At 32.8% G+C, this 71,773-nt stretch overlaps 6 protein-coding genes and 1 non-coding gene across 12 annotated transcripts; 3 read left to right on the top strand and 4 right to left on the bottom strand.

The window, feature by feature from the left end:
* Positions 1-17,629: 17,629 nt before the first annotated feature.
* LOC120075886 (14-3-3 protein 7-like) lies at positions 17,630-20,349 on the top strand. 2 transcript variants are annotated; one of them, XM_039029620.1, is made up of 7 exons: positions 17,630-17,791; positions 18,175-18,481; positions 18,728-18,815; positions 18,953-19,062; positions 19,196-19,344; positions 20,039-20,076; positions 20,170-20,349. In XM_039029620.1, the coding sequence occupies exons 1-6, from the start codon at positions 17,725-17,727 to the stop codon at positions 20,068-20,070; spliced, it is 753 nt and encodes a 250-aa protein (XP_038885548.1). In that variant the 5' UTR covers positions 17,630-17,724; the 3' UTR covers positions 20,071-20,076; positions 20,170-20,349. The 2 variants fall into 2 exon arrangements, with proteins under 2 accessions (XP_038885548.1, XP_038885547.1); XM_039029619.1 differs by having other exon boundaries at positions 20,039-20,337.
* Positions 20,350-20,525: 176 nt separating this feature from the next.
* LOC120075885 lies at positions 20,526-23,124 on the bottom strand. Its single transcript, XM_039029618.1, has 4 exons — positions 22,184-23,124; positions 21,710-21,802; positions 21,052-21,119; positions 20,526-20,959 (listed from the first exon to the last, which is right to left on the bottom strand). The coding sequence occupies exons 1-4, from the start codon at positions 22,817-22,819 to the stop codon at positions 20,845-20,847; spliced, it is 912 nt and encodes a 303-aa protein (XP_038885546.1). The 5' UTR covers positions 22,820-23,124; the 3' UTR covers positions 20,526-20,844.
* Positions 23,125-28,556: 5,432 nt separating this feature from the next.
* On the top strand, positions 28,557-32,154 carry LOC120075773 (multifunctional methyltransferase subunit TRM112 homolog A-like). Of its 3 annotated transcripts, XM_039029437.1 has the most exons (4): positions 28,557-28,810; positions 28,892-28,971; positions 29,194-29,245; positions 31,367-32,154. In XM_039029437.1, the coding sequence occupies exon 4, from the start codon at positions 31,403-31,405 to the stop codon at positions 31,769-31,771; it is 369 nt and encodes a 122-aa protein (XP_038885365.1). In that variant the 5' UTR covers positions 28,557-28,810; positions 28,892-28,971; positions 29,194-29,245; positions 31,367-31,402; the 3' UTR covers positions 31,772-32,154. The 3 variants fall into 3 exon arrangements, with proteins under 3 accessions (XP_038885365.1, XP_038885366.1, XP_038885364.1); XM_039029438.1 differs by lacking the exon at positions 29,194-29,245 and having other exon boundaries at positions 31,323-32,154; XM_039029436.1 differs by lacking the exon at positions 29,194-29,245 and having other exon boundaries at positions 28,559-28,810.
* A 979-nt stretch (positions 32,155-33,133) lies between these two features.
* Positions 33,134-33,205, top strand: TRNAP-UGG. Its single transcript has one exon. It is a non-coding gene; the product is annotated as a tRNA-Pro (tRNA).
* Positions 33,206-43,372: 10,167 nt separating this feature from the next.
* On the bottom strand, positions 43,373-48,948 carry LOC120076412. 3 transcript variants are annotated; one of them, XM_039030229.1, is made up of 8 exons: positions 47,980-48,948; positions 47,753-47,893; positions 47,423-47,650; positions 46,274-46,484; positions 45,159-45,295; positions 44,510-44,590; positions 43,997-44,063; positions 43,373-43,909 (listed from the first exon to the last, which is right to left on the bottom strand). In XM_039030229.1, the coding sequence occupies exons 1-8, from the start codon at positions 48,318-48,320 to the stop codon at positions 43,601-43,603; spliced, it is 1,515 nt and encodes a 504-aa protein (XP_038886157.1). In that variant the 5' UTR covers positions 48,321-48,948; the 3' UTR covers positions 43,373-43,600. The 3 variants fall into 3 exon arrangements, with proteins under 3 accessions (XP_038886157.1, XP_038886159.1, XP_038886158.1); XM_039030231.1 differs by lacking the exon at positions 47,980-48,948 and having other exon boundaries at positions 47,423-47,668; XM_039030230.1 differs by lacking the exon at positions 47,980-48,948 and having other exon boundaries at positions 47,423-47,655.
* Positions 48,949-50,388: 1,440 nt separating this feature from the next.
* On the bottom strand, positions 50,389-54,863 carry LOC120075804 (probable mitochondrial adenine nucleotide transporter BTL3). The gene is made up of 4 exons (XM_039029480.1): positions 54,232-54,863; positions 53,226-53,529; positions 51,988-52,461; positions 50,389-50,928 (listed from the first exon to the last, which is right to left on the bottom strand). Exons 1-4 carry the CDS (start codon positions 54,687-54,689, stop codon positions 50,860-50,862), a joined length of 1,305 nt encoding a protein of 434 aa, XP_038885408.1. The 5' UTR covers positions 54,690-54,863; the 3' UTR covers positions 50,389-50,859.
* Positions 54,864-61,621: 6,758 nt separating this feature from the next.
* On the bottom strand, positions 61,622-62,812 carry LOC120075931 (sodium/hydrogen exchanger 1-like). Its single transcript, XM_039029683.1, has 2 exons — positions 62,539-62,812; positions 61,622-62,285 (listed from the first exon to the last, which is right to left on the bottom strand). The coding sequence occupies exons 1-2, from the start codon at positions 62,731-62,733 to the stop codon at positions 61,866-61,868; spliced, it is 615 nt and encodes a 204-aa protein (XP_038885611.1). The 5' UTR covers positions 62,734-62,812; the 3' UTR covers positions 61,622-61,865.
* Positions 62,813-71,773: the final 8,961 nt, after the last annotated feature.

Genomic DNA, 71,773 nt, shown 5'->3' with positions numbered 1-71,773 from the left:
CGATCGAAAGAGGCAACTGAGCAATGCAAAAACGGAGGATTAAAACACGTATACAACTAACGGTTGTGCAGAATTGACAGTATGATTGCATAACAGAAGAAATAATATCCCTCCATCTTCAGAATTACCATAACCATTAGTGGGGACCACAAGGCCGGAGTCAAAGACCTGCACTTATAAATACCCCATAAATTTCAGAGAAAACTTATGCTACTTGATGCGGGGCTAAGTGCTACTAAACTGTTGAGAGAAAAGGCTGAGCTGAGTGCTTAAGTGAAGAAATCCGAGAAGAAGATGAGATAAGGCCGAAAGGTGAATCTCAGATCTAAATCTGCCGAATACCCAATCGGAAGCTCTATGCATAGATCTCTGCTACCGGTGGAGAAAGCCTGAGAGGGAAGCTTTCCCTACCATCAAATCCATCCTATCCGAAAAGCAGATCTCCATTGAATCAGTGCCAAGACATTGGCACTTGTTTGTATCTGTTCTATCTCTTTCATCGTTGTATTTCACTTGCTCTTTATCTTTTCATTCACACACCATGTATCAAACGCTTAATAGATATATTAAATGTTTCGATAGCTTTCATATACCATTCTCTGTCTATTTTCATTCCTCCATTAATCATTTTCTCCATGATGTTTTTTTAATCCCCTCATAGTTAATATGAATCAAATGAGTACTTAATCTATGTTAAAGGTATAAAATGCGTTTAGCTAAGATATGCTAGAAGACATCTTCACCTGTGAGAGTAGAAGTGAAAATGCCATTCTGATCTATCAAGAGAAGGTTAGAAGAATGCTTAACTAAAGTGAGTAGTACTTCCAGACATGGAAGCAACCTTGCGTTCATTACGTTATTCTCTGTTTCACCACAGACATGTGAGAGCTGGCCGATCACTGAAAGGTGTACGCCAAGAGAAGAGCGGAACAGTATTTCTAGCTTCAACGCAATTAGGAACTTGCGTTGTTTATATTATTTATCTTTCTCTTTCTTTTCTGTTCATAAGACTTGCCGCCACATTCCACGTCTTTGCATAACTTTCACAGCCAGCCTTGACCCCAGCATCTTGTAACATGAAGCCTGTATCTTGTATCATCTAGCTTAGGTTTATTGTATTTTATTTTATTATCACATTTTTACTACTTTACTTTATTTTATCGCAATTTATATACCTGTACAAACACATTTTTAAAGATTGAAAACCTGGTCGCATATATCGTGAACATATCACAATAACCTAAAACAGTCCCTGAGTTCAACCTCGGATCACATCGAGAAACTTGCGGTGGAATTACACTTGGTTCCATCGTAGGGAAACTTGTGACAACGCATGACATACTACGTGAACATCCATAATTAACGCATATCTAGCAGTAGTATCGCATCATTTCGAGCATAGAACATCATTAAGCATACCTATCAACGATTCTTTAACACTATTGGATGAGTACTTGAACTTTATATGGAGACATAAAGGTGGATCAGGTTCGACTTTCGAGTAAATAGTCAAAATGATCTATAGTACATGGATAAGGTTGGGTACCTTATTCTGGTAACATTATTGGATACGGCCTACTCTGTAGTTGTTATAAGGAGTTGTAAAGTGCTACAAACGAAGTGATCCCAATTCATTCATGTTAGACATGAGGAGTGAGAGTGTCCTTGTGCAAAAGAGTTTGAACAAGATCGGACCACTAAATGAGTCACTCTTACTTTATAACATTGTTTACTGTTTAAGACTGGCTATTTCAAAGCGATGACCTAGGTAACTTGACATTAATCCTGTTTATTCGGGATTGTCCTTAGATTTGAATAGGTGAGGGTTGGCTCAACAGCACTGGCTCAATAAGACTGGCATTTCATGGGTAAGAATGGATAGATAGCTGGGGACATAGGGTGTAAGAGGGAATTCACTCCTATCTGCTTTAGGGATAGTAGAGAGGTTGTTCCCTTAAGTGCTGTTGAACAAGGGATCCCGCCCTCTGGCATGAGAGGGACTCGATTTTTTGATTGGATCACAAAACAAGTGTTCATTAGGGGATTAGTGGGGACTTAAGGAACAAGAGGTAATTTTGGGGGTAAAATAGAGATTTGACCCAGCCGTTATTACAAACAACCTGTGAAGGGTTAACTAACTAATCATGGTTATATCGAGTGGACATAATATATCTATAGTGAGGGGAGTTCAACTATGGGCTTTAATGGAGTGACCCATTAGTTAACGAATGGAGGTTAGATGGGTCTAATGAGTTTAGACGATTAATCTCGGATCGTTGGTACTCATGATCTGTAGGTCCATGAGGTCCTCCTACTAGCTCGGAAATGGATTAGCTCTAGAGTAGCGTGATAAGTTAATTTGAAACGTTCAAATTAGAATCAAACGGAATTGGAGAAAATATATTTAAATATGATTTAAATATATGAAGATGAATTTGTGTAAAAATTAATTTAATATTAGATATTAAATTAATTATAATTATTTAAATTGTTTAAATAATTATTTATTAATTTTATTAGAAAATTAATTTATGAAATTAATTTGTAAAATTAATAAATTTTGATTTTAGAAATAAAATATGATTTTAAAATCAATTTTAGATTTTGGAAATTGAAAATTACATAAACATGAAAAATGGGTTTTTCAAGTTCATCTTCAACTAGCTTACAAGGAACCCATTACCTCTTCCTTGATTTACTCCAAGCATGAGTTGCATCTCATGTAGCACATCTCTTTGCATGATAGTCTGCAATATATTGAAGAGATTAGAGTGAAGAAATGGTTGTTGAACCGATAGAATTTTTCAGAAAAATTCTTGAGAAGAAGGTGTTCTTTAATGGGTTGGTTTTGTGACCTTTCTCCATATTCCATTTGATTCCAGCTTATTTTGAGTCCACAACTCAATCTAGAGTACCAAAACGATAGTAGGAAAGATCTTGTGGTGGTCTACACAAGGATTTGAAGAATTTTGTAGCTGGAAAATGGAGATTTCAATGGTTCGGCCAAGGTATGTTCATGAAACCCATCAAATTCTGTTTTAGCATATTTCTTTTATGCCAAAATTAATCAATTAGAATGCTTATGGATCCTGATTTCTTCCGCTACGTGTTGGTGTTGATCTAACAAGTGTAACACTTATAAATGGATTTAAACCCCGTTTTATTACCTTACATCGTTCACGTATGCTCATAAAACCGGTACCAACGCTCAATAATTCAGCCATAATCCCCAGGTAGGAGGTGTTCCGTAGACCGTCAACTTAAGTTCCCTAACCTTCAACATGATTATATATCGATTGACTTTGTAACCCTAGTTTTACAAGTTTTAACGACCTATTTTAACTATTAAAACGAGTGGTTAACCTACGTGGGCATGCAACTGTTCTTTGTTATGGATTTTAAACATCTAACCCAATTTTACAACAACTTACAAAATTTTAGACATGTTAAACATCCATAACATACATAAAGGCATTCAATATTTAACATAACAATTATATTCAATACAAGAAACCCTAACATGCATATTGTATATTATAATATATTATAACATACTTTCAATGCATGTAATATGTTTTCTACGGTGAGATTTTAAATCTATATGGCATACTGTATGCACATACGAGATTTATTTAATTATAACATACATCGAATGCATAAATAATTAAACATGGACTAATATGGTATTAGTTTTGACAAAAAAAAAGCAAATAAAAGCCTAATTATTACAAAACAGCTTCAAGACCGCTTCCGGACCACTCGATCTGCTCCAAACTGAATCCAAACTGCTTGAACCGAACCCGAACCATCTGAACTGGACCAGCTAAGTCTAAACCGGACTAGCCAAGACCTTTTAAGGCTAAACCGGACCAGATCTCAAGAGAACCAGTCGAACTAGGTGCTCTCGCTCCATGCTCAATATCTCGTTAAGGCTCATAGTTTAGCATTGACGAAAATCGTCTTAGCGATGGTTTAGTGTTGGCCTGATCGTGTAGCGCCAACATATAGCGCCTGACCAAGCTACACGATCGTGTAGTGTCTTCCATCTATCGTATAGTGCCATCGTCTAGTGTCGGAGAATGCTACACGATCGCTTAGTGTCCAGCACTATCGTGCAGGGCCGTCATTTAGCACCAGAAAAATACTACATGATCGCTTAGCGCCATCATCTTAATCGTTTAGCGCACGTATAAAGGTAAACGATTGTGAAATGCTATCGTATAGCACTTCAATGCATCGTTCAGCTGCCGCTCAAAACTACACGATCGTGTAGCGCCATCGCATAGCACTTCAATGCATCATTTAGCTCCCATAGATACACAATCATCTAACTTTTCTTCATATCATTTAGCTCCCGAAGCTAAACGATCATCTAGCACTGAACTCAACAATGATATGAATAGAGGCTGAAAAACTAGAATCTGCAACTCGGCCTTCTTCACTTGTTTCTTCGATTACAACTTAATTTCAACTCTAATGACTCTAGATAAATTACAGACTCTTGAGAACACATATAAGCTCATCAAACAAGAGCCAATTATAAACTTAATTGAGAAATCAAAGACAAATTAAATGCCAAAACTCATAAAACCATATCAGTGCAGCATTTTTATATAACTCATGAAAAACACTCACCACACCAAAATTAAACCGAATTGAATGCTTATATGATTCTTTGATATCAATTTTTGGATTATATCAGCAAGCAGCGGAAGTAACAACGATCATTAAACACTCTAATTCATTAATTTTGGCAGAAACTCAAGCATGCTTATATAGAAATAAATGGGTTTCAAGTCATACCTTTGTAGTCTTCTTGAAATCTCGATTTCCAGCTGCAACTTTCTCCAAATCTTGTTGTAGAACACCACAAGATCTTCCCCACTATTCTCTTGGTGCTTTAGATTGAGTTGTGAGACTCAAAATAAGCTTGAATCAAGGGAACTTGGAGGATAACTCACACCAGCAACCCACTTGAAGAACACCTTTTTCACACGAATTTTTCAGCAAAAGTTCAACAGATTGCATGCCTCAAATTCACTCCAATCTTCTCATTATATTGTAGACCATCATGCAAAGAAGATAGTTGCATGAGATGCAGCTCATGCTTGGAGTACTTGAAGCTTTAGGATGGTGGGTTATGGGTGAGCTACTTGAAGATGATAATGGAAAAACCATTTTTCCATTTTGTATATTTTTCAATTTCCAAAATCCAAATTTGATTTTAGAAAAACAATTTGATTTAAAAAATCAATATTATTAATTTTACAAATTAATTTTTCTAATAAAATTAATAAATAATTATTTAAACAATTTAAATAATTTTTATTAATTTAATATCAAATATTAAATTAATTGTACACAAGTCCACCTTCATATATTTAAATCATATTTAAATATTAATTTTTCAATTCTGTTTAATTCTTAAAATTAAATGTGTAATTATATATCATATGATTACTAATTCCTTTAATTATAATTTGAACGTTTCAAATTAACTTATCACGTTACTCTAAAGCTAATCCATTTACGAGCTAATAGGAGACCTCGCGGACCTACAGATCATGGGCTTCAACGATCCGAGATTAATTGGCTAAACTCATTAGACTGAATTAACCCTCATTCATTAACTAATGGGTCATTCTACTAAAGCTCATAGCTGAACTCCCCTCACTGTAGATATATTATGTCCACTCGATATAACCATGATTAGTAAGTTAACCCTTCACAGATTATTCGTAATAATGGCTGGGTCAAATCTCTGTTTTACCCCCGAGATTACCTCTTGTTCCTTAAGTCCCATTGATCCTCTAATGAACAATTGATTTGTGATCCAATCAACAATCTGAGTCCCTCTCAGGCCAAATAAGAGGGTGGGACCCCTTGTTCAAGACCCAGAATCAGCACTTAAGGGAACAACCTCTCTACTATCCTCTAACAGTGAGTAAGAGTGAATTCCTTCTTGCACCCTATGTCCCCAGCTATTTATCCGGTCTTACCCCTGAAATGGGAGTTTATTGAGCCGACGCTGTTTAGCCAACCCTCACCTATGCAAATCTAAGGATAATTCCGAATAAACAAGAGTTCATAGTTAGCTCAGGATTGAGGTCAAGCTACCCAAGTCATCACTTTGAAATAGTTAGTCTTAAACAGTAAATAACTTTATAAAGTAAGAGTGACTTATTTCGTGGTCCGATCTAGTACAAACCCTTTTGCACAAGACACCCCCACTTCTCATGTCATAACATGTACGAATTAGGATCACTTCGTTTGTAGCACTTTACAACTCTTTGTAACAACTACAGAGTAGGCCGCATCCAATAGTGTTATCAAAATAAGGTACCCAACCTTATTCATATACTATAGATCATTTTGACTATTTACTTGAACCTGATCCACTTTTATGTCTCCACATAAAGTTCAAATACTCATGTAATAGTCAAGGGACTTTTAGGATTATTGGATTTATAATAAGCAAAACATCTATTCAATAACAATTTATTGAATTTTCAGAATAAGTTCTATTGTTTACAAACCACGAGTTTTAGGACATAAAACCCAACAAATTCTTACCTTTTTTTATATGGATTTAAGGATGAGATGATTAATTTACTAATTTACTAGTTAAACCCTCGAATAACTCATGAAGTTGTAGTAATGTATTTCAATTCAGACCAAATCACTCATAAAACTATTTTTCCTTTTGTATCCTAGGGATTTAGGCTTCTATCCCAAAATATGGAAAATGAAGAAGTATTTATTATCCATTCAATCATCACCACATCATAACAACAACTATTTCTAACATTGGTCCTATTACTAAATAACCATCGTAGAATAGAGAACCAAGCCTCCCACATTAGACATCAAATTAGACAGCTAAACTCTTCTTTCGGCTTATTTATGAGAATGACGTTTAATGTTGTGAGAGCACGTGGCTGGATAGACGAACTTTCACCATCCTCTGTAACAGGCTTAGGACGACAAGTCGTCTAGCACCTACTCAATGCGTTGATGTCCAAGAGATGATGACAATTTTCCTCCACATTTTGGCGCACAACGTTAAGAATCGAGTAGTTGGACGACAGTTCACACGGTCTGGAGAAATTGTTTTGAGGCATTTTAGATCCGTTCTAACCGCAGTACTATAACTCCATGAGTTACTGCTGAAAAAACTAGAGGCTATCACAAGCAATTGCACTGATAGTAGGTGGAAGTGGTTTAAGGTATTACAACAATTTGAATTCCACTCTTAGTTAAATATTAAGTTCTAGATTTTTATGAAACTAGGAATTGTTTATCCCTTTGTCAATGTATGATCCCATACAGAACTGTACGGGTGCATTGGATGGCACATACATCAAGGTCAATGTAAGTGCAGGCGGTCATCCCCGTTATCATATGCGGAAAGGTGAGATGGCCACGAATGTGCTTGCTGTTTGTTCTTCAACTGGTGAGTTCATATTTGTGCTGCCAGGGTGGGAAAGGTCTGCAGTCGATTCTAGAGTGCTTAGGAATGCAATTTCTTGACCACACGGATTGAACGTTCCCAAGGGTATAGACTTTTGTGATTGCACTATCTGGATTCAATAGCAAATAATTTTCCAACTAATTATGTGTATACCATGCCCATGTTATTATTACCCATGCTGCATAGAAATAGCATTTGGCATACTTAAAGGTCGTTGGGCGATACTATGTGGGAAGTCCTACTACCCAATTAAGATCCAATGTAGAACAATAACGACATGTTGCCTGCTGCACAACCTGATGACAAGGGAGATGGGCCAAACTATAATGTCCGGAACAACGAATGATGAAGATTCTACATCTAACGAGCTCGACGATGAAAATATACATTTATTGAAACATCCAATGAATGGACCAATTTCAGGGATGAGTTAGCGATGTGAATGTTTAATGAATAGAAACAAGCATCATGAGTATAAAGTTTCTTGTTCAAATAGCTTTACTATGAATAACTTCCTCCTACTTTTAGATTATGTTATCTTTTGGTTCAAACAATCTACTGTATTGAATTATCTTAATTTATGTTGTGTTAATTGGTTCATGTAAATGATGAAACACGTTCTACGCTATTCATACTCAAACTTTGTTTATCTAACTGTGCCCAATTTATTTTATTAAATTATATGTATGTATGTAGCTAAATGACAGGATGTGAGAAAATGACAAAACACATTTGGATAAAGATTGAAGATGCATGATTAGTGGAGTCACTACTGCACTTGGTAGAAACAGGTTAGCAAGCTGATAATGGAACATTCAAGCCTAGTTACTACAACAGTTACAACATCTACTTACTGAAAAAATTCCTAGTTGTTCCATCGGGTTGTCGACAATAGAGTGCAATGTAAGATTTTTAAAGCGACAACATTGTGCAATCGCTGAGATGCTGAGTAATGCATGCAGGGGATTTAGTTGCAACGACGAATTTAAATATGTGGAAGTAGAGAAAAAGGTTTTCGATGTATGGGTCGGGTAAGATAACAAATTATAGTATTATTATCTTACAATGGAAAACTCTTTCTAATATAATATTATGTTTTAATATAATATACGTTTCTGTTTGTAGTCCCATCCTAACGTGAAGGGTTTGAGACACAAACCATTCCCCCACTATGATGAGCTTTCAATCGTATTTTGAAAAGATAGGGCCACTGGTGAAGGCAGTGAAACCCCATACGATCAAGCATCTGCAACAGATGAACATTTGAAGGATATTCGGTTGGGATCACAGGTTAATGAGCAACAAGAAAGTATACCTGACATGAACATATCGACCGTTGATGGGATGGATGGGGTTTTCCCAAATACACCCATCAGTAGGCATACTAGACCAAGTAACGATACGAGAGGAACGAAATGCAAGAGGACTCCCTTCCTATCTGAAATGCTTGACATTGTATGCACAATAATGGACGTGCAGGAAAGTAAAATGGAGAAACTTGTATAATGGCAGAAAGAGAAATATGAATTGTAGCTCAAGAGGTATCAGGTGGTCATCGAACAGATCTACCAAGTTGAGGGTTTAGAGGAGGACGATCAGTTAACCCTCATAGATCTGTTAGTGAATGATATTTAGCAAACATACGATTTTCCAGCTATTCCACCACCATTAAGGAAAAGGTATTACATGCGTTTGTTGGATAAGACTAACTAATTACGTTCTCGGTGTTTGCAAGTTGGTTTATTATTATTTTTTGTAACTTCCCCTAGTCTCTTATTCCATAGGTATCATATATTTGTTGATTTTTTGTGACATGTACAAATGTCCCGTGGCATGTGGCCCTTAGATATGGATGCAAATATTTCTAAGTAAGTTGTAAAATGATTATGTATAAGGTCATCAAATTATATAAAATATTTTGAGGGGAATGAATTTAATGAATTTCATATCCGGTCTAAATTAACACTATTTTGTAAAACCATTTGGCTTTCTTTGATGAGAAATTTGGAATGAATAATATAAAATTGAACTGTATACCATATCTTGAGATTTGCAAGAATAAAAAAAATGCAATCAATGTATTATTCCAAATAGGATGGATACAATAATTGGATTGTAAGATTTTTTTTAAAAAAGATAGTGTTAATACAGACAAATTATTATAGAAGACAAAAACCGAACCAGATAGCACTGACATATGAACTCTGCACACCCAAACACAGACATATGAACTCAGACATAACAACTTGGGTGACCTATGAACTCAGACATAACAACTTTGCACACCCAAATATAGACATATGAACTCAGTCATAACAACTCTGCACACCCAAACACAGAGATATGAACTCAGACATAACAACTTTGCACACCCAAACACAGACATATCAACTCAAACATAACAATTATGCACATTCAAACACAGACATTAGAACTTCCCAGACATCAAAACTCCTGACATCCATTATTTTCTCTATTGTTTGTAGTTAAAAAGTTACCATGGAGATAAAATATCAAATTTAAAAGTAGTAGGTGTGATTGTCGTTGATATAATTTTCAAGGGTGATTAATAAAACATAAGAAAAAACTTTTCATTAAAGTAACAATTTTGTCCCTATATTTTAGTTTATAACAATTTAGTCCATATAGTTTTAATTTGTAACGACAAGTCCTTAATTTTTAGTATGCAACAACTTAGTAGATGTACTTTCAAAATTGTAATAGTTTAATCTCTTTATAAAAAGTCCAGCAAAATTAAAAACAATTTATATTACTCAATCAATATACTGCTTATAAACATGTTAGATCCCTAGTTAGTTTATAGATCTACGTATTAAAAAAAAAAAAAAAACTCATTCGATCTTAATATTGATTTTCATGAAAGAGTCTAGATTGTCACACATTCCAACATGCCTGAACTAAATTAGTAGATATTGAAATTCATTAACTAAATTGCTACAAAATTATTGTTAAAGACTAGATTATATTGTTACTTCCATAAAAGTTAAGGGGAAAAAAAAAGTAAAATTGAATCTTTAAATTTAACCAAATTAGTCCATACTACATTTAATGCACGTGAAATTTATAGTTCTATTTAAGTACATAGAAAAAAATTAAAAAGATCTTTAACAAAATAGATTTTTTTTTTTTTATTTGATTGATCCAAATAATTGTAACTAGCTAAAGAGAAAGATAACATTTGAAAGCACAAAGAATGTAGATCACAGTCGTACATGTAGGGATAAACCTTTTCTCATCACGTGGACATTGACCTATATAGTTGTAATATAGCAAAAGACGTGACTATCCGTTCAAATATATCTCCATCGTCCTGGTGTTTCATATTTATAGTCAAGATCACACATACAAACAAGAACATGCCACTTTGACTCTAATAGTTATATAGTTCATAACAAAAGCTTGATAAAGTTTATTAAATAATATAAAAATAATAATGTAAGGATTTTCTACTGTAGCCCCTAGATATAGACTTTATTTTAGTTGCATAGAAGCCTAAAAAAGTCCCAAATGAAATTTACCCCATTTTTAATCTCAATTAACTTTGCCCATTTTTTTACATCATCGTCAACAAAACATTAACAAAATATCCTTAATTTTATTTTTTTCCTATTCCTCTTCCCAATTTTCTCGTGGCGTTGTTGGAAGGAAAAGGGAGAGGAAAAATGATCTCGTCTTTTGTTATGCGTTAATCTCTATGCGTCGATGGTCATGTGTTGGACTGGAGAATATGCAATATACGTTAAGCGCGTATGCGATGACCATGTATTCCTGTCATAAGTTTTCTTGCTTTCTTACCGCTTTCTCGCCAAGTATATCGAGAATGCAAGTTTCTCGAGATGATTCGAGGTCGAACACAGGGACTTGTAACTAAATAATGTTTGTGAAGTAATGTGTTTGAGGCGATGAATAAAAGTAAAAAGACAATAAGTTAATGGATTATGCGCTACTCCTACTCCTAACTAAACAGTTTGACCAATGAAAGTTTAACTATGAGAATAGGTAGAGATGCGGCAACTATTAATGCATAATAAAGTGACGTCATTATGTTTGGTCGCTAGAGTAATCCCAGCTCACCACATTAACGCATCGTACACCTCTCAATGGCCAACCGCATGCTTATATCTCTATAATGCATGGTTGCGTCGAGTATAAGATGGTTCCCATCTCTAGAAACAATGCTTACTTTGCTTTAGTATGTTCCACTACTTACCCTCTCAAGTAGTTGATTGTAGCTAATCAACTCATGGAAAAACATTGTGACAACCTCACACCAATCAAGGAGGATTAACTCACTATACTCGTGCAACGCACATCTCTCGATGGTTTGCTACATGCGTAATATCTCTATGCTGCATGACTGAGTATGCGACTTGTCTTTGATACTTAACTAGAGATGAATATAAATGATGATAAAGAAGAAAAAGAAGATGCTGAAGATGGTGCTAAAGGAACTAAGAGATACATTGATTACAAAATGTATTAATGTCTTAAGCCAAAATGTAATACAATATAAAGATAAGAGGAGAGGTGGAGGGCTAGATGTAAGCAATCTCTTTCTTTTCATCCGAAATGCGTCAAGGCTGCTAGTGGTACCATGGATAGATGATGGAGAAGTCTCTCTCGAGCTCTATCTCTAGCGAAACTTTGGTCGCTGTGGAGGTGAAGAACCCTAAAAGAATATCTTACTCATGCTCTCATCTGTGATCACAAGGATCTGCCTAAGGCATAAACTTGGATGGTTTGAAGTTAAGCTCCAAGGCTCTATCTATATAGCTCAAACGCCGACAACATTGATGATCCCATTCTGACTCATTACTACTTCTTTCGCGGTATGGAAAATGTCAGCATCACCTTAACTTGTTGATACTCCCAAGGTATGCGTTCATGCTCGTTTCTCCTGAAGTATCAACGCATTCCACCCACCTTGCAATCAACCTTCTATCACGATTATCACTTTGCAGATGCAACGTTCCATGCGACAAACTAGCTTTATGAAGATCAATGCATGCGGTCAACTATGCGATAATTTGGGATCAACACATGCGATCAATTCCTACAATAGCTGCAAAAATAGACACTTTGATGCAAAATAATGCATGATATAGGGTTAGTGAGGATTTTTGGTGCCGGTCGACACACACTCACTTTTCCATATGAATTCTTGGTATTATTAACACATATTCTGCTTATTAGCCCTCATAATTCTAAGTAAAATGCTACAATAGCTTGTATTTCTACAAGCTATTAGGCGTTTATCTATTTTCTTTTGCAGTTGCATCGCATAACCAACCATAAAGGTTTAGTGTGGTCGGATGTATTGTGGGGTCACCAAAGTAGGACTGGAGTGTTGGCATCAGATGTGTGGGATAGTTGAAAAATGAGAGAGTGATCGAAACATCGAAGTATAGATAATGAAAGAGAAGAGAGTGTATGAGTTTTATTTTAGTCCCAAGTTTTGAAGAATATGTGCATTTAGTTCCTGAATTTTAAAAATGTATATTTTTAGTCTCTAAAATTATAAAAACAAGTCTATTTAGTTCCTGAATTTCCAAAATATACATTTTTAGTCATAAATTAATAAAAATAGTTTTAAAAGGTCCTTGAAGTATTTATTGTTTCATGTTTTAAAAATAATTATATGATATTTAAAATTAGAAAAAAATAGTTTTAGAAAAGATGTGATTTTTAAAATTTATTTTCTTAATTAAAATGTAGTATAAATATTTGAAATAATAGTATAAAGTTATTTGGAGAACTTTTTAAGATATATTTTGAAAACTCAATAATCAAATGGGTCTATTTTTATAAATTTGGGACTGAAAAATGTATATTTTTAAGCCTTAAGATCAAACACACCTTTTTTAGAACTTCAGAGTAAAAAGGTATTTTTTCTAGTATTTATCTTCGGAAGTATTATTTGGATTTTATTATTTATTTTATTCAAGTGGGATCTTGAGTTGGGATGGGTGGGCTTAAAAAGCCCACATGGTGTTTGATGGACTTTTAACTTAAAACTGGTGGGTTTTACACCCACGTTTTACCTCATTGTTTACTTCCCTCGCTTCACACCCCATTTGCATATTCATTCTTTTGCCCCCCTCTCTCTTCTGTCACGCGTCATTAATCACTACTCTCTCTCTTTTCTCATCTTCTTCTTTCTTCCGCCAATTGGTTTCTCTTCTTCGTCTGGTCTTTTCGTTCTCCCTCCAGCATGAATGTGTTGTATGTCTCTTCGTTTCTCCGGCTGGAATGAGTTGTATTTCTTTTCATCTCTTCGTTCTCTGCTTTGGTTCCTCTGCATGTATTTTTTTTGTTTCTCTGTACGTCTCTTCATTTCTCTTATTTTGAACGGGTTTTTTGGCTTCTCTATATGTCTATTATTCTTCTTTCGTTTCATGTTAGATCTGGTAGATACAAATGATTTTGTTGTAGATCTAACAATATTTTGGGGTTTTTTTTTTTTAATTTTGTAGTAGATCTAGGTTTTTTTGTTCATATCTTTTTTTTTTTTTTTTGTGATTACTTTGTTCTACACCAAAATTTTGTATTAAATTCGTCTTGATTTCCTCATACATGTTTTGATATTATTTTTTTATTTCGATTCTAGTTGTCCAAAGCAAAACCTTAATAATTTTTTCTTCCTATTGTCTACTGTTCCACTTGCTCAAATGGGTTATATATATATACGTTATTAAATTCGTCTTTGTTCTTCCTCATACATGTTTGTTATTCTTCATTGCATGTTTGATGTTCTTCCTTCTTTGTTTGATTTTTTTATTCAGGACTGTTAAAGGTTCTATTTTGCAATTCCGATTCCGGACTGTCCAAAGCAAACCTTGATAATTTTTTTCTTCCCACAGTCTATTGTTCCACTTGCTTGAATGGTTTTTTTTTCTTTCAATCCATTATATGTTATTAAATTCTTCTATGTTATTCCTCATGCATGTTTGATATTCTTCCTTGCATGTTTAATGTTTTTCATTCCATGTTTGATTTTCTAATTCGGGACTGTTGAAGGTTCTATTTTTATTTCGATTTTGTACTGTCTAAAGTAAACCTTGATAAATTTTTTCTTCCTACTGTCTACTATTCCACTTGGTCAAATGAGTTTTTTTTTTAATCCATTTATATGCTATTAAATCTGTCTCTGTTCTTCCTCATGCATGTTTGATATTATTCCTTGCATGTTTGATGTTCTTCCTTCCATGTATGAATTTCTTCCTTGCAAACCTTTATAATTTTTATAATTTTTTTCTTCCTCTTACAACTACTGTCTACTGTTCTTTCCACTGGCTCCAATGGGTTATATTTTTTTTATTCATTTATATTGTATTAAATCCATCTCTGTTTTTCTTTCCCTTGCTCATATCCGTTCTGCTTCTTGACTCTTTTCCATACTTTTTTATCCAGATTTTCTCTTGCTGCTTCAATATTAAATCATGTAACCTTCCCTTGTCGTTTTTCTTATGCTTTTCCATCTAAATTGGAGGCAAGTTAATTCCTAGTAGGGGATGTAGACTGTTATTAGAGTTTGGTGGGGTCAATCCACCCAGTAACAGGTTTGTTTTCTATTTTTTTCCCCTAAAAGCCGATGATGATTTGAAACTATTTTTTTAGATTAAAAAAGTGCATGCATCTATGTTTTTTCTTATCTTTTGAATGATTTTTTTTTTTTGTTTATTTCCTTTGAATCCGTTTTTTCTTATCTTTTGAAACTATTTTTTTTGTTTATTTCCTTTGAATCCGTTTTTCCTTATCTTTTGAAGGCCAATGATGATTTGAAACTATTTTTTTAGATTAAAAAAGTGCATGCATCTATGTTTTTCCTTATCTTTTGAATGATTTTTTTTTTTGTTTATTTCCTTTGAATCCGTTTTTCCTTATCTTTTGAGTATGATTTATGTTTTAGTTTTATTTCATTTCAACCTGTTTTCTGAGTGAATGTATCTTTTGCTTCATTCCATTAAATTTGTTTTTAACATTCAAACGAATATAATTTTTGTACACTTAAAATTGACTTCCATTTTAGAATTGTTGAAACTGTTTATTTTGTTTGCTTAGAGTTGGATTTGTTCCGATGAAATAGCTTTTTGAAATCCTAAGGTCTTCTAATTTGTATGATATATTATGTTGTATTTATGTCATTTTTTAGCTCAAACACCAAATTAATAGTGACCTGACCATTACTTAATTTATTTATTTTTTACTTGACTCTCTTTAATATGGGTTTACTGTTTGAATTTATTGAGGTTAGGTACACTTAAGTTTACCTAACCTTCATGACCAACTCTACTTATTGTATTCTCTACTTATATCCCAATCTGACTTCATATTTTTTTAGACTTCTCCATAGACTCCTTTGTAAACTGTGTTGGTAAGTCCCTCGACCTTCCTTTTCATTTCAACTTTCTCTTAAATTCGTTTTCCATTCTAGTATGTGTTGTTTGGCTGTTGCAATATACTTTGTTTCCTTCTTCCACCACCAAACTCAACTTATTTCATCCATATAAGGCATGCTTGCTTCTTTCCTTATAACCGAATTAAGATATGTCTCTAACATTTTCTTGTTTTTGTTAGGCCCTCAACCGATTATTTTGCCCTCTAGTTGTGGACCATCTTCACCATCGCTCACTCCGAACAGAAACAAAGGTATGATCTCGTATATTTTATTACTACTTCAATCGTATTAACATACATTATCATTATGGTCTAACTGCACTTCTTTTTCTTCTATGTAGGGTCTAAACTAATCAAACATATCTTTCGTAACTAGTTTGAGGTTCGTAAGTTTTAAGTTTGAAATGATCTTCATTCCTGTCTATTCTTTCTTTCTTCTACTTGTTAAGGTCTGTTTACCTCAAATGTATCATGATTATGTATTTTGGACTTGTATGTTGGACATTTTCTCCTTGTGAGAATGTGGAGTTTTTTTTCCCTATATTTCTTGAAGAAGACTATGTCGAACACAAAGTTATTGGGAAAAATATTATCTTGTATTGTTAAGTTTTGGGTTGTATCAATTTAAATATTCATTTATCAAACGAATTAATTTCAATCATAAGTTTAATCAAAAGTATATTCATTTACATATTCCACTATCAAAAGTATATTAAATTATAAACATGGTATCAAACTTATAATTTTGTTAATTAAATCCCTACATCTTCACAAACAAATGAATTTGAACTTAGAACTTTGTTAATTACTTTCATTAGAACTTATAAATTTGTTAGTTAATTCTTATGTTTTCAGATATTAATCCAGCATTAATTCTAATTCTAGTGTACGATATGTGAAATAATAATGTTAAGTTAGCAAGATTCAATATATATACATACAATATACTAATTCATTAGTAATTGGGATAATTACCTTCAATATATATACATACAATATACAATATACCAATATATATACATACATAATAGATTAGCAATATGAAATATATTTTGGTGGTATGTTTTACATATCGAAGAGAATTAGAATTATTATCGTTTTTTAAAAGAATTTATGAAAAATAATCTATTATGTTTATGTTTGAGAAAATAGGTGTATAGTTGAAAATTAATCAACAATAGCAAAACATAAAACTAAAAAATAAAAAACAAACAAACAAAAAATTAGAACTAATCTCATTCACAAAAAATTGTATCAGATACTCAACTCAACTCAACTCTGCATCCAAACAGAGACTTTCAAATACAACTCAATTCAATTATGCACATCAAACCCAAATAATAATTATCAATTCAACTCTACACAATAAACACAACAATTTAACTTTAAGATAATTTAATTCTCTAGATAGTAATTACTAACTTAACTCAATTAACTACTTTTGCACAAAACGCCCTCTCATTGAGTTTCCTTTTTCCATACCGACCCACTTGACGTCACAGTCCCCCACATGGACCGTCACCAACGCCTTTTTCTCTTGGTCTCTTTTCCTACCTTGTGTTTCCCATCACGCGCCGGATTCAACGGTTCCACAATCCAACGGCTCATCTCCTCCATTCACGAGAATCAAGACTCTTCACCAAATCCTAAACCCAATCCTAGCCGTCCAAAATGCCCAAGATTCTCCACTACCCTCCATCCGACGGTCATCCCACGAACTACAGTATCTCAGGAAGCGGTTATGTAGAAGCAAGAACAACAACAAGAAGAATCAAACCAAAACACACGGCCGAAAAGGCATTTCTCGGACGGAGAAATTCCACTGAGCTCTGGCCATGGAGAAGGAGAGAGAGCACCTTGTTTACTTGGCCAGACTTGCAGAACAAGCTGAGAGATATGATGGTGCGTTTCGTTAAACCATTTTGTTTGTTCTTTTAATCCAGTTTTAACTCTCCTTTTTATGGTTCTTATTGCGGTTTTGTTGAACTGGATAGTTTTGACGATTAGGGTTTTCTTTGTATTTTGAAACTTATCCGGGAACTTGTATGATCTTCGTTTTAACCTTGGAAACTTGAAATTACTTCATGAAGATTTTGGAGTATTGTACTTTAATTGAAGAAAATAGAGCGATGCATTTCGTGCATATGCGGTAAATCGGCTGACCTGTGATATGTGACATTTGAAATTTGTTTGGGTTGAGGACGAACTGAGAATAGTGTTGTTGTGTTTTGTTTTCCAGTACTTTTGATTTGACTGATACATGATTTCATCTGGGTGTATCTCAGAAATGGTGGAAATGATGAAGAGCGTAGCAAAGTTGGACGTAGAACTTACTGTGGAGGAGAGGAACCTGGTCTCTGTGGGATATAAGAACGTTATTGGGGCAAGAAGAGCCTCATGGCGTATTTTATCATCTATTGAACAAAAGGAGGAAGGAAAGAAGAACGAGGTTAATGTGAAGAGGGTAAAGGAGTACAGGCAGAGGGTTGAAGACGAACTGGCGAGAATTTGCCACGACATCTTAACTGTTGTCGACAAGCATCTCATACCATCTTCTTCCTCCGGAGAATCCAATGTTTTTTACTATAAGATGTAAGGATCATTATCATCTGCTTCTGTTTTGTTTCCCTTAGTTTTTAGTTCAGAGTGCTGAATACTTACATAAATTCAACTATTTTTAAAATGCACATGACTTGATAATGTAATTGATCTTACCTCCCACTATTGAACTTTATTATACATTTTATTTAGTTGCTCCACAACATTTATCTCGCTATGGCTTTGATCTGCCTTTTTATTATACTTTTTAGTAAGATTTTATGCATTCTTCAAATGCAGGAAGGGGGATTATAACCGATACTTAGCGGAGTTTAAATCTGGCCATGAACGTGAAGAAGCTGCAGACCAGTCGATGAAGGCCTATGAGGTAAGTACAATTCTTTTGGTGTTTTCTGAAGCCTCCGTATGTCGTTTTCACTTCCATTTGTCTGTCTTTCTCTGTTTTTTCTCTTCGACAGTCCTATGTCTATTGTCAGATTAGTAATTGAAGTTATTTTTATGCAGTCTGCCTCAAGCATTGCAAGCTCTGATCTGCCTCCAACACATCCCATCAGACTTGGCTTGGCGCTCAACTTTTCTGTTTTCTACTATGAGATATTAAATTCCCCAGAGAGGTTGATTTTACCTCTTCGATTTTCTTTTTACTGTTGCATCATTTTTCATCACATGACATGGAGTCTATTATCTGATTGCTTCAATAAAATAAGCTGTCATCTCATCGTGTCCAATATTATTATTGAGTGACAGGGCATGTCACCTTGCAAAACAAGCTTTTGATGATGCCATAGCTGAACTCGACGGTCTCAATGAAGAATCCTACAAGGACAGTACCCTCATTATGCAGCTGCTGAGGGATAATCTCACGTTATGGACCTCAGATCTCCCAGATGAGGGAGGTAAATTTCAATGAATCCTCGTTTTCCTTTCCCCCCATCCTTACCTACAGTCAAACTTCACTTGTTCTATATTGATGATTGAAATGGACTTTTAAGTAGTATTCATGTCTCAGTATAAAGATATATTAGTCGCAAGTGTAACTTTTTATTGAAGAATCACCTTAGGTTGGCTCAGTAGTCCCCAGTCGGAGGGGGAGGGCCAAGCTGTGCTATAAATAAATAGCCTTTAAGGTCATGCGGGAGCTCCAAATCATAGTGACCAACTCCGCTTCTCCTAGAAATTGGGGGACTGTCGTGGTGCATTTTATGAGAACTGTTTGCAAGAAAGATTTTTGTTGAGTATATTACAGGTCCCGTCATGGGCAAAGCTGGTATCAGCTTCCCTATATTGAACTAGTACCTGAAATGTATTTCATTTTGATACAGACCAGTTTTAGTCTAATATAAATAGTGCTTTGGAGTCGGGAGCTATTAAAAATTACCATGAATCAAATGGAATTTCTTTGGAAACTTTGGCCTAACTTTATTGATTTTTCACGCTTATGTTTATTATTTTCAAGAAATCATGATACTAATTTTCTGTTATAGTTCATGCATGTTCAAGTTGGCACTTGAGCATTGTGCAGGTATTTGGCCATGAATAAAAATTTTGTATACATTTGCAACCTAATCTTCTTTTATTTAATTACCACAGGTGAGCCATCTAAAGCTGCTGATGAATCTTGAGCAGAGGCAAGATATTCGAACTATCTTTAGTCAGTCGAGAGACATCTTTTTTAAGAACTTCCTTGCAACAATTATTGACTATCTATATATTTTGCACAGCTAATTACTGTTGACATGATCGTAGGAGGGCAGGACATATATAGCTGTGCCACTTTTCTTGCTTATTTAGTAGTGTTATAGAATAGTAATCTATTATCACTTTGTAACCATTAGCTTTAAAAATTAAGTGAATCCGTTTAGTATGAGAACTATTATCTACTTGATTGACTGTGGTTGCAATATTATGCTTTATTATCAATATATGTTCCCACAATCTTTTCTGGTTGATAACGGAAAAAAAAACTATTGGAATGGAATAGAATAGGCTCATAATTATAGAACTCATGGTTTTACTATTTCATATTATTTGATGCTAGTCCTTGGTCCCATTAGTCATCAGATGGAATAATTGCCAGACATTAAAATAGACACGATAATAGTACAAGAGAGGTACACCTTAAATCTTGTAAGTTGAGGGACATGGGACACATTTTATGGTTAAAGATTTCGGAGTCTAGAACTTCTTGGAATTAAGAGACAAAATGGCAAATATAAAAAATTCCTTTAAGAAATTTAATTCTTTAGTGTACCAATTGAGCTATGGTCAAGGTATGTTTCTTCTCTTGTTACTGATCGTTTGATCACTCTAGCTTTTGATGTTGTTCATCTTATTTTTCTTGATGATGTCGTTTGTGAATTTGAACTGCGGAAACATCGAGGGATGAGGAGGTAAGGCTATGAATCAACCAGAAAAGAAATCAAATGGTTGAGAAACTCCTTTGGCTCCTCTGAGTTGAAGGCATGGCCTGCATTCTTGACAACTACAAGCGTAGCATTGGCCCCTAAATGCCTACTTCAAACGAGTGACCAACACATTTATCATTTGGCTCTAATTTGAGAATATTTGATCTATGGTTTGCTCTAAGGAGTTGGATTACTCACCTTTTCAATCTGTGACCCAATTCTAATGGAAATACTTGATCATGTTCTCCCCACATTATCATCGTCCGCTGCAACGGAGTTGGAAAATGGTAAATTACAAGTCTAGTATTTTAACTTTGGAATTTTAGCCTGTTTGGTTCAACTTCTTTCAATTTTATGTTTTATAAGTTCCTAAATTTCCAATTTCATAAGTTCTTGAACTTTTCAATTTCAAGTCTAATAAATCTTTGATATATTAGAAAATAATGATAATAAATCGATATAGATTTCAATACTACGTTCAATGAAATTTTAAACTTTCAATTGTGTGTTTGATAATTAGATGAATTTTTAAAAATAACAAAATATATTAGAATTTGACGTAAAATTGGAAGTTTAAGGGTTAGTAATCAATCAATTTTTAAAGTTATCTATTGTACACCAGATTAAAAGTTTAAAGAATTATTAAATATTTTTAAAAGTTTATCAACTAAATTGATACAAAGTTCAAAGTTAATTCCTGTAATTTAACCCAACTCTAACTTTTTGAACCTTCCCAATTTCACTTGAAACAAACGATCAAATATAATCATAATCATAATGGAATGGTATTGAAGACAAACAGTTAACGATCTGTTTAAAGCTAATGTGGATAAGTTGTAATGAATAGCAATCCCACCTGGTGAATCTTGGGAAGGTCTGAAAGCTTTCTTCCTCTGGGAATAGTTCGAATGAGCTCTCTCTTTTCTTCAATATGGTCTAAACACATTGACTACCACAATGCCCAAAGTTAAACTAATCAAATTAACACACACAAAAAAGAGGGCAAAATGAGTTTGTTTCTTATAGAACTATAAATTGGTGTATAAATATGTAGCTTATGTTTGGGTTTGTATTCAACCTGAACTTGTGCAACTTAATAATTTGAAGAATTTAATATGTAATACCAAATATAGATGTCATGAACTTAATATTGCACTGGAATTAACAAAAGAATGTATAGATTCACAATTAATAGTAACATCTCTTTAGATCAAATTGATAATGTAGGTAGGAAGTTCGAAAAATTAGTTCGGCTAAAAAAGGTCGACTTGACTATAGTATTGGTTTTGGTATATATTTTACAGGTTAGAAGTTCGATGACAAGCCTTACCTCAATGAAATCATTGAGCAAACAAGAAGGCATCAACCGCAATGGCGGCGGCCGGAAAAACGAGTAACCCACCAACTGTTTAAGCTTATCTGGTTTTTGTGGCACCAAAATGGCTGTGGCTTCCTCCAAATCAGAGACTTTCAACAAGCCATCTTTGAAATCCTTCTCTTCCACACAAATCCCAGAGCAACAAATCACCACTTTCTCCACCATTTCAGGGCGCAGCGCCGCGATACTGTACCCAACAAATCCTCCATAGCTAAGCCCAACCAAACTGAGTTTCACCACCGAGTTAGCTTCCATAACTCGGATTAGACACTGAGCTTGAAACCACTCTGTCCGGTCCGGGCGAGTGGTGAACGAGTCGCCGAAGAAGATCAAATCGGGGATGTAGAGATTGAAATGAGGTACGAGGGCTGGAATGAAATCCCCCCATTGCCAAAGTGCATTAGCTCCAATGCCATGGATTAAAAGGAGATTGGGTTTGGTGTGAATTGGGTTGTTGGGGACCCAACAATGGACTGTGGTGCCGTCTTTGAGATCTGTAACGGTGGATCGGAGGCCGGATTTGATGAAGCTATAACGATGGCACCAATTTTTGGTCTCTGTGATACTGAAGAAGAAACACCTTGTCATTTGAAGAACATGGAAGAATCAGAATCAAAGTCAGAATTGGAATCAATGGAGACTCTATTTTTAGAACCCAAGCAAGCCAATGGGCAGGAAGAGAAAGGCCTTTCAACGTGATAAGCATGTGGTGAACCGTCCAGAGCCAAGAAAGGCCCATGCTTGTTGTTTATGTGGCTATACTCCATTGTCTGCTTTAATTTGTTAGTTTTTAACTAAACTAACAGTTTTGCATTGTTGGATGTATTAAATGACAATAAGTTATAAATTTAGTTCCTCGATTTTTTAATTTTTAACAATTTTGACACAAAATTGAAAGAAAAATTGTCCAGCAAGATTTCACCAAAAAAGTCTAAGAAAATCGATGGTTTGAATGTGTTTTTAAAATAAGCTAAATTTTTAGTTTGATCCCAATATCGATTCTGGTCGAGATGTACGAGATGAACATTAAAATAATTGTCTAAAAAGGGTGTAAAATGAAAAACTTTGAGGACTATTTTTTACGTATATCAAAATTGAAAGTTTAGGATTTTATTATATATAAAATTGAAATTTACATATAACTAAGATTAATTGATTTTTAAAAATTTTTAATTTGTCAAAAACTTATTAAATACACAATTTAGAGTTTGTTTATATATAGAATTAAAAAACTTAAAAATTTACTAGACACTTTTTTTTTTAAAGAGACGAAATAAACACAATCGCTTATGGACTGAACTTGTAATTTAAGTATTAGGAAAAAAATTCTAAGAATATCTCAAATTTATATATAGTAGTTATTAGGGAATGCATGTTTTTTAATCTATATGGTACTCTTATTATGAGATCGTCACATTATACTGGCTTCGTTGAATGTCTTTATAAGATACATTTTTTTTAATTATTGAAAGCAATTTTTTTTAGAAGTTGTTTGGATGAAATTCAATCCCTTTATTTTATGAGTAATACTTAAATGCTTTCCTCTATATTTAGAACTCATTTTAACCCAACTGTGAAAAAACTCGAAAAGATTTATTAAAAAGATTTATCACATGAAAAAATTGGATAGGATTTCAAAACAATAATTAACATATTTTAGAAAAGAAATAAAAATAATTTGTCCCAGGATAAATTATGTTGAAATAATTTAATGAAATATACCACGTTTAGTATTATCCAATATGCATTTAAGCATTTTTCTAGAAACATGAGTGCATTGGGACCAAAGCATTTTTTTGTTATTTTAAAGTCGATTTGTGTTGTTTGGGAAGCAATCAACGGATGTGGTGTCTTTGTTGATGAAATAGGAATCTGAGCCATTGATATGGATGGATGTCAATTTCAATGGATTCGTGGCCATTCTTTTAATCTTTGGCTGTAAATTAGATAGCCGATGAATTTCAAGGCTTCCCATCAACTTGGTGGGTGGCTAAGAATACCCAATTCTTCAATGAACTCGAAACTTGCCTCAATCATTGAGAAGACAAATCTAAAATATCAAATTTTGCACAAAAAGCACGTGCTAATTTGTAAATTTGTATTGATGGTTCATGGTAGTCAAAGTAAGGTTTAATTCAACAATAATTAGTATGATTTTCTTTTCAGAGGTAAAAAAATTCAATCTTTCATCTCTGTCACGATCAAAGATTTCTCTATGAACAATACAAATCGGAGTTAGGAGAAGGAATTCTCATACCCGAAATAGACAGGAGAGAATTTATTCAATCACATAATTTGGGCTCTTAGAATATAGCACCCTCTAGGGCTTTTTATTTGGGGTGACAAGATAAATGACAAAATTTAAGGTTTACTTTGGACAAATAGCAAAAAAAAATTTTAAAAAAATGGTAAAAATGGTAAACACCATAAAATTAATAATAAAAAAGGTGTGAAATTGTCAAAAATACCCCACCTGAATTAAAGCACCAAACTTTCATATATAAAATTTGAAGAGTTTCTAGACAATTAAAAAAACATCAAAATACACTATAATCAAACAACTTACCAAGGTAATCAATGCACGTGCCAAACCTCAAATCAAGACCTACTTGACAAGATTGATGCACAAATCAAGGAGTTCATTCAAAATCCCAAACAATCTTCTCCAAAACAAAATTAGGGATTTCAAACATTTTCAACCAACATCAACAAACCATGAAGCGAGAACGAATTTCTTTTCGGGCAACCAACCACAAACCTTCACTCATCAATCCACCTACAACAAGAAATCTATGCAAACTCTCACAATAATCGCGTTCATTCTAGTAAGTGGCTGTAAATCATGGCCTTCTCATATAGCTCTTCTCTAACTTTCGTTTATCTAACTAAGGGAAATGGAAACTCATAGCGTTGAAAGGGACCCCAAAAGTGATATTTTAAGAGCAAAAACACGATTCCAAGCAACCTATTTCATGAAAGAAGAAACTTGTTGATTTCCATGATCTTCACATCGTCTTCACATGTAGCGAAATCAGAAACATCATACAATTTTTCTTTTTGACAATGTAGTGCAATCTCCTATATACGTGGTTCCAGACCATTAAAGATAACAAATAATTGTTGAAAATGAATGTTTGGATGTTATATGTAGAGATGTTTATATTTTTAAAAAATAATTATAGATTTAGGAAATAGTATTAAATTAATATTTTATTTGAAATATTTTGGCAAGAATTTAAAAACAATAAACCCTTTTAGATACATTCAAAGAGGATTAAAGTTATGAACAAAGAGAAAACTGAAAGAAGAACGAGGGCTAGTGAAAGATTGAGGGTTGCTAGAATAAGTGGTGGTAAAAAGTTGGCAAACGAAAAACCAATAATTCCCAAAAGTGGGGACGAGGTATGTTTCAAAAGCTTCAAAATCAATTATTTCGGTATTCCAATCTGACTGTTGGAAGTAATGTTCTATTCTGCTAATTCACTATTCAAATACACTGTATTTCTAGAAGTACCAAACGATACGACATCAACAACTACACATAAATCACTATGAGGGAATTTCGATAAAACTACCATAAGCCACAAACATCCTTATCTCAACGGTTCGAATAAGATTCTAAATTCGAATTGTTGGAACCATCTCAGTAAACTTTCAAATGACACATAGAGATTGTAAGACGAAAAAAGCTTACCTTGAATACAATCAACAATTTGTCGAATGAATAATTTAATGGAATATAAGTCTCAACAACACGATAATTGTGATATTTTATGAATTTCCATTCCATAATTCTCACTCGTTGTAGAATCATAAGGAAAACAGAAAGATTGAATTAGTGGACAGTTGTTTGTAGAAAATACAGGCCTTTCTTGAGATATTGATAAAATGAATAGTATATCCAAAATATTAAAATAATATAATAATATAATAAGATGATAATGAATAAAAGATTGTTAAAAAAAACAAAGAATGATAAATAAAATCCAAATTAGAATCACAAATTTTAATCAAACTTAAAATAATAAAAAATGAATAAGATAATGAAAAATCTAAAGATAAATCGAAATCGTGACAAACAAATTAAAAATCGATTAATTCTTAATATTTTCAAAGTAATTAAATCTAATTCAAAATTTAAAATGGGAGAAAAATTTGGCACCTTTATCTTGTGAATCCGTTAGGTTGAAATCTCATAATTGACGATTCTAATTATACTGTATTTCTATTGAGAATTGATACACGGTCTCATAACCGATGATTCCATTTACACTGTATTTTGAGAATTGATACACGGTCTAACAATTACATAGTAATCAAATCATAAAAGTTGTTATCCAATCATACCAAGGGCAAATTGGGGATTAAAAAAGTAAATGACATGTGCACGGCACGCTTTTGCCAAAAATCTTATTATTGTCGTTTTTTGACAAAAATCAAGAGGACCCCTCTAATTTTGCTATTTCCTCCAATTTTGATTATATCGAAAGGCTCAATGAATTGAGTTTTTCCTATTGGGCCAGGTCATTTCGGGGCAAGCAAATCGTTTATCACGAAAAGGATGAGTTTCAAGAGAATGATTCGGAGTTCTTAAGAGTGGAGTCGTGTAGTACCAGACACGAGATAGATCTTCCAAGTAACAAGACTTTTTTCGAATAAGCCAATTCATTTGGAATCCTGCAGATCCACTCTTTTTCCTGTTCAAATATCAATCTTCTTGTCTCTATGTTTTCACATAGAGAATTCTTTACAGATGTCAAAGGGGCTGCTTACTTCCCAAACAGATCTTCCTAATCTATATATAAACTTGTTATATTAAAAAAAAAAGTTTCTATCTTACTTTGATTTATATGGATCATTGTATTTTTTAAATAATTATTTTTGTTTCTATATTTTTTAATTTTTTAAAATTATCTAAAGTCATTATACTTTCAAATTATCTACTTTAAGAAGTGATTATTTTAGTTTATATTCGTAAAATTTTAAACTATAATTCTATACACAATTTTTTAAAAAAATCATACAAAAGTTATGACAATATTTCATAAAACTAATTAAGTGTAGTATTGTATTGAAATTGTGGTAATAAAGATATTAAATTGGTCACTTTTAAAAAGTATAGAGATGAAACAAACTCCTGAAATACATGGACTAAATTATACAAAACCTAAAGATACGTGGATCGAATTAGATGTTGAAAGTACAAAGGATCTAAATAAATAAAAACCAAAATGGTAAGACCATAACAACATTTTAATCAACATTCATTTATTTAGGTTTACTAATCATTTTTTTTTATATATATAAAACGATTTACTAACCTTGGTGACTATAAAAACTTAGACTTTACTGGATAAACATTTGAATTTTGAAAATTGTGTTTGCTTTTTATTTTTCCTAACAACATTTGAATTAATAGCCAATTCAAAAAAATAAATACTACTTTTTTAAAAAATACAATTCATTTGATAACTATTTTGTTTTTTAAAATTAAACTTATAAACACTAGTTCTCACCTATTGATTTCTTTGTTTTGTTATGCAATTTTAGGAGTGTCCTAAAAATCCAAACCAAAATTTAAAAACTATATATAAAAAAGTATTTTTTGGTAAGTTTGGTTAAGAATTCAAGTGTTTAGTTAATAAAGATGAAAGGGATGGTGAAGAAGTTGTGAGAAAATAAACATAGTTTTTTAAAAAATAAAATAAAATGGTTACCGAATGAGATATACTTTGTTTAGTTTTAAAAATATAATTTTGATTTTGAAAACACTACTAAAATACACTTATACGTAGAAGTAGTATTTATAAGTTAAATTTTGAAAAATAAAAAATAAAAAGCTAGAACATCGTTTAATAACCCTTTAGTTTCATTTTAATTTTTAATTTTTGAAAATTAAACATATTTTCTTCAAATTTCTAAGACGATAACCCATATTTTAAAATTCACAACCAAACAAAATTTCAAATTGAACGAAACATAAGTGAAAGTAAGAAATTTATTTTCGTTTTTTAATTTATTTTTACTTCGAAATTTGTTGTTTTCAATAACAAATTATTGGATCCCTAAACAAATCACATTCAAATGTTTTCTCACATTCTTCTTTCTAATTTATTTTATTTGAAAACCTAAAAAAAAAATAAAAAAAATGAAGGATATTAGAAAGGGGAGATAAAAAAAAATTAAGAAAGGTCGTTCAAATTTACCGTATTATTGTATAAAAAAAATGCTAAAACAAATCTAATTCAATTAATTGGAATGTACTAATAAACATGTATAAGTTCAAATTCACGAACATAACTCAATTGAAATTCAAATGTCCTAATAACCATATATAAGTTCGAAATCTCTTTCCCCAATGGCTGCACTTAAAAAAACTGGGATTAGGGTTTGCCTTGTTTAAAAAAAGAAAAAATAAATAAAACTTCAGGTTAATCATAAGAAGCCGCCGACCCGCCTCATCATCATCTTCCCTATCTTTTTCGTGAGCGCCAGCAGCCACCCGTTCTCTTCATCTTCGCCGGCAGCCTCCACACCACTCCACCCGCGCCGCCGATTATCCTACGCCGTCCGTCACCGGTAAATCTCTTCTCTCTCTTTTCTTACCCCTCTCTATTACTGTCTCTCTCTCTTTCGGCCTTCTCACGTTGTTCTCCTCAGGTCGCGACCACGGTGCACAACCGTCGCTCTCGCCGTCTCCGCTGTTTGATCGTCAGAAGCGTCGGTCAGCATCGTTTGAGGTGAATTCCCGGCACAGTTTTGTGGGCATTTTCAGTGTGATTTTGATTTTGGTTTGGCTTAAAATAAATTCGGAGTTTGCCGGGGACTATAGCTGCTGTCCAGCGGGTTTGGAGACTGGTTGATGTCTGATAAGTGTTAAAGGACGTCGAATCTCTTAAAATCTTGTTGTGGTTGCTGGAATTTTGGTTTTATTAACCTTTAATTTCGCCTTTTTTTCCCAGATTCAAGTTATAATCGGTGTAACTTAGTAGTTTTGGACCAGGGGATTTTTGGGTAAGTGTTTTAAGACTGTTTAGCGAAGTTCAGTAGGTAATGCCTTCAATCATTTTCGCCAATTCGATTAAGTCTCTGCAAATTAGTTCCTAATCATCGGGACATTTCTGTTTGTTAAGCATGTTGTGGTTTTTGTTGTTCAGTCTTTAAATATATTGTGGTGTCAAGCGTGTTCTGTTAAAATTGTCCGAAAAGTATAATGTTAAGGTTGAAATCATGTTGGTACTTTGTTGACAATATGTATGGTCTTGGAAGCATGCATTAGGGTGTGTATGTCTGGGTTGCTGTGAGGCTGTTTAGTGGTTAGAGAACCTTGAGCTGTGATATTAGGTCCTCGAGTTAAGTGGTTGAGAGCTGGTTGAAGGCTGGTATGTTGGGTGTTGAGTCTTGAGGCAAGTGTTGATGTAATGTCCCAAGTCTAGGATTCGAATCAGGGTTTGGAATTTGGATTCAGCACCTGATGGCCTTGATATTCCACTGGATTCCCTGCGGTTTGGCTATGTCATCCTTGCTTGTCTTGAATGCTTTTAGAAGTGAAAGTTGTCCCCACAAACCAACACTGGTTCTTTTAGCATGCTTTATCCTCACTCACATGTATCCTATGAAAATTTCAAGGAGGTCACCCAATATAGAATTGCTCCAACTTAAGCACAGTTAACTATGAAGTTTCTACGATTGAGCCACCGGAAAGGAATGTGCACCTTGTTGGTGTAGGTAGTAACTTTCAATTCTCTTAAGCCTTTCTTAACCATACTTTCATGTCTTCAGAATCTTTCTCATTCGAATGTGATATCGGTTTATTCATGTTTTCTTCCTGAACTCGGGTCGTTACAGTTGAGGCCTTGGGTTAAATGGTCAAGGATCAATGTTCTGAGGAAGGTTATAGAATTTCGAGGTTTTGGGTTTAATAGTTGAGGATTGGTATTGTTTTAAGGCAATTAAGTGACTGTCAAGGCTTCAGGTTGAAAGCTTGAGGGCTGGTATGTCACCATTGGGTGTCAAGGCCTCAGGTTAAACAGTTGGGGGAAATGCCAATTTTGGATAAAGAGGAGAGTTGAGAAAGAGAAACTATTAGCTAGTTATTTACTTTTTGTTGGGCAAGCTCTAGTTGTTTTAGTCCTCTAAGTAGATGAATTTAGTTGTGAACTTCTTGAGAGCATTTTGTTCTTTCTTTGATATGTGGTTGCATCTTAAGTTCGAGTCAGCATTGAGCATTGGGTAATATGTTTAGACTTACCATTTGGGTCGTTAAACTTGTTTAGTAGTTGAGTCTTCTTGGAAGTCTATCAATTTTTTTGGTCTATTCTTTGAATCGAGGAATACTTGTTATTTACACCTGGTTTTAGTTGGAGTCTTGAACATGTCTTTAGACTACTCTTTTGAATTGAGTTTTAATTTAACGTTGACCTTTTATTTAGTTATATCATCATGGTTCTTTATATTTTAGGTCGTGAGTTTGGATTTATGTTTACAGGTCATTACACTTCTATATCATAGAGGTCTTATCATAGGAACCCAGAATTGTTGTTTATCAGGTGTTAAACAAATGGGCACTCTTTTGGATTGAGTTTTAATTTACATGGTTCTTTATATTTTAGGTCGTGAGTTTGGATTATGTTTACAGGTCATTACACTTCTATCTTATAGAGGTCTTATCATAGGAACCCAGAATTGTTGTTTACCAGGTGTTAAACAAATGGGTAGTTTAGTAGCGTATCCCAAGTTAATGAAATTTTGGGAACGTTACATTAAAAGTATGGTTCCGATTTTCGTTTCAGTCATTGTCTCACTGTTCTAGATCCTAATTTTGTCTGACATTCTAATGAATTGCTAGTAGTTCTGAAATGTTTATGAAATCTCTTAGTTAAGATGCTGTTTTTGAAATTATAGACATCTTTCAAACAAAAGGCAAAGTTCAAGAGTTATTTATTTATTTTTAGTACCCAAATAAAATTATGCTTATATATATATATATATATATGTATGTATGTAAAGATAATAAGCCTGCCTAGTACCTTGAAAGTTATTATAAATCCTCAGGCAGCTCTTAAAAACATGAATTTGGTATTTGGTACAGATTCTCTTGTAGTGTTGTGATACTGAATGCCTATTACCTAACAGATATCGAAAGGAAGAAGGCAAAGAGAAGAGGAAAAGATGAGGCTACTGACTCATAACATGCTCTCATCTAACATCAAGGGCATCATCAATGGCTTTCCGCTTCGAATCGAGGTCGAGAAAGTCGTTGAGAAGCCAGTCGACTTCAATCCAGACTTCCTCAAGAACATGTTCTCCAAGATCGAATGGAAGCCCCTTGTCGATGCTTCTCGGACTATGGGCTATGCCGAGCTTCCCGAGGAGGCTGAGGCATCAATGCTAGACTCCCATGACTTTCTGCAACGATTCCACCATGCGCTTCTGGAGTTGCATCTCGAGGAAGGCGCTCTTATTTGCCCGGAGACTGGTCGTCGATTCCCTGTCAATAAAGGTATTCCCAATTTGCTTCTTCACGAAGATGAGGTCTGAGTTTGAGATTTTACAAATTCCTTCTATTTTCAATTGTATTCGGTGCTAGAAAGGAAAATCCTAGGGTTTCGCTGGACCAAGCATAGGGTTTTTGTGGATGCTTTGTCATGAACTGGGAAATTAGGGTTTATGCCTTTCTTTGCTTTTGTTGGGCGTGATGGGATTATTCTCTGTTTACCAATTTGATGGGTGAAAACTAGTTCGTAGCATATAATTTCTATACGATTTTTAGTACTGCTTAAAGTAAGAAATATGCAAAATGGGAAAATCAAAGCCCATGGCCAGAGGCCAAAGGGGGGCTAAAATTATTCTTTATGTATCGACCTCAATTGTCCAATATTTCACATTTTGACATTTCCATTACGTAGATCAATTTTGCCACATCTTCCTTGTGTTGTTAGTTGAATGCTATTTGGCTTTGAGAGTCATCATGGTCATACGATTCTTTCCCCCGTTATTGTTATGCATAGATTTTGTTATTTTAAATTTACAGCTTCATAGATAGAATCTAAAGCACCAAACTTTTAGAATTTTAAAAATTTGGGCTCCAATAATTATTTCTATTACTGTTTTCTCCCAAGTTTCTTGGGTACTTAGTGTACTAGTTATTGTGGTAGTCCTAGTACGAAGTGGATAACTGTAGAAAACATCTAAGTAGTAAGTTCACTCTCAACTTCTCTCATGACTTTCTAGGGACTCTAACTTTTATTTGATTGATAATTATATAGAGTGAGATATTTAAGTTAAATGTTCTTGCATGCGTATGGAAATAGATTGAGTAAATCTCAAGTAATCTCTTCCTCTATTGGATAAAAGAGATTTTGAGTTTGCATGGTCCAGTAAAAAAATTTCACCATTATAACACACAAGGCTTCAACGAAGTAGCAACATGACTATAGTGCATATTTTGGCATGCATGGGATCGAGGGATCTTTATTTAGCTCAAAAAAAAAAAAATTGTCTTTAATATTTTACTGTAAAAAAAAAATCAATAAATAAAAAAAAAAAAAAAAAAAAATCAAAAGTTCACCCTTTCAAAGCATTTGAGTTATAAGCCTAATCTTTGTTTTTTTCCCTTAAGAAAAAGCACCTAGTTTTTTTAGTCTTCAAAATTTGAAAATGATAATGTAAAGTAAATAAGTCTAATTGCAAACTACTCAAATTTCGAGTAAAATAAAAAGTAGTAGTAGTAATTGTAAATAGTATATATATATTTTAATTTCAGTATGTCGAGTTTTCAAAAAAGGGTAAGTCGAATGTTAAACACTCGACTTCTTCATTGCCTTTCATTTTATTATCTCAATATTCTTCGACTTCACTTTTTCATTTTATTATTTAGTCGAGTGTTAATCATTCAAGTTAGGGCATTTGGTCTAGTGGTATGATTCTCGCTTTGGGTGCGAGAGGTCTCGAGTTCGATTCTCGGAATGCCCCATTGAGTTGAATATTTGACTTTTTCCTCCATTTTATTGTTTTGATATTCGATCTCTCTTTTCATTTTATTATTTATTATATTCGACTTCTCTTTGTTATTATTTTTTACTACCATTTTCTTAACTCTTAATAATAATATATTGCTATTCTAAGATATATCATAAAAAATAATATTCCATTCACGTTTTCTTCCATAATTTAAAAATAATAAAATGTAAATTAAAATATTCATATTAATACAACTATTATCTCATTCATTTAAAAGTAATTAAAAAAAATTAATGTGATCCACAAGCGGATGTCGTTGATTTTGAGTTGGTTGTCGTCGTTGACTTCGAACTTGAGATTGCTTTGGTCTCTCTTAATGTTGCTCCCGTACTTCTGCAGGCGCTTCATAGTATAGATATTCATTATGCTTTCCACGGTCGTGATCATGTCCATGCACGTATAAAGACGATGGACTAGCCTCTGAATCATAATATCCTGAACCAAATTTTGGCATCATCATCAGATTAACATAATCAGTTTGGCTATGCGTTTGCATCATAGGGGTAATTCTTCCACATTGTGGACAACCTCATCAAACTCATATTTTTCTTCTCGAATAGGTCCCCTACGTCTAGGAACTGGTTGAGGAATAATAGGTATGTACATATAATGTATCTCTTCCATATAGCTCTTGTTGTTACTGCATATAGCAAGAATCTGGTTCAGATCATTTGCAACATCACGGAGTCTGCTGCTGTTCGATCTTTGTGAATTATAAAACAATTAGACAATATTTAAAATAAACTTAAATTGAAAATGATTAGATAATATTTATTTATGTACTAGATGACCCAAAACCATTCTCGGACGACTAACGTAGCGTCTTGTAATATCATTATATTAGTTGATATAGTTTTGAGTGACATCCCTATCAAACTGCCCAATAGAAACCCCATTGCAATAAACCTTGTGTGATCACACTACCAAATGTGCAACTTTTTTGGACCAATCTCCAGTTCTTAAATCGATATGCAGGTTCAGTATTACAAGGTGATGAGACATCTTGCTGAAAATCGAATTGTCTCATTATCTTGTGCGATCACAATACCAAATGTGCAACTTTTTTGGACCAATCGTCAGTTCTTAAATCATTATGTAGTAAGGGTTCAGTATTACAAGGTGATGGGACATCTTGCTGAAAATCGAATTGTCTCATTATCCTGTCAGGAAAATGTCACTCACCAATGTGAAAATATATGAGAAGACTTATCGTCTGCCATATGTTTTGACCGTTTGTACAGAAGGGTAAAGTGTCCATAACAACTTTTAAGGCTCCCAAATAATCTGAAACACAAAATATTACATTGAAAAATATTAAAGACATACAATAAAAATTTGTATAAAAATTCAATTTGGTTCAGTATTAATGTATCTGATCAGGTTGCAGCAGATCAAATATGTATCTGTACTGGCTAACTACATGTGTGGCTGTCCTAGTCACACAAAATTTGTCTCTCCACCTAAATTTTAAATTAATAGATTTTGAATTAACTAGATCAGTCATATAAAAATTAAATTGAATTAAAATAATATACCGAGAACCGTAGACTCGTCCAGCTAATTGAGTGTCATTTACATGTTGAAATTGTGGAGCCATTGTTGAAAATCTTTCCCAAGCCCATAGTTGCAAAAGTATCATAGGCCCAGCAATCTCGCGAACTTCAAGTTTTGTTGCTTTGCACAGCTATCTATACAGCCATGCCAAACATACTTCACCCTAAGAATACCGTCCCGCATCATAGAGGTTAGCTAACAGTGACAGGAACATCAAGTGAACAAAATGACTTGATTTGTTAGAAAATAGACTTCCACCCATCATCTGTTGTATATATGCTTGTGTTTATCTCATGATGGTTTCCTTGTTCGCATTATCGGTGAGCTCACTGAATTTTATTCCTAACCATATTAAACTTAACGTTGATCATTTAATTTTATCGACGGGTGGGTCCACATCGAGGTACAGTTGACAAATATGCAACCAGCATCATACATCACTCTAGAGATTGGCTCACCGTCAATAGGTAATCAAAACAACACTTCTATGTCCTGTAGAGTGATAGTGCACTCTCTAGTGGGCACATGAAACGCATGCGTCTCAAGTCTCTATCTCTCAACCAGTGTTGTGATGAGATGTAAATCTAGCTAAATGAATCCCAATCTGACAACATCATAAAATCCAGACGTACGAACTAATGGTAGTATTCGAGGGTGGGGTGGGATAGTGTGATGTACAACTTCCTCTTGACATCTACAGGATATCTGGCCAATGGTACGATCTTTCCATACAACTGATGATCGATGAATCGATTGGTCGTACAGAACATTGGGATAAATAGGTTCTGGATTTAAAGCCATGATCTAAAAAAATATTATTTATTTTCGAGTAAATAATGTACAACTTAGTAAATTATAATTAAAAAAATATTATATGCACAACAGAAATAGAATTTATAAGATAACAATATTATTTACACAATAAAAATTGTTTTACAAGATAAAAATGTCAATACTAAAAATCCACAACTGTCTGGAGTCTGTCTTCGTAATGAAGGACATTTGTTCGATTATGGCCTAACTGATTATAAAACCCACATTGTAGTCAAGTGCTTGATTCTGTCCAATCCATCTCGTTATGATATCGTGAACTTTTTGATCTACCAGGTTTCCTAAAAAACTATGGGTCAGCATGTAAGACAAACATATTAGGGTGTGTGATCCAGTAATCTTCATGCGGTAAAGGTTGAAATTGAGGAGAGTAACATGCAACATACGTTGACAATTTATAGTAGTCCTCAATAAAATCTTCGTAGTTCGTGTTAAAATGTGAGCAGAGTACCATAAAATACGAGCATGAAATGCCAAACACTTGCCACTTGTTACATAACAGTATTGCTCAGACCCATTTAACCTCAATATTTGAACATTTCCTTGTTTAGTATTGAGGTTGTGACGTCCGGTCTTCCCATGAAACACACCTTCATATCGATTGTATGATTGTACTTCATGTTTACTAGATCTTGCAACCCATTTATTATTTTTACCTGAATTTTTACTCACTTAGTATTATAAATATACTTGAAACAAATTGTTAGTTACATAAGAAAAAATAATATTAATGGGTGTATTTATCTTGACACTCCAAAACAACTCTTATTTCTTCTTTCTTTCTTTGAAATAATTTATGCATTTGAAGAATGTTATTTGAGCAAGAGCATTTATCGGCAACATTCGAGCTCCTTTGAGGACACCATTTATGCACTCTGATAAATTTGCCGTCATCCACCTATATGAACCCTCCATCGTGTGCTTGAGTTAATCGCTCTATACCAATGTTATAAAAAAAAAAAAAAAAATCAGATAGCTCCGATTTATTCCTTTGACGTCCTCAATGGATTTATTAAGCTTTTGAAATTGAGATTGACATCCGACACAACAAACATAATTTTTAAAGTGTTAAATTTGTATTTTTTTTTATTGAAGTTGCTGACGATATGTCGTAAGCATAATCGATCGTGACATTTTGGTCTCATCAAACCATTTGCTGGATTGTTCACTACTGAGATAATGCTAGCATGTTGATCTGAAATTAAACACCACAATTTCTCTCTAAGTATTTTAAGAACCATCCCCATGAGTCTGCAGACTCCTCATTTGCAACGGCAAATGCAAGTGGAAGAAGATGCCCGTTTGAATCAACTGATGTGGCAATCAGTAACTTTCCTCGATATCTTTCATATAAGTGGGTACCATCTCAAACCTCTTCATTAAGATAATGAAAGATGTTACAATATAATTGAAAAGACACAAGAACAAGAAAGATGGATCAGCAAGTGCACCCGGACATCTCAACTAGGTTGACATCTCCTTAGCACTCTCATCATATCCTAAATAGAAAAGTAAAGATGACAAAACAATGACATAAAAGCCGTGCCTGGTACAATGGGCTTACACAAGTGTAAATAACCTAAACAAAATACATTCAACATAAGTTGGAGGAAATATGAAGGCGTTCGAGTTGAGGCTGATGTCTTGAATGGAGAAATCTTCAAAATCTTTGTATAGAGAGCACCAAGAAGAGGCATTAATACGGGCTGTCTCGAATCTGTACGTCCAAGGAGAATCTTTGTCATGAAACACTATTTGATTCCTTTCGAACCATAATTCTGATAACAAGGCCTTGATTGCATTGATCCAAATTAATCTTGGCTTCTTTTTCATTTTAGGACCAACCAGAAGTTGGAGGACATTAGCCTTGAAGTCATTACTGAATACCCAATTGGTATTAAAGCAATTAAGCAAATAGAGCCAACATTTTTATGCATACACACATCTAAAGAATAAGTGTAGCAGATTTTCAGAGTTTGCCAAGCAGAGAGAACAAGCCCGTGGTGAGATATAGTGAGTAGGGAACTTCTTTTGCAGAATATCTGCACAATTTAGCTAGGGATAGTAGAGAGGTTGTTTCTTTAAGTGCTAATTTCGGGTCTTGAACGAGGGGTTCACCATCTAATTGGCCCCAGAGGAACTCGGTTTGATGATCGGATCACAAAACAATTGTTCATTAGAGGATCAACAGGACTTAAGGAACAAAAGATAATCTCAGGGGTAAAACAGCCGGCCGACATCTATTAAAAGCTTCTATACAAGAACCAAATGCCCAAAATATAAAAATTAGGATAACATGTCCTCAGTTGGCGTTTCTTTCAGTCTTCTCTCCACACGTGTTCCAGGATTGGTCTGCTTAACCATATACAACCACTTGGGTAACAATTTATATGACTCATCCCAGTCACCGAACACTTTAGCCAACACCTTTCTTTTTCTTTCCCACACCCTATGGTAAGGAAAGTGATATCCAAATTTTGTTTTTATGTGAGATTACGGTTGTGCCACGCTGATAGATGATTCTTCTCTTATGGCATCACAAAACTCTAGTGCAATCATCAATGAATCTAACTGCACATGACTTTGACTAAGTTCTGAGTAAAAACATGTATGTTGATCAATATGCATAGTATTCTCAAACAAATCATGTGACTTTTTCTTTGTTGCACGAAGTCTCCATTTGTAACCTTTTTCCTACTTTTTACACCGAATTACCCAAATCGTTGGTGTCGATTCCACAACCACATATGGTGCGTGACATTCAATAGCAAAACATTTAATTGCGTGTTGTAGCATTTCTTTGTCTTGACAAATCACCCCCTTATACAATTGGGTATTGTCAACAACCACATGAGCTACAATTGGGTTGTGTTCTCAAATGCTATCTATTACATTCATATCCAAATCGTTAAATGTATCTGAAGATAATTCACGTTTACGACCATCAAAATCCAACTCTTCAAATTCATCGTTAGTTTCTATTCTAAAGTCTCTATATTGATTGTTAGCCACCATATCTTCATCATCACAGGGTGGTGCAACTGATTCTGGATCAAGGTCAATACATTGAGTCGGATCTTCAAAATGACTAAAGGGTGCATTCAAGTTTTTATCCAACTCTACCCTACTCATATTAACATATAAATGCACTAAATTGGGGAATGACTCGTAATTGAGAACATTAAGTTCCTTGCATGACATAAACCTTATTGATCATGATAGTGTTAGATTAGGATGTCTATATATTATTTTTAACTGATTTGCTCTCATATCTACACTAAGTGACATCCCTACCATTTCAATTAATTGTTAAAAAGCCAAGTCAACTGTTCACATTTATGCTAAAATCCCCACATGGTAGTTGGTCATAATAACTCTATCAACACCATCAATCACATTAACATTTGTAAAACATAAATCCCAAACATCTGTCCGTCATTTTCTAAAAGGAAAAAAAGACAAACAATACATTATTAATTATCAAACTTAAATAAAACCAAAAAAACAAAAAAACAAAAAAATTAAAAAAATAACTTAGTTTGAACATCAAAATTATAAAAAACTAAAAGAATTGGGAAAAAAAAAACTTTTTATACTAAAAAAACTCTAAACTTCAAATTAATACTAAACTTTTTAAAACTATTTTTTCAAAATTAATACTAAAAAAAATCAAATATTATAAGAACTATATTAAAAAAATCACAATAATTTTGTATTAAACTAAAAATACTAAAGTTTTTAAATTATAAACATAAAAGTTTATAAGAATTATATATATAACAAATCACTCAAATTACTATTTTTGTGTTAAATTATAAACTAAACTTTTTAAGCTATAGACATCAAAGTTAAATAAAAAAATCAAATAGTATAAAAAAATATAAAAAGTCATTAAATTAGTAACTTTTTTTTTAATTAAAAACAAATAAAATACTAAACTTTTTAACTAAAAAACAATACTAGAAGATAGAATGTCATATAAAAAATGACAAATAAACAAGATTACTTTTTTTTTCTATTAAAAAATAATAAACAAAAAATGTAGAGATAACTAGAATTAACATGGTATGAACAAGATATAATGCCTAAAATCTAATGTTTTCAACAACAACAATAAATCCTAAAGACCCTTAACACTAATATTATTTAAAATGCAAAATAAAATATTAACACAGTAGATCTAACATAATATAAATAAAGAAAACTAATAACATTATTATATCAATATTAGTGATTCAGACTATTAAAAAACTATTATTAAATTGAGACTAACATGGTATAACATATAACATATAAGTATTTGATACAATATAAAAACTATAGGTTATGTATTATATTTGATATAACATATAAGTATATATACGTATAATAAGTTAGTTATTANTTATTTTATTTTTTAAAATTTTAAATTTAAAAATTAACCCCTCCTCTTAATTCTCTCAATTCGACGTGTTGGTGGGCAGTTTTTTCACGCATAATTATTTTTTCATCATCTTCTTCATAGAGGAGTAAGGTGTGAAAAGTTCTGTTCTTTTCCTAAAAAATTTTCCTCTCTCTCAAACTCTCTCCCTCTTCCAAAATCTCAGAGCCCACACACTCTTGAGAAGTTCTCTACTCAAAAGAGAATGCAAAAGGTTCTGATTGGTAGTGTCCTCACGAATTGTTCGTGACCGATTCAAGGGTTTTGTGAAGAACAGTTCTTCAAGGGTACGTATTTCTCCCAACATTTTTTTGTAAAGATGCATGTTGTAATTTTTCTCGTTAATGAATATTTTTGTTCAGTGATTTTTGTATTATGTGAAAATTGAAAATTGGATCGATCCCTACTTCAGCTACGAACTTCATAGTTCCTTTGATTGGTATCAGAGCGATGGTTTTTTGTCCCAATTTTTATTGTTCTAGAACTGATTTTATAGATTTGTTGGTGGGTTGCATTCTGTTTTTTTTTTTAAAAAATATATATATATATATATGATGAATGAATGTGAATGTTTACGAGATTGGACCTTAGTTTTATCGCTTTAATTTGACAAATTTTGGTTTGTAAGGGCCCTTTGTTTTTAGGCATTGATTGTGATAGAGTCCATATTTCTTTGTTTTTGAGTCATTCGTGAGTTTTTCGTTTGTGCTTTTATGGGGAAATTGAGGCCAATATCGAAGGAAATTCGAAGGAATTCGCAACTGTGTAGGGGCTACTGTACAGTAGCGTTGCAACGTTATGCCCTAGCGTTGCAACACTGCGAAGGGCATAATGGAATGTTCTTTCCATAGCGTTGCAACACTAGGTCACAGTGTTGCAATGCTCTGAGACGAAAAGAATGAATCTCTTTGTGCGCGGTCGGTTTGTGGCTCAGTTGATTCGTGTCTGGTTCGCTTGGTTTGAGCGATTCGTGGTTGGTTCGGGTGTTGAGTGGTCTGGTTCATGCGGTACAAGACCTAGTTCGTCTGTTTTGAATCGGTTGGCTATTACTTTTGTAATAGCTAGTTGTTTTTAATTAATTAAATTAATATAAGTGTTATATTAATTTAATTAGTTGTTTAGGAGTCCAATCTCGGTCCAATAATTGTTTTAAATTATGCATATGATGTATGATTTAATTTATATATTTATATGTCATAATGTATTCCATATAGTAGAATCCCACCATAGGTTATGAATTATTCATGCATCATTTATATATAAATTTTACAATATATAGTTGCATGATTTAATTTTATAACATGCTCATGCATCATATGATATAAATGTTGTAATATATGTTTGCATGCATCAATAACATAGCAATGCATCATTTATATCATAAATGTTATAATATATAGTTTGAATGTATGGATGGATGTATGTTATTAATTATTTCATTACCTTAGTATATAAGTGTTATGTATGTTAAGTAATAAAATGGTATTGCATGAAGCATGTCACTACTTTAGGTTATTTTATAATTGTTATAATTTACCTAAATATGCTTTAACATGCAATAATTGGTTTTAATTTATTTCAGTTCTTTTATAAAAGTTATAATTAAATGAAATTAGAAATTAAAATCAATAATTTAGAATTGCATACAAAACTTACATTAAAATCATTTTTCAAAAATAGTTTTAAAACATGATTCACATAAACCTACGGTCATATTTCTAATGAAGTTAGAAATTAGATTAATCTTTTAATCAATTTAATAGGATTAAACTGATTTTAATTAAAAGATTAAATTTGTAGTAAATGTATCCATAAGGGACCTTTTGTCAAAGGCTAGTTTTGTCTAAGTTGGGGTATTTAGGCTAATAAAAATGGAACACCCCTACCTGAGAACTGAACTGGAAAGGTGAATTAGATAAATTTGCTACTTATTGATTAGGGTTTATTAAAGTATTTAATCAATATCAATCAAAGTTGTTTAACTATTCAAAGCAGGTGTTACTTTTGGGCAAATTTAAATAATCGCTTAGTAAAATAATTAGCCGTATTTTTCTAAGTTAAATTAACCCTAAGTAAAACACTCAATGGGAGGAAAATGAGTATATGATACTTCATTTTTCTTTTTCTTTTTCACATATCTACCTATAAGTTCACACCGTGAGATGTATACTCGATCTTGATGCACCTTTGCTTGTGTCACCCTACGGGTGGTGTTTGTATAGGTCAATACCAAGGTGAATGGAGAGACTGTTTATAGTAAGTAGGAGCGGGACATGTGTCAACGCATCTCTCGATCTCTCTCATTAGTTTGTAGTAAATTTTCATGCTCGGCCTTGAGGCACCTTCATCTTTGCGACACTATGAATACAGTCCGCTTTGGAGATGTTACAATTGTTGTAAAGTGCTACAAATGATTTGATCCTGATCATTCATGTGGAGACATATGAGTGGAGGTATACTATACAAAGAGGTTTGTATAAGACTGCACCACAAAAAAATTAGTCTCATTATATAACACCATTCATAATAGAGATTTGCATTTCACCAGAACTCAGCCTATGAAGGCGATCTTTTTATTTGTATAGGTGAGAGTAACCAGATCACTGACTCAATAAGCCTACCATTTTGGGATTCGTTGATCAGGGAGTTGGGATGATTCCGGGGCTTGAACAATATGGTGTCACATCCTCCCTTGGCCCAAGAGAAGTTTGGTCATAATTGGACTATGACTTATTGTTTATTAAAAGAATCAGTTGTACTTAAGGAGTTAGATGTAATTCCAAGGGCTAAAAGGTAATTTTGGCTCATCTGTACTTACGAGCAATTTGTGAAGGGTCATCATTTTGTTGACTGGTTACATCTTATAGACACAGAAATATATCTGTAGTGCAAAGAGTCTTTAATGGAGTGGTCGGTCATCATTTTGTTGACTGGTTACATCTTATAGACACAAAAATATATCTGTAGTGCAAAGAGTCTTTAATGGAGTGGTCGACAATTAATAGATGTTGAATAATTTAATTCAATGAGTTTAATTAATTATTCAACTACCATTGAAACTTCAATCTACAAGCCCATAAGGTCCACTCTATAGCTCAATAGGGATTATTGAGAATTAATTTTGAATTAATTTGAATTGTTCAAATTAATTGATGAGATTAATTATATGTGATATAATTAAATTAATTATATATGTGATATAATTAATATAATATATTTGATACATTATAATATAAAGTTTATTTGAGAGAAAATAAATATTTGAATATGAAAAAATAACAAGTTTAATTTTTAATAACAATGATTATCAAATGTTTTATCATTTAATCATCCTATCCGTTGACTGTCATTTAACAAATGAGAATTTCGTCCATAAATCAATGGGTATATGGAAAGCACATCTCCATACGAATCATGTACTCAAATGACTGCTAATTCTATAGCACGTAATGATAACTATATTTATATAGTACGAACATTCTTGACCAAACACTACAAAGATTTGGTCACCCTCAATTCAAATCCAAGATCCAAGGCTTCTCTCAATACTGCTTGCCATTCTTGCAGCGTGGCGTTTCACAAGGGGGAGGAGGCACACCGAAAACCCAATCGAGAACGTTCAAATACTTGGATCGAAATACCTCCCTTTCCTGAGCATAACAATGCATTATAATGGAAGTTGATATGCTGAAAACTATCACATCCGCTCTCTTGAAATTCAACGATGGCGGCAAGTATCCCAAATCCGTCATGCTGCTGAAGAAGCTCTCGATACCTCTGGCGAGGCAATAGAGTGAGATTTCTATCCTCCTGCTTTTCTTCTCAATGGCCAGTGCTAAACCTGTTAAGAACTGCTCAAAAAACAGAATTTTATCAGGCCTAGAATGAAAGCTCTTGCTCCACCTAAAATTTATTGTAAAAGATAGTTCAAGCAATACCGTTGCAACAGCAACCAATGGAATGTTTATTTTCTTGAAACTCCTTGCGGTCAGGCATGTCCACATCCTGAAAAAGAATGCAAACCTTGATCTGTTAGAGCCGAAGCTTGATGTTTAAGAAAAAAAGTTAGGTGATGGCTCGGCAGCATCCTATCTTTGTGCAGCCTAGCCAATTAAATTGTCATGTGACAATTCTTTTTAAAAGAAAACATTAAATTATTATTATCTTTTAGTATCTTACAAAAAATGATGCATGATATATGTGTGGCTTAGGCTGCTCCTGATCATTGTCCATTATCAAGCAATTAATATTCTTTTGTAATCACTTATGATGATTTTATATAATAGTCGACTTTTGTTTGTTGACTTAGCATGTTGATGTTGTTACTCTTTTCCCCACAGTATCAAATCAAATCTTCAAGTGAAACAAGAAGTCCACATAAAAGTGGAAGAAAATAGTAACGACAAAAATAGAAGCCAATGCACAGAATATAGGTGGGAAGAGATACGAACCAAGCAGATGCACAATATGCAGAAAGGAAAAGACTTGATCTAGCAGTTCCGAGAAGTCCCCTTGCTAAAATTTCGTATGGCCTGCAGAAAAGGTCATATAACATATTCTTCATCTATCCAAAACATGGAAATTCGAAAAATACAAAATAATAGTTGGAAGAAGGCACCCAGAAAAGTCATCTCGATAAGCAAATATTTCGTAACAGTCTTCAAGAGCAAAATTATATTCACAAAATAGGTGGCAATCTAATTACTTGTTCTTGTTCAACCATGAAGGAATTGAATTATCATTTAAGCCAGATACCAACCCAAGAGTGAAACCCAAGAAAACGCCATTTAAAAACTGTCTTAAAAAGCTATATTTTTCCAACGAAAGGTTTGCATCAGTAAATTTCCAAATGTGTAAAATGAGCTGGAAAAAAAAAAAGAAAACCCTCGTTGCTCATGAAATAAAATCCTATGAAGGCACTCGAGTAACTAGGGGGCTCTTTAAGTGGTTCACTTGTGATGTAATCAGTAATCTAGACAATCTTTCAACCAGAACAAGCTGGGGAAATTAATTAAAACCTTACTTGAAATCATAATCTTAATTGAACCAAAACGTTTCATAATGTGTATAAATCATATGATAGTCAAATTGAAATGTTACCTATTCATGAGACCTTCACGATGAACTATTAGAGCTGGGATAAGATAAACAGGGAGGTAAACTGGCAATGCTCTTTTATATCCTCGAATGAGAAAGGAAAGAAAATGGCCACCACATGATTGATTTCCATGTATAATCTGCATTAAGCAAGAAAAAAAAAATCCTTAAAGTCTGAACTGCAATTTTAGAGAGACGTGAAAGCGAAAGCCTATGGGGTCGTTATGCAGACTGAAAATTTTAAACTTGAAAGATAACTGCAGATAGGGTATACTCTCAAAAGTAATTGCAATTTCTAGCTAGGGAGACTTCATAATCATTTCAGACATACAAATATCTAGTCGTCATCATAATTGACTCAATACAATTTGTGAGAAAACAAAACGAACTGGATAAATTGTGGAAAGATATTTCCCAAGTAATCAAGGAATACATTGAAGGGGTCTCCACTAGAAAAGTCCCTGCAAGGTCTTGGTACAAGCCTACAAATGGAAACGTTCATTTATAATATAATCTTTGTTTTCTCCCAAATTCCCACCCCAAGAATTTGTGGGGTAGGGAATGAACATAACTCATTTCTAATGTTCTGAAATGTGCCTTCAGTTTTCAAATGAACAGAATATCATCTGTTTTCAGATATTCAATTGCATTTAGTTGAACAGGATAATTGTTGTAGTTGTGTGTGCATGTGTGCAGAGATCTGTTATGACTATTTTGTATGTGCATTTAGATTTATTTGAAGCAATCTGTTCATATAATAGTGCTCTAACTTGTGCATTTTTTGTTCATGGAGAAGCACGGATCTTCCAATATTACAACTAGACTTCTTTGGGATGGTAACCAGCTGACAACTGAAAAAGTTCAAGATGCCAAGTAAACTGGGAAACAGGATAGAGTTGGACCAGAACAAAAGTTCAATTTTGCATCAGGTAAAATTAAGCATGTTAACGCCTAGAGTTGTTGTCTGCTACAATGGTTGATGTTCTAATATCTGAGTGCATTCACATATTTCATGCAACATATTAGGTACAAATACATATAATTTTACTTTTGAGAACAAAGGAGTTCTTTTTCATCTGGTTGAACAGAGATGAATACAAAATAAATAAATTACATACCATGCATGGAGTCTTCATTTGCAGATTTAATCTGACATTCGCACCCATGGCACTATAGTACTTCTCAATCGCTTTAAATTTATTAGAAGAAGGCATGCCTGATACGAAACTCTTTAAACCTTCCAAGATTACAGTATCCTTTCCACCATGTGTATTGAGAAAGGACCTAAATGATGGTGGTAAGCTATCTTGCTTTAACACGTAAGCAGACCTGATAATGATTCTCCTAATTAAGTGTTTGCTATTGTAATTATTAATCACTTATATGGATACTACAAAGAAATAGCACAAAATAATTTCACATGCCAGCATAAAGTAGTTAAGCATAAAGCACAATATGTTTCATCGGGATGATCAGAGAAATGACCAACATATTCCTCCACATATAAAGAACATATTGAGAAGAGGTGAAACACAATAAACAAACAAAAATTAGCTCATCACTAGATTTATTACTTTAGTTTAACCAATCAATGGTTGAGTTGCTTCAGTGCTGTGCACTGTAAAACAATTAACAAGGGCAACCATTCTGTTATGCACGCTATAAAATTAACTCAAGGGAACCGAGTTGTTCCCCCCACCACCACCAAAAGAGAAAAAAAAAAAAAAGTATTGATAAGCCAATCTAAACTTAGTCAACCATTTTTTACTTGTCAAGCTCAAGTCAGAACTTTTTCCAAGAAAGCTTATAGGTACTGCTAATAAGAGGAGTATTAAGAATAATTTTATAATAACATATATCAACCTGGTATAAATACATGGAATAAGTTTTTGGCTACTGTTTATAAGTTCTAGATGTCCGACGCATATACCATCCTGCTGAAATAACAATGAAACACAGTATTCACAACTGCATTATATCCAAAAATAGATTTTGTTCGACTGTTACATCATTTGTTTATAATTATGATAATACAAGTCATTCACTGGTTTCCCATCTGCTTGGGTTTGCATTAGTGTACTATGGATTAGGTGTAGTGATGTGAGGGTTGAAAGCTAAATTTATGATTCAGATGCCACGATCATGCAGGAAAATATGCAACGGGATGAGTAAAGCTTAAAACTGGAAAGTGACAATATTATATAACACTGTAGACCTACTATATTTGAATTAGCAGCAAAACATGGTAGAGCAGAAATATTTCTTACAGGATCTGGGAAGAGGAGAGACACATAAGGAAGATATCACCATAAGACCACGTGAGAGGCTTACAAATATGCCCAAACCGCTTGCTTTTAATCCCACAGCGCGATGCCAAGACCGCAGCACGCATAAAAATGTAGATAGCCAAGGTCTTATGTTGCGTATTTAACCCAGTCAGAAGCATCGACGGCCCAGCTAATGCTCCCGCTAATAGTGCCCTCCAACTTGCAGTCCTGAACTACAAGAGAACACTAAAAAAATCAAAAGGATAACCAAAAAATTTCTAGAAACAGCGAGAATTCAGGATTACAAGATCAGAATAGAAAAGAGTCTACCTACGGTGGCCTCCCAGATTGCCAACTATCTCATCAATGGAAACGAATGTACCAGCAAAGGTTCCAAGAAAGAGACCGTATCTCAAAGTCTCCTTCAAAGCCATGGAAATCGCATCTCGATTCGTAATCACTCCTTTCTTCCTAAACCAAACATAAATCGATAACACATTTGTTTACACACGGTAACATGCAGATAACCTTCACAACCAAATTTCAAACAACCTTACCCGAGGGAGGCCAAAGCCTTTCTCCGCTTCAATCCAGCGAGGACCGAGAAAAGAGAGAGACCACCTTTGAGACCAGCTCCAATTGTGAAGCCTTTAGCAGAAGCAACAAGGATCCGCCATAGCTTCCCGGACTCTCTCAACCGCGTCGAATCAAGCCATAGAGAAGAGGAAGAGCAGGAAAAGGACGGGAAAGATGATGAATCCGCTGAACCACAACCACAATGCTCGCAATAGGAATCGCCGGATTTAGAGTTAGCAGGTGCTTTGGCATCCCCATTCTGATGAGCACGGCAATCACATCCGCCGTCGGCGTCGAAGCTTCCGACAGCAGACGGCGACATGATGGTCCCGGAAGCGGAGGCTAGGGCTCCCCCTCACGAACGTGAGTTGAGTGGAAGAGGAAGCGAGATCCCAAATGGTAGCAGAAAGGAATTGAGAGATAAAACAGAGAAGCTTTGTGCTAATTCTTGCTTGAGCATGAATTAATTAACGTGAAATCCCTGTGAGTTTATAACACTTGAGTCTTAACCCATTTCTAACTTTATCATTTTTCTCTCTTCCTTTTCTCTCTTTAGTTTTGGTATGATTAGTGTCTTACATACTTAAAGAACGGAAGGGAAATTTTTTTTTTTTTTAAATTACTTCTTTTTTTTTTTTAATTTTAAAAATTTGACTTGATTTTTTAAAATATAGATAACAAAACATGAAATTTATACGTTCAAGAGATATTTATAGGTAAAGATGTTCATTCTCCTCATGAGGTCCGTCTCGAATAGGATTGTGAATCGTCGATTGGATAGAAAATGGGAGAGAGAGCAGGGGGAGAGATTTCTCCCTACTAGCTAAACGAGGACAGGAACAGAGAATACATTTTCCGTCCACGGCCTTGACCCTGTCCCAGTCTCGATGAGTATGAGAATACATTTTCCGTCCACGGCCTTGACCCTGTCCCTGTCTCGATGAGTATTACACACACATAAATACATACATAATAATAATAATAATAATAAAACTCACATTCTGTACAGAATGTAAGTTTATAATATAAAACACATATATATATATATATTTGAGGAAATAGAAATTTTCTCATTAGTATGGTTAGAGAGGAACTTGAAGTAGAAGATGTCGCATCAAATTTTATAAATTGAGGTGTTACGTGGCAACTGGAAAATCTTATTCACTATTAAAATTTATTGAGTTAGGTTAAAGTCCACGCTTTCTTAAATTAGTTATTTATTATATAGTTTAATGCAAAGGATAATAGTACGAAGTTTTTGCTGTTCGTACCATACCTAAATAAAAACATGAGGCAAGGAATTAATGAAGGAAAAACACGTTGCTCCACCAAATCACGAATTTTAGATGGTTGTCTCTGATAATGAGAAAAATGAATTGCTCACTTCCAATGCTTTTCTTCCTCTTAACAATAATGAATATGATTGAGTGTTAGTTGAACTAGTCAAACATAATTCATAAATGATGTTCGAATTTTTCACTTATCGAACTTAAAAAAAAATAAAAAAACACGAAAGTGTTTATGATTAATACCATGAGCTATTTGAACAAGGGGAAAGAAAAAGCTTAATACCATGTGCCCAACAACACAAAAACCAAGTTCTCGTGAAAAATAGATTTTTATATTTATCAGAAAAAATGTGATTGTTAAAAAAAGTGAAAATGTCTCAATTTTATTAGGAAAGTATACTCTTTTTGTTAATATGGCTTGATAAATATAGAGTACCGACTTGATATTTCTCACTTTCTTTTGAAAATGATTTTGAGTTCGTTCGAATTATCTTTTCAAATTTTTAATTTTTAACAAAAGTATCTTTGACAACTACTCAAAGTAACCTATTAAAAATGATTTTGAGAAGTTGTTATAGATGAAAGCACATTGATCTAAATTCTATTTTTTTTTCTTTTTAGTGTTTAATTGAAAGCTCCTCTCAACAAAATACGAAAAAGGACCAAAATATCCTCGCACTTCACTTCTGCACCCGCCTACTCTACCAACCATCAATGGTAGTTTGACGATGTTTTAAATACAAATTTGAAATTATTAGTTCATAATATTTAATAATTGTCTTTCATAATAATTTAATATTTATAAAAACATTTTTATATACATCAAACCAAACATGTATATACTATATTTTTTTTTCACATGAAAGTTTTAATTCCAAATATCTTTTATTTCCAACCTGTGACTTTTGACATTGAACTGCCTTATCTCAAGTTTGGCAGCCAACCAACACCTACATTCAACTGTTTCTGAGGAAAAAAATAAATATTCCAACTACATTGATTAGTTCCTTACTTTTTTATGCCTAAAAATATTTAGAGTATCAAAGTATTTAATGAGAGCAAGAAAAATAATAATACATAATCAGGCCAAACATTTTACAGAGCCATAAACAGAAGATTTTCTTTGAATTCATATCTTTCACGATAAGTACATATAATTGCATTATACTACACGTTTTTTCTTACATTGAAAATTGTATGAATCCCAGTTGGTGAAAATCCTTACATACCTAAAATCTGGTATGTTACAATGAAAATATGAAAATTGGTTTCTGTGGAACATTCTTTTTCAAAACGAAGCTCCTGTAGCAGTCAAAATTTGGCAGTGATTAATATGCTCTATGAGCAGCACTCAGTCCAAGGGGAAAGAAGGAAAAAAAGAAGAAATAAAGGGATTTTAGGACATTGAAGAAGCAACTGTATTTCTTAAACTGAGAATTAACAGGGAACACAGCCAGCAAAAGCAATCATTGATACCATAATCTGGTCATGTTTCAAGGGTATTTCTAATGCTCAACTGTGAATTGTATTGGGCCAACTGATCAATCTCCTCCTACATTCTGTTGTCATTGTTCATTCCACTTTAAGGACAATCTTCATGAACTCATAAACGAAAAAACTTATGGCAGCTGAAGGAAGTACCTGGATGTGCAAAGCAGGGTATGTAAGTAAAAAGAAACCAAAATTCTAAGAGAATACAATGGCTAAAGGAAAAGAGCTCCGCAGTTTTAACACATCAGCAATGGACATTTACAAATTATCTACAGTAACTGAAATAAGCAGATTAAATATTAGACCATCTTATGATGATGAATAACTTTGATTTCTGGTCAGGCAAATAAAAGAATTGCATTTGAAGAAAACAAGACAGTGCCCCAGTTTGACAGAAAACAAACAAATGCACCAGAACGATTAGACAAAACATGTATTTATGCCAATTGGATCTGTTCCAAGATTGTTCTAAAAATTTTTCAGGAAGCAATGCAGATGCAGAAAGAAATTTAAAGAGCATGATGTTCCATTAAATGCAAATGGAAATTTTGGAAAGCAGGGGCTAGAGACTTAGTTCAGCACAAGTATCACTGAAGAACTCACTTACAAATCAGTTATAAAATGATCTTTCCACAATAATTGAATATGACTAATGTGGGTTGGCTACGACCAAGAAAATTTTGTATCGACTCTTATGAATGTCTAAGAGTTGATCCAAACGATGTGTAGTCAGATTTGGGCAAAGGAACTGATATTTGGTATGGCAGAGAAGGAGATAGAATCTCAAGTTCAATTGTGCAACAAGCTTATACGCATGTTTTAAAAAGTAGTTTGACGAGAGGTCCAAAGAATCTCATATAAATATAGGCGAATGTTTGTACTGATTGCTATCTTACCAAATATTGGCAACATACTTGGCTCCATTAAGCCTCCAATATGACTTTAAGTCTTTAATCTGACCGGAATAATTTTTCTGGTGAGTTGGGAAAGGTGGATTTTGACTGATTCAAGCATTTCTGGAATTTAGTTCTTTCTCACTCAAAAACAAATTATTTTTCTATTCAATAAAGAATTGATATAGGCAAACCAAACAGAGACTTGAGTCAATGATACAAAAAGCATTTTCCTAAAATAATTGTGGTTATAAGCACATGGTTACAAGGAAAAGCAATTCACATCAACAAAATAAGAAACATCAGAACCACATGCCTGTAACAAGCTGGGAAGAAGTCCTGCATATAAAGCTTGTATTCCTCCTTGCTGAACTATCTTAGAACAGGTTGCAAAAGCACTCATTCTACTTGCCTGGACTTGCATTTGAAGCTGCTTCCTGATTACTTCGAATGGGTACGTCACTAATTCAGCACAAGCACCAGATATAGCACCATATAGTAAAGTCCTAATTGGTCCTAACTCCAGCTGATCGAGAGCATTCAACTCCTGCCCCTGCTGGTGCTGGTTCATGTTCTGAATTCTTTTCCTTCCTTCGGGCGAGTGAAGATAAGCAGTCTTGAGTATATCGTAGACACTATAGAAGACTGCACCAGAAGGCGCCACACTTAAAATGGAGGGTAGTAAGCCCTTGTAAAGAGAAAAGAACCCTTCAGTTTGGATCATGTGGCGGAAAGCACCAACAACACCGCCTAAAGCTTCCCCACCAGGTGCCACTATCTTTGTTCGGATCTAAAAGATGAAACGATTACAATAACTTACCACTTAAAGGTGATAACAACTAGAAAATATCAATCCTGGTCAAATTCCTAGATAAAAAAATTTGCACTTCTGTTTAAATAAAGCCAGGTAGCAGCCTAAGTTTAATTCAATTCAAAAGATGAAGAATACACCAATGAAACTTAAGCTTAAAGATAAAGGATGGCTGATGTTTTAATCTAATAAGGTTGTAGAGAAGTTTGAAGCACTTTGAACATGTGATGTTCAAACAAGTAAACGGCTAGCAAGGCAAAGGAAACTCCATGTCTACAGTCTTTCCTTTTCATTTCTTCATCTTTTTCCAATGAAAAGAAATAAATAGCTTACAACCTATAAGCAATATTCTAGGACAATAGATGATTTTGATGGTTAAACTATATTTGAATGCCCAGGTGACAATGGGGGCAGGGCTGTGACTTGCGAATACTCATATTGCATTCTACATGCCCCCCAATAATCCCTAAGATGCCTTCTAAGAGTGCCTCTATGGTTTTTTATAATACATATCAATGTATGGCACCAAGATTTTCCATAGGTAGGATGTCCAGTTACAATGAGAGGCTACATCACTCATTGTGTAGAATTCTTCCATCTTCCAGAACAGAGACCTCTTTTCTTTCAATATTTCTTCGCAGTCTCAACCCCAAAAGTTAATTGTAATTACGAGAGGAGCGGGAAAGAAAAAGGGGGCAAAATGGGGGAAGAGAAGCAGAAGAAGGTTATGATAAATTACATACTGTGTCAAGTGGTAGGCAGAGTACGGTTGCAGTAATGCCTGCTGCAGCACCAGCAACAAATCTCTCATAATTCGTAGTAATCTTGTGTCCAGACAATTTAAGCAGTTGTTTTCTGTACGTATCATAAGCATAAAAGTTGACTGCTTTAAACGGAGCTGTTCGAAGAATATTGACGAAGTTTCCCCTCCAAAACCCTTTCAACCCTTGAGAAGCTGCAATTTTCTTGACAAGATCAAAAAGATTCCTCTTCTCACCACGAACTATATATTCCAACTTTAGCCTCTCAAGTGGCGCAACTAAAGTTCTGATGCAATAAAAGTGTTGTTTCATCAATAAACATAGAAGATGACAAGAAACTACTACAGTGTTTCTTAGAAACCATTCATTAAACTAATTCTAAATGCCCCAACCTCCTCTAGATTTAACTATTGCTCAACCTTCTGAAAAGGTGAACATTCAGTTCATCAAAGGCATATATACAAGTCCTAGTACCTCGAAAATTAAAATTACAACATCATCCCTCATCACCATGGTCTATGTATGAAGTAAAGTTCGTTGCAACTACAAAAAAGAGCCCCAAATAAGTAAAATAAGACCGAGCAAGTAATTACAAAAAATACTTTGTCGCCGAAGCTGAAAGAGAAACATAGAATCTAACTAAGACCAAACATCTTGTAAATGTGCAAGCCCATTACATGTTTTCTAACCGCGGTTCATCACAAAAGATTCAACAACTTTTCCTCTCCAACGACCAGGTACGCATATGAAATCATAAAAGTAACTTTTTCTTCTCCCCACGTGCTAAAAATCATAAAGCATCAGACAATTCGATAATTCATGAACAGGTTTGATGATACAGAGTTATTAAGGAAGACATTATACAAAACAAACACTGAATCTACTGATAAGACATTTGAGTAGCACACTCACACCAACGAATAAATCAACCAACCTATAATGAAATAAACAAGAACAATGAGTTGAAGGTGAACAAATAAAGAAAGACCTGGACACCATGGCGGCAATCGCACCAGACCAAAGGTGCTTCGTAGTATTCATTGCACCTCTTTTCCGTAGGGTATGAGCTCCTCCGCATTTTCCCGCTTTCTTACAATTGTCATAGGCATCAACATGAACCTTCTGCTCCGGAACAAAACCATGGCCTCTCAGACTCACAGACAGAAACCCACAGTGAGCAATGCGAGGCTTCTTCGGGGACCGGAAAACCCCAAAAAACACAGGTTGTTCTTGATGACAGGAGGAAGCGGAAACAGAACCGGAGTCTTGAATTGAGTTACTCCTGGGCAAAATTGAGTTGGCAAATGAAGATGGAAGAGAAGGGTCGAGAAACAAGCCGGCGGCGGCGACAAAGAAGGTCGAATTTGTAGTAGAGGAAGAGAAATGGTGAGGTTGAGATGGTTGGTGGAAGAGGGAGGGGGAAGAACCCAGCTCAGGGCGAGGCATTTCAACAATGGAAGAAGAAAGAAGGTTGGATTGAGAATGGAAAGTGGGAGATTGAAGAATACATGGGGATTTGAGAGATTCGATTCGATAATCGGAGTTCAATCAATTTTGCAGTTTCAGTTTTCGAGGCCGCGAAGAAAATGATAATGAACACTGATATCTAGCAAAGCAACTTAATCCAATCACGTCCTTCTTCTCATTCTTCTTTATTTCTTAGATAAAACTTGTTTTTCGTTTTTTCTTCGGTTAATTACAATTTTGGTTTTGTAAAAAATTTTAACTTAATAACTTAATCCTTGATTTTAAAATTTTGAATTTATTGGATAAAATTTTATGAATAGTCATTATGATTTGATAAAGATGTTCTTGAGAGAGTTTTATAAAATTATAAAAACTAAATTCTAATTATAAATAAGGATTAAATTATATTTTTTTTTTCAAATTATAACATCAACCTTTCAATTTAACATTTTTTTATCATACAAGAAAATAATTTAAATAAATTATATATATATTTCATTAATATCCAAATAAAAGTATACACAGATAAGTTTTTAATCTAAACACAAATCTATAATGAAATAACTTGTCAAAGTTTATAATTTTCAATTACAAAATTAATTTGGTTTTTTTCCCCAAAAATAATAATGAAAAAAATAAGATATACGTATGGGTGACCAAATTTTGGGCTTGTAATGGAATCTACTATGTTTTTTCTAAAACTTATTATTACTTTTTTTGTCTTTTATTTATGGCATATCGACATGAAATTACCAAAATGGATCATTGAGCTCATAAGTTAAAGTCTCATTCTCGCCTTTTATGTTAGGCTCTCTTTCATATTTTTGTTGTGTTTCTCTTTTGTGGTAACTAGATGTCAACACTCTGTTATATCGTTATCTTCTGAATGAGACACACAAGTGAAAAACTAAAACAAGAGTAAGATACAAGAATGAGATATGAGATATGAGATCGAGAACTAACAAAGGAGAGAAAAAGAGAAACGAGAGCGAGACTGAGAAGCGATAGTAAAGGAGTTCAAAATGTTAGCGAGTTAATACGATAATTTACCTCAATGATGATATCAATCAAAGATTATGTAAAATTAGCTTTTGGGAGGCAAGAATAATATTTAAATCTAACCAATCTCATTTGAAAAATGGTCCATCCACTTTTTTTTCTCTGAAAAATAGCTAAAAATAATTTTTCAACCGAATGACCAAATTCCAATGTGACAATAATGCCCCTCTAAGATACATTAAAAGACGATTTAAAAATATTTTTAATTAGCTTAGATATCTTTTTATGACTAATTGTTTAAAATGTAAATTCTCATTTGAAGGCTGAGAATTAAAAGAAAAATGCATGAATCTAGGGGATGGGTGATTATACTGATTTTTTTAAAAACTATTCAACAATTTTTTTTTTTTTTGTTAATTAGCACATTGATAATAAATAATCATATATATTGGGGTATAATTGGAAAAAAAAAATCATAACTCATCTGGTAACTAAAATTCCAAATACTATTATTTACTGTTGATGAAAAGGAAAAAAACACTAATTACACTTGACCTACTGTTTAGAATAATTAAATGAGTTTTATGCCCTAAACATCAAATCCGTTCTTCGTACTAATCTAAAGTTGTATTTTCCATGAATGATCTGATGAGTCTCATGTTTTCACAAATGGTAGGGGTCGAATTACTAAGCAGTATATATTCTCATTCGAGTATAATAATAAAATAAAAAGAAAATATCAATTTACACTCTTAAACTTTGGGGTTATATCAATTTAAATCATAAATTAGTAATTATATCAATTTAAACCTTAAACTTTTATCAGCTTATCAATTTAGATCCCAAACTAACAATTATATCGATTAAAATCCTGAATTTTCATAAATGCATCAATTTAAACTTTAAAGTTGCATAAGTGTATCAACTTAAACCCTGTATTATGTTTAATCTGGATACACTTATGAAAGTTTAGAGTTTAAATTGATATACTTATCAAAGTTCGGGATTTAAATAACATTAATTTAGAGTTTAAATTGATACTACCTTCAAAGTCCATGGTTTAAATTGATACAACTATTAGTTTATGGTTTAAATTGATATAACTCCAAAGCTCAAAAGCATAAATTGAAAATTGGAGAGTCTCAAATCATATGTTATTTATCTTTCCTAAATGATCGTGTATTTGAAATAGAATTAGAAAAAGAAAGCTTTTCTTTCAAGCCGTGGAAGATTTTCACGTATTAGAATTAGGTTGGGAGGTTTGGAAGTCTGGATTCAAGAAATATGTATTTAAAGTGAAATCTTGAAACATTTTCACGTATTTAATAGTGGTTGGATTTTATATTAGTTTAAATTTGTCCTCTAAATTATTTTAATATATTTAAGTTTAAAATAATCTAAAAAATTTAGAAAAATATTCGTTTTTTTTTTATTGTGAAATGGAGATTTATGACTAAATTTATAATTTTGTTTAATTTATTGTTTTAATAATTTGATATTTTGATTTCACTAAGTTTTGAAATTACATGTTATATAGACTTTTATCAGTTTAATTAATTTAAGTCAGGGTTTTCTACACATTTACTTCAAATAAATATATTTAATTACACAATTTCAGTCTAATGGGTTATTATTTTACAATTTACTTTTTAGCCCCCCTTACTATTCAGATTTTATTAAAAATGTATCTATATAATAATAATAATAATAATAATAATAATAATAATAATAATAATAATAATAATAATACGAAAAGAAGCATATAAGGGATGTTCGTTAAAGGGATCGATTTACAATTAAGAGAAATAGAAGAAAATAAATGAAATTTTCTAAAATAAAGGAAACATATAAACAAAGAAGGGAAGAGAGAGGATTAAAAAAGATAATCTAATAAATAATAATTAAAAGGAAAAAACTTCAAATGAAAAAAAGAATTAGAGGAAAGAGAAAATGTATTTTTAAAAAATATTATTATAATTAAACTAAAGGTCTGTTTGGAATGACTTAGAAAAAAATAATTTTTCAAAAATTCATTTTTATTTAAACATACTTGATTAAAGAAAAACTCTTAAACTCTTTAAAATAAAAACACACATGTGTTTGGCAACTATTTCTTAAAAGGTTTTTTATGTACAAGTTTGTTTAGTTTGTTATATACTAAAAGTGCTTTTATTAATGTTTTCTAAAATTGACTCGTGACAGTCAAAGTTTGGCTAGAGCCAATGATCGGAAGTTCGGACGAAAGTGGTTACTGGAGGTGGCCGATGACAGTATTCGGAGGTGATGATCGGAGTTGGCTGGTAGCGATAGCTAGAGGTAACGATCGAAGTTAGCCGGCGGTAGTCGAAGTTTGGCCAGAGTCGATGTTTGAAAATTTGTCTGCAGGGTCGTCGAAAATTGAGACCGAAGGTGGTCGGTGGCAGTAGCCAAAGGTGGTGATCGGAGTTGGCCAGCGACGATCACTAAAGGTGGTGTGAAAGTTGGCCAACAAACTTCTTAAATTAAATTAGGAAAAAGAAAAAGTGCAACAGATGGGTTTGAACAGTGTTTACTATTCAAACCCCATGGAAAAGAGTGGAGGAAGCCTAGCTTCCTAAACCCTTGTCCCAAACAAGGAGTGGGCTTAGGATGCTTAACCTATCCCAAGTTCAACCTTGAAACAAACACCCCTAAGTTTCATCATCGGGCAGAAGAGAATTGTCGATGTTTAGTTCCGATTTTCATATTGATATGTAAATACTTCGGGTTCTACATTTCTTTTGGATGAAACCTTTTGATTTCTACATTTTTTTTTTGGACCAAAGACCCATGATGCAAAATAGGGTGTACATGAGTTGGGGGCGTTTTATGACCAAATCAACAATTCGGATTGGTTGAGTTACCAACCCAAATAAAATCTCCAACCCAACCCAACCTAACTCTAACCCAACTCTTAAAAATTGAGTTAGGTTGGGTTATTAGATTATAACTTATTTTTTCTTATTTATGTAAAATACATAAATTTATGATATTTATTGCTAATAATTAAAATTTTATAAAATTTAAATGTTAAATACCAAACAATATTTATTGCAAACTTTAAACAAAGAATTAATCATAACAATTTTAAAAGAAAAATATTAAAAACTCACAAATTCATCCCTTCAAAGAAGTCAAAGTTTAAATAAAGATAAAGATTCTATGTATATTTTTTTATTGATATATATGTAATTCGGGTTGAGTTTGGTCAACACAAATTTTCTTTAGCCAACCCGAAACGACCCAATTCAATCCAACAAAAACAGAAAAAGTTCAACATTGATCTATCTCTTCACTCTCTCCAAAACATGGATACCCCTTGGGGCCCAAACCTAAACACAAAGTAGGAGTACATAAAGGAATGTGGGATTCTCCAACCACAAAGTTGATTTCCTTTTTATTTTGAAAGTTAAATTTTCACCTAACAATCATTCTTTCAAATAGATGATTACACTTTAGAAGAGAAGTAGTCTGAAACTGATTAACAGAAAAGCTAACAATCGTAACTAATAATCATAAATGGACTGATTTCAGAACCCTCAGTGAGTTGCCTAAATAGTTGCAAATGCAAACGACGGGTGTTGGTTGAAAATTTAGTTGCCTTAATAAGTTATCTCATTTTTTTCAATTTGATACTAGTGTAAATGTAATATATATTACGCAGGATGTATTTTAATCTTTATATATATTATTGAGAATATACTATATCCTCAATTTATTTTTTTAGTATAATTGAAGGTAAAAGGATTTAGACCGTAAACGTTGTAGTTACTAACATGTTCGTATATTAGTTGAGTTATGCTCACTATAGCTATATACTACTCAATTATTAATAAGTTATATGACACATACAATTGACACGTAATGTACTATATCATGTTCTAACATAAACAATTGACACATATAATGTACATTAGATAAAATTAAATATATAATAATTAACAAATAGACAATATACATGAAAATATATTCATATATCTCTATTAAATATAAAATAAAACATCATATATTTGATTAGTGTTAAAATATGATCAAATGCACAAGATATTGTGTATATATATATGTGTGAAAATATACTATATATCTCTGGATAAGTATTAAATGGAGGGTTAGACATAGTGAAAATACCACTTATCCCTTATTCAATGCATTCAATATATTTATTATTGAAGACTTTGAATGGGGGAGAAAATGATATTTTTACTATGTGAGACCCTCCATTTAAGATCTAAAAAAAGTAGAAAAGAGGTTAAAAACAAGAGTTTTTAGAAAAGATGTTAGTTTTATAATGTATAAACTTTTTTAGATTAAAAATAACATTTTCCATACAATTTCTAGATACTATTTCTTTAATTACTTCATTTTATGGCCAACATTTACTTGACTAAACTAGATGAAAAATAAATTCAATCAAAATTTAAATTTTATATAAAATTTATGTCATAGACATATTTTAAGTCACATGCATTGTCCGTGTCTTTTAACTAGTATATTTAAAAGAATAGACCAAAATTAAGCCTAGAGATGATCCTTTTTCTCACGAAGACGGGTCCCTAGCTATGTTCACCAACCTCTAATACTAATGGGCGCAAAATTCTCCATGTTAAATTAACCATTTTAAATGATTTTTTTTAAGGAAAAACCAACTATATAATTAAAGCTTTTCAATATAGTTTTTTTTTTATTAAAAAAAATAAATGTGTTATAATTTTTTGTCTCGATCTTTGTCAAATTAAATGACGATTTTCTTGAAGATAGAAGATGAAATGAGAAGTTGGGATAGAGACAACTGACAAGATCTTATTAACATTTCTAACTGAGACAAGGTCAAAATGAAACGAAGTTGATCGACAATAATTAATGTATATTTCTTTTTTGAAGATTGAAATTTCAAATTCTTATACTTGTATTTGTTGTAGCAAACGAGACGAGGGCCTAATTTAGGAGTTTTTGGAGTACATGGGAGGGTCTTTAAAGCAGAATGAAGGCAAATGGATTTTGAGCCTATCATTTATGATTATTTGTATTGTGAGGTCGCTGGAAAGTAGATATAAATCATTATTAGCTCACATGATTTCGTTGGTTAATGGTTAGGTACTCTTTCTTTCTAAATTTAATTATTTCTAAAACTAAACCTACCAAAATTCATATTTATGTTTCAACTGCCCTCTTTTTCTTCTTTAATTTCCTTAATTTTAGACTTTAATTTTGTGGTGAGGGCTTCATCTTATCTATATATGTATCCTCTATATTTATTTTCTTTTTTCTAACTAAATTTTTTCTTCCCTCATAAATTTTCTTCATTGAATTTATAAATAGAAATTTTGGTGGGTCTGCACCTCTATTGCTAGCCACCTATCTAATCGTAGCTTGATTAGATATATGTTTTAGAGTAATTTTAAATATAAAAAAATTATTTCCAAACATGTTTTTTTATATATATAAACGGAACAAAATAACTATCAAACATGTAAATATGTTCTCACGTAAGTTAAAAATGAGAAAATAATTTGATAATATTTTCATTGTTGATATAAGACATTTCTTAATAAAATCACTAGTTTCAAACACTATCCCGTATAAAAATATGAAAAGTAGCACAATTTTTTAATTTTTAGTTTTTGAAATTTATGTATGTTTCCTCCGATTTCTCTATAATAATTTCATCAATTTTAAAGAAATACTTAAATTTCTAGTTAAATTCTAGAAAAAAAAAACAAAATTTTGAAAAAATGAGAGAAAATGGATAACAAAATTATGTAAAAGTTTATAAATCAACATAGTTGGTTTTTTTTTCAAAAATAAAAATTCTATCCTTTTATGAAATGGGACCTAAATGTTTTTTCTTTTTTCTATTTCAACCGACAAGCCAATTTGAAAGTAACATTCCGATATTTATAACAATTAAAACACCCATTTGTATATATACACATTACAAACCTCCCCCAATTTTTTTTTTTTTTTTTGGGAAGGAAAAAGTTCGTTTGATAACAATAACACCAATAAAAAAAAAAGAAGGAAAGTTCAGAGTCGTCCTACAAATACAAGTTACAATTAAAGAGAATAATTATAATATTATTCAAGAGTTTACCATTTCCTCCTAATTATATAATTAATATAATATAATTATCGCTTTAATTACCAAGAAAGGTGACACCGGCGCTTGAACATCGCCGGCGAGGTCTGCTCCGGCGGTGGCGAGTTCATAAATTTACAATTAGGACACTCCGGCGAAGATTTACACATCATCACTAACAAATGGCACCTCATGCAAACGGCCGCCACCATCTCCGCCTTATTGTTGTTGTTGTTATTGTAATTTTCCGACGACCCAAAAATCATTCCATTATTTATAGCTTGACGCCCCCCTTGTATTGCTTGATTATTGTTATTCTTGTCGAGCGATTCACAAGTCAAGTTGAGTTCAAGGTCCAAACTCATGTCGTTGTCCTCGTCGTTGTCATCATCCTCGTGGTTGTCGTCTTTCTCGAGCTTGTCCCTCGGATCTTTCCATGTTCTCTTTTGAGTCGTCGTGTTGTAAAAGTGTATCTTTCCCGACTGAAAATGGAGAAAAAAATTACCTCTAAATTCAAAAGTTTTTCTCTTATAAGATTGAGCTATAATGATAATTATAAATCACTAATTGTCTCAAAAAAACTAGTGAGAACTTCCTATTTTGATATCCTTTTAAATCACGAATTCACTTAAAAGTTTAAACTAGTTATGGATTAGGATAAATTTAATTATATCAATACTTTAACAATAGAACATATTCGAGGACGGGAGAGATTTTGTAGGAAAAAGGAAAGACCTGAATGTCGAGACATCTTTGCCAGTAGAAAGGTAATGGAGTTTCGAGGTGAAGCTCGATATCGAAAACGGAGTTCAACGGTGTCGTCGGGAACGACTCTTCCCACTTCCTCTTCTTTGCTAAATTATCTGCAGTCTCTTGAATTGCTGATGTCTTGTCATTTAGAGAAGAAGGGTGGGGTTGAAAGGGAACCATAGCTTCAAATTCAATGACAGTTCTTTCTTTCTTTCTTTCTTTTTCCTTTTATTTTTGTGTGTTTTGAATGGGTTGGTTATATATATATATAGGAGAAAGAGTTTGGGGGGTTAAAACTGCAGGCGAGAATCTTAAATAGGGTGGAAATTAACTTCACTTCCTAGAGGTCCTACAAAGACATGACCATACACTTGCTAAATAAAAACTTGCCCTACTTACTAATAAGTAACCAAATTTATTAAGGGAAATTACCATAGGTGTCAATTTGAATATGCTATTTTTTAAGTGTGTTACCTATATTTGATATTTTTCAATTATGACAAAAATATCAAATTTGGATTTCTAATTATTTTATATTTCACATTTTCTCTAAACAATCAATTGATAGAGAGAAAGAGAAGAAAGTGACGATTGGTGATCGGACGTGCGGTGACCAATGGAGGTAAGTGGCAGGGAAGTGGAGCAGTTGCCTACGACAGAAGGTGTGGAGTAAAGCTAGTTGGTAAAAGAGAGATGTTGAAGGAGAGAGAGAGAAAAGCGACAACCGACTACAGACAACAATGACCGGACATGTTGCAGTCGACGGAGGTAAGCGACAAGGAGGTGGAGCGATAACCAACGACAAATGGTGTGGAGGAATGCTGGTTGGTGAAAGACAAATGTTGGGGGGAGAATGGTATGTTGCTGTGAAGAAGAAGAAGAAAAGTTTTATTTTTTATTTTTTATTATTTATTTATTTTTAAATCTAAGTATATCAACTTAGTCAAGTGCATCATTATCAAGTTTATCAATAGTATATCAATCAAATATATCGACAATATATCAGTTAAGTGTATTAACACTATAAAAGAGTGCATCATTATACAAGTTTATCATCAGTATATCAGTCAAGTGTATCTTTATCAAGTCTATTAGCCAAGTGTATCAACTTTATCAACAATATAAACGAGTGAATGATTGACAAATTTATCAGCAATTTATCAGTATATCAAGTATATCAAATATATCAATCAAGTGTATTAAGTTTATCAATAGTATAAATGAGTGCATGATTGACAAGTATATTAAGTATCTCAATCAAACACATATCATTATCAAGTATATCAAGTATATTAATCAAGTGTATTTAGTGTATATCAGTAGTGTAATAAGTGTATCAAATGTATGAAGCGTATGTCAATAGTGAGGATATTTGCGACAATTTACATCTTTTATATGTGGGTTGGATTTCATTTTTGTCATTTTTGCAAAAAACCAACATGTGAGTTGGGCCTAATTAATGTATTTTGTTTTGCCATTTTTGCAAGTGTCCTAATTTATAAATTTATATATCTCTGGTCAAGAGTGATCATCTCTCTACTTTAAAAAAGTTTCTACTACGTTCTTTGATCAACCTCCATAAATTAGAATCATTCTAATTCTATTTTGACACATCATCTCGAGTAACTAACCGAAAATTATAACGATTGGAGCAGATTATTTGTGCAACTCACTTCTATATATATATATATATATATATATAAATTGTAATTTACGAAAAATTATGATTGGACAATTAGACAAGGTGCACAAAGATTAATACCTAAAATGTACCTAAATATTTTTCAATGGATTAATGTGGCCACCGGATGGATTCTTTTTTCAAGGAGATATGATTAAACATTATTAAACTAACGAAAAGCTTATCAGATGCATCACTAAAAATCGTTCTACGACCCTATCGAACCTACTTTAAACAAAGAGAGATTAAATATTAATAGTTGACCCACTGTTTTATTTTAAAAGGTCCAAGGACAATATACTTTAAATTTATGTTAATGGACTAAATAAACACACAATTTCAAAAGTTCAAGTATCCAAACTCATAATTTAGGGTTTAGGTCAGACAATGCATATCCGAATTGATTACACGTATGGACTAAGAGAGTTAACTGTAGGGCAAGGCAAAGTATGCTTTTTGTTTTGACGATTTGGGGGATGTGGGAAAAATCGAACATTTAACCTCGAAGTCGATAGTATAAACCTCATGCTAGTTGAACTATGTGTAGTTTGGCAAGTGGATTGATAGTATAGAATGTGAAGTTAATCTAAGTTGTGATGGGAAAAGAAAATAAAGTCTACATACATAGAGAGAGCTAACTAATATCAAAGGCACCTGATTTGGATGCCTAAAATGAAAGGAAGGGATAATTATGAGAGGTGGGAGATGGAAGAGGAGGTTGAAGAAAATAATAAATGAGAGGGGGAGAGTGAATGCAATTGAAGAGAAGGGCTAGGGAAAGGGTTTTTGGTTTGAATATATCTATGGAGGATCCTTTAATACAGATAATAACTCCAACTTCCACAATTGAGGTCGCTCAATGAACTTAATATTTTCATAACTCTCAACACCCACTTCCACACACACTTAACTTCACCACCCCCTCTTTTCAAACTAAATAAACACACATATATCATCTCTCCTAATTAATTTTCAAACCATGGTTTAAAATGAGCAAAACAATTTTATAGATATGTTTCATGTTGAAGGATATTTCTAGAAAATTAATTATTGAAACAAATAACTGTAAATATTTTATCCTTTTTAAACCAATTACAAGGTTTATTGGTTATATTATATTCATATTAGTGACATTTTATTAATTTTTGTATAATATAATAGAAATGTTGATTCATCCTTAATGTTCGTGTAGAACGCATCAAAACTGGAAGTGTTCATGAAATTATTTTAATACCATGATTCAAATTAACTCCCACTCTCTCATATTTCTTTTCCTCTTAAATATCTCTTCTTCTATTCTATCAATTAACTCATCTGTTTGATATTCTAGGCTCTTTTGATAATTATTTGATTTTTATTTTTAGACATTGAGTCCAAAATTAAACACTCATTTCCATCTCTAGTTCTCATTGTTTTGTTATTTCTTTCCTATCAATGTTTTAAAAAATCAAGGCAAGTATTTTTTTTTTAAATAGTTTTTAAAAAATATGTAAACCCATTTTTGTTTTTTGAGTTTAGCTAAAAATTCAAATATTTTACTTAGGAAAAATAGAAACCACGATAAGAAATTAAGAAAAAAAGATAAACACAAATTTTCAAAATAATAATAATAAAAATGGTTATCGGTTCTAATTTAACGCATTTCTAAAACTTTGCTTTATAACCTATATTAAGTCAATAACAATAATTTTAATGGAATGTAATTTAAAAGTTAAATGAAAGTTTCTAAAACATACTATTGATTCAAATTGGACAATATTATATAATAAAACATTATAAATTGGTCGACATGTGTTTTTAGGACTTGTTGGATTGATTAGAAAATTTCTTTTTATTTTTACTCTAGTTAAAATAAGTCGTTGTCAAATACTTAAATTTTCTTTTAAAATGACTTATTTACAAAATTAAACACTTGAAAAATTAAATCAAATGTACCATTAATTTTCCTTTTATATATTGATCTATATATATTTATACATACACATCACTGAATCAAAGTAAATAGCAACAAGCTTCAATTCATCATAATTATGTGTAACCAATTTTTTTCCCTTTTCTTCCCATAAAGTATGCTTTTCTCCAACTATACACTTCAAAGGCCCAAAAATGTCCATTTTTTGAGGGACATTAATGTGCATTATTGTTTAGTATAATGTTTTTAAACCAACAAGAAGCAGCTGCCTTCATGCTTCATCTCCCAAGTATAGGCACTAGTACCTTTAAGCTACACAGTTGATAACCCAACAAAAAAAGACCAGACACACAATAAATTTAGGGTTTCTCTACATATGTTTGTAATTCATCAAAGCTTGCAACTGCTTTGTTACCTTAAAAAACTAGGTGGATATATGGACTAAGGAATTTATTTTATTTTACTTAATAATAATTAATAATTAAATGGGTAAGTTTTTTTTTAGTATTAAAAAATTGGCAATTATTGAAAAGTCCAAATGTGCATGCCTTTAATTTATTTTGGATGTGTTTTTAAAAAAGGGGGGCATTCATAAACATATGTAGCATTTGGGTCATATAGTAGTTGGGAATGCAAAGAAAATTGAAGCATTTTGGGTTTATAGGTTTAAAAAGTTTGACTTTTGTGTATGTATAAATTGAGAAGTTTTGAGAGTTAGGTTTCGAACTTCTATTACCTCGAAAATTTGAGTATAATTCAATAAAAAAAGATAATAATAACTATCCCAGAGCTAAACGGTTCTATTTCTACTTCTACTGATTTAATGGTTAAACTCAAAATGAAAAGAAAAAGAAGTAAGAAAAAAAAAACCTTTTACTCATTTATTCAGTCTCCAAGGAGATGTTTGGAATGTGAGGTTATATATATATATTAGCTACACATATGGGACTAGACCCATGCATTAGATCAATCACAAATCATGACTTTAGTAAACTCCTAAGCATCAGTCCCCTTCATAAAGATGGTGGGACTAAATTAGATGTCCCTCATATAAATTTGGATTTTTTTTTTTGAGAAGAGTAAATTTGGATATTTTTATTTAAAAGATGTGGGTGTGTTAGTGATTATGCTTTGAATAAGTTGTATTAAATTTAGATTATGTTATTGTATTAGGGTTTGCATTTTATATTTGAACAATTATTTAAACGGTTGGAATATTGTCTTGATGAATCTGGCACTCTGAACGACTAAATATGGGGGTCTCGTTTGTTCAATTTACCAAAAAATATAGTAGACCAATTGATGATAATGGTTTTCGTATTTATGCTATTTTCTATTATTTATGATTTTGGTCATAGGATTTAGAGGTTAACACTATATAAACTCTCCCTAATTCTACTGGCGCATATGCAATTTCACAATAAGAAATTTGGCCTTTTGTGACTAAAAATTTTCGTCCATAAAAACAAAATTTAGATGCAAAAAATTTTTAGCAATTGATTTAAATCATCACACTCTTTAGTCGCTAAAGACTCATCGCTAAATGTGTTTTGCTATTTTTTTGATAGGAAATGTTGCATGATGTGACGACATGATGAAAAAGTCGCATTATGCGACGTTGATATTTAGGAGTGGTCGCACAATGCGATATTTTCAAAAAGTCGCATTACGCGACATTGATTTAGGAATCGCACAATGTGACGTTTTCGAAAAAAGTCACATTATGTGACATTGGTTAAGAAGTCGCTCAATGTGACGTTTTCGAAAAGTTGCATTATGCGAAAATTCACAATATGAGACGTTTTCTAAACACTACAAAGTTTCTATGTCCGTTGCATTGCTCGCTATTGTATGTTCTCGATGTAATAATCTTGCAACATTTTAGTTACAACGAAAATTTTAATAATATTTTTAAAAAAATATATTGTAGTGTAACTTAATTGTACTATATATTAAAAATTATTTATAAAATCCACCATATCCAATAAAAAAAAAAAAGTCTACAATTAGTGTTCTTTAAAAAAAAAGTCATGCACATAATTAGTCATCATCTTAAAAAAAAAAGTCCAAAATATGGTCATCACCAACAAGCTCCAATATAGTCATGCACACATTTTAGATACATATCAAATTATTTTCAAACATAATTCATATATTCTCAACAATTTCAAAAGTTAAGTATCAAACTTAAACAAATTCACTGTTTATATAAAATAATCAATCTATTTTATATTATGAGTCATAAATTGATTTAGAACATAATTATGACAAACTTAATTCACATAATTTCAACTCTAATTATCGCGAAAGACTTATCATGTATCACAACAAACATAAGTTCTCAAACACTCCCCCTCTCCCAACCACCTTTTCCGCAACAACGACAAATATGAAATATCATTAAGTAAACCACATAGTAACAAACATATAACATCTTCCACAAGTAAACAATCATACATATTTTGTAATCATTTTTCTCTTCTTCCCATCTTCCACTATTTTGTGATTATTCTTCTATCTCACCACACCCACCCCCCAAATCACTTTTTCACAACAAAGAAAAAATGAAATATCCGATCAATAGTTATCAAACAATTATAAACATATTTTGCAATTATTCTTCTATCCCCCAACATAGATATTCATTTGCTCCTCCCTCCCCAAACCATTTTTTTCACAATAACAAAATGTAAGTATTCTTCTCTTCTCCCTCTCTCTCCCCCAACACACACACAAAATATTCAGATCTACAACACCAGTCACAATCAATTGATGAAAACACTACACACAAGTTAAAAACTAATTTGACTAATAGTTTCTTATGTACTATACGGGAACTACCGATTGGATGTGCGTTTTGTGAAAATATAGGTAGTTGTCCAATAGTTTTTTATATATTATAGTCTATCGTATCATCATTCCGAACTGTCTTATTGAATTTTGTTTCAATACCATGTAAGTACATTGAACAAAATGTCAATGATTCGTTCACTATAAACGTTTCTGCAATTGAACTTTTAGGAGCTTTATTTCTTACATATTGTAAGTGTTCTCAAATTCATACACATGTATGTATGTTATGAAGTGGTTTGACCAATTAACATACTTGAATGATTAATAAAAAATCTAAAAAGAACATACATCTCAATTGGATACATCCAACTATAACCGACATGTCCAACAAGTTTGGCTTCCTCAGGTAAATGAACAACTAGATGAACCATAATATCAAAGAATGTTAGAGGAAATATTCTCTCAAGCTTGCAAAGAATTATCACAACTGACTCTTGTAGTTTATTCAAAGTCTCAACTTTTAATGTCATTGCAGTCAATTCTTTGAAAAAGTTCGCCAATTCAGCAATTGCACCACTGACATCTGCTGGTAGAAACGGACAAACTCCTGCTGGTAAAAGTCTTTGCAATAAAACATGTGAGTCATGGCTTTTAGTCCATATATCTTTCCATCTTTGATACTAACACATTTTAAGATGTTGGATGAAAAACTATCAGGAAACTTAACTATTTTCAAGAAACTACAAATTTTTTTTTTCATCAACTGTCAATGTGTAACTAGCATGTGGCTTCACCAATTTGTTTCCAACACGTTAAAGATATAGTTCTTACGAACATTTAGCTTCATTAAATCTTTATGTGCTTTATCAGTGTCTTTCATTTTTCCTTCAATATTCAATAATGTCCCCAATACATTATCACAAATATTCTTTTCAATATGAATTACATCGAGTTTGTGTCAAATCTTAAGACTTGATCAGTATGGTAGCTCAAAGAAAATGCTTTTTTTCACTCAATTCAATTCATTATGAACATGCTTCCTTTTCCATTGTAATACATTCATAGTTTTCCCTGGTGGCGGAAAATTTATAGCATCTAGCTGGTGAAGAACATCTAATCTTGAAAAGATCGTGGTGTAGTTTTATATTTTGTTTTTCCATTAAATTGTTTGTTCTAATGCCAAGAATGATTTATTGGTAAGTAATGATGATGTTTGATGTAACATATTTTATTATGCAATGACTCAGATGAGACATCTTGATTATAAACTGGACATGCTTTATATCCCTTAGGACTCCATCCTAACAAATTGTCATATGCTGGAAAATCATTTATTGTCCACATTAAAGCTGCATGAAATTGAAAGTTTTGACTACTATAAGCACTGTAAGTCTCAATGTCATTACTTCATAAATCTTTCAATTCATCTATTAGCGGTTGCAAATAAGTATCTATCTTTTTTCTTGGAGATTTTGACCCCAGTATAAGCAATGTCATGAAGAAAAATGCTTCTTTCATGCATTTTCATGGTGGTAAGTTATATGGAATTAAAATTATTGGCCATGTACTATAAGATGTACTCGTGTTGCCAAATGGGTTGAACCCATCATAACTAAAGCTAACCTTACATTCCTTGGATCTTTTGCAAACTAATCAAATTGCCTATCAAAATCTTTCCATGCTTCACCATCTATCGAATGTCTTAAAAATCCATCTGCATTCAATCTTTTTTTCTTATGCTATCTCATATCACTAGCAGTGTGTTTGGAATAAAATAATCTTTGTAATCTTGGTTTCAAGGGAAAATGTCTTAAAATCTTGTGTGGAACATTTTTTCCCTTCTTATTACTTACTTGTAGGTTCATTGCATTGAGGACAAATTTATGTTTTCCCATTTTCTTTCCAAAATAGCATACAATCATTTTTACAAGCATGTATGCATGTATAACCTAAACCCATGTCACACAACGTCTTTTTTGTTTCCTAATAAGATTTTTGCATTTTGGTACCCTAAAGCTTCTTTAAGTAATTCTAAAACATATGACTTATTGCTCCAATGATTAAGTACTTTGATATGCATTAATTTTATAAAAAAAGTAAGGTAGAAATCTTAGTACAACCAGGGTATAATTTTTCATTAACCTCATCAAACATTGATTGAAACTTACTACTTCTATCTCCCATATTCTCACTTGTTTCAACTTCGATGGAATTTTTCGTCACCACAATGTTCAACTTCAATGTTTCCCCCACTTGTCAAATATAATAATTCAATAGTTCAAGCATTTCATTTGCATTATCTAAATTTTCGTGAGAATGCTTTACATGTTCATTATTATTTTATCTATTCCCGTAGGCTTTAAAAAGGACAAATTTGGGTTTTCACCACGATATATCCATCTATTATAGGTGACGGTCATTCCATTGACACTTTTTACATGGACAACGTGTAAACCCTCTTGTATCGACATGCTTCTCTGCCAAACTAATAAATTATCTTATTCCATCAATATATCATTCACATAATCTATTTCGTAGTTTTATCCAACTTTTATCCATAATTTATCCTATAAAAAACACATCATATGGAAACTTATTATAAGCTTCTTTAAAGTAAACAAGTGGTTTAGATGGGACATTCATAGTTGTCCAAGTTCCATTGATAAAACTTTGGCATGGAACAACAAACAAGTGATGAAAAATCAAAACTAAATTTCCAAAAAATAAGAGATGAATAATAGTAGAATTCAAGTTGCAAAATTCTCTTTTATTCATTACCATTTTCCTTCTGATTAAGATGAAACTAAATCAAGCACCTAAAGAATTATTAGCAA

This window comes from Benincasa hispida, chromosome 4 (genome assembly GCF_009727055.1).
Source record: "Benincasa hispida cultivar B227 chromosome 4, ASM972705v1, whole genome shotgun sequence".
In the NCBI taxonomy this organism is placed as follows: Eukaryota; Viridiplantae; Streptophyta; class Magnoliopsida; order Cucurbitales; family Cucurbitaceae; genus Benincasa; species Benincasa hispida.
The sequence above is the reverse complement of the archived record's forward strand: the minus strand, read 5'-3'. Positions and strand labels throughout refer to the sequence as shown.

Excerpts from the sequence above, each read along its gene's own strand:
- LOC120075886 (XM_039029620.1), top strand. The coding sequence starts at position 17,725 with ATGGAGAAGGAGAGAGAGCACCTTGTTTACTTGGCCAGACTTGCAGAA. Across the intron at positions 18,482-18,727 it reads AATGTTTTTTACTATAAGAT|GAAGGGGGATTATAACCGAT; the intron begins GTAAGGATCATT and ends CTTCAAATGCAG. Across the intron at positions 19,345-20,038 it reads AGATCTCCCAGATGAGGGAG|GTGAGCCATCTAAAGCTGCT; the intron begins GTAAATTTCAAT and ends TAATTACCACAG.
- LOC120075885 (XM_039029618.1), bottom strand. The coding sequence starts at position 22,819 with ATGACAAGGTGTTTCTTCTTCAGTATCACAGAGACCAAAAATTGGTGC. Across the intron at positions 21,803-22,183 it reads TGCTCAATGATTTCATTGAG|TCAATGTGTTTAGACCATAT; the intron begins GTAAGGCTTGTC and ends GCATTGTGGTAG. Across the intron at positions 20,960-21,051 it reads TTGGGTCACAGATTGAAAAG|GCATTTAGGGGCCAATGCTA; the intron begins GTGAGTAATCCA and ends CGTTTGAAGTAG.
- LOC120075773 (XM_039029438.1), top strand. The coding sequence starts at position 31,403 with ATGAGGCTACTGACTCATAACATGCTCTCATCTAACATCAAGGGCATC.
- LOC120076412 (XM_039030229.1), bottom strand. The coding sequence starts at position 48,320 with ATGTCGCCGTCTGCTGTCGGAAGCTTCGACGCCGACGGCGGATGTGAT. Across the intron at positions 45,296-46,273 it reads AAATGAAGACTCCATGCATG|ATTATACATGGAAATCAATC; the intron begins GTATGTAATTTA and ends TGCTTAATGCAG. Across the intron at positions 44,591-45,158 it reads CGTGAAGGTCTCATGAATAG|GCCATACGAAATTTTAGCAA; the intron begins GTAACATTTCAA and ends CCTTTTCTGCAG.
- LOC120075804 (XM_039029480.1), bottom strand. The coding sequence starts at position 54,689 with ATGCCTCGCCCTGAGCTGGGTTCTTCCCCCTCCCTCTTCCACCAACCA. Across the intron at positions 53,530-54,231 it reads ATTGCCGCCATGGTGTCCAG|AACTTTAGTTGCGCCACTTG; the intron begins GTCTTTCTTTAT and ends TTATTGCATCAG. Across the intron at positions 52,462-53,225 it reads TCTGCCTACCACTTGACACA|ATCCGAACAAAGATAGTGGC; the intron begins GTATGTAATTTA and ends TTCATCTTTTAG.
- LOC120075931 (XM_039029683.1), bottom strand. The coding sequence starts at position 62,733 with ATGGTTCCCTTTCAACCCCACCCTTCTTCTCTAAATGACAAGACATCA. Across the intron at positions 62,286-62,538 it reads AAAGATGTCTCGACATTCAG|TCGGGAAAGATACACTTTTA; the intron begins GTCTTTCCTTTT and ends CTCCATTTTCAG.